Source organism: Alosa pseudoharengus, unplaced genomic scaffold (assembly GCF_046254945.1).
Source record: "Alosa pseudoharengus isolate Yale_2024_CS ecotype anadromous, Long Island Sound unplaced genomic scaffold, YU_APseudo_1.1 YU_APseudo_1.1_scf_3, whole genome shotgun sequence".
In the NCBI taxonomy this organism is placed as follows: Eukaryota; Metazoa; Chordata; class Actinopteri; order Clupeiformes; family Clupeidae; genus Alosa; species Alosa pseudoharengus.
Genome location: NW_027468718.1, coordinates 21,926,868 through 21,998,330, shown reverse-complemented (window position 1 = coordinate 21,998,330; position 71,463 = coordinate 21,926,868). Strand labels below are relative to the sequence as shown.

The window sequence follows — 71,463 nt, the reverse complement described above, 5'->3', positions numbered from 1 at the left end:
ACGTTTGTAATGCTCATTGTTCTAAAAACCTGTGCACTCGTTCAGCGCATGGAATCGGAGATGGAGGTCTCATCAGCAAAAGCTTGGCAAGGTCGCTCGACTATGTTATACTTTATCAAAGACAAGCCTTCACAACATGCTGAAATATGTTACAGACAGGGTCGAGAAGATGTTCGACATGATTTCAGTAGATCCCATCATGTCACGACCTCCTTCGATATTTATCCAGCAATTGTCTGAAGAGACTGATATTTCTTTGAAATGAAAATAATGACTCTACTCTCATTGTAGAAAGACTGTCATAAACACATTACATCACCAATTACAACATTCACCTGCCATTATTAATCTACAGAGGTTTCATTTTACATTACAAGGCTCAGATACCTGTAGGTAGACATCATAATTACACGTGTTAATACCACAGGAGTGGTAGAGACACATATACCATATCTAAGATGTTGGTGTATTTATGTGAAGAACCTGATATGACTAACAAAGGCCAAATTATTTTTGCTCCATGATAAGAAAAACAAACTTTAATTTTGAGCCATGTTTTGCTTGTCATTCACTACTTCCAGTCCTTTCTCTCAGAACAACCTGAATGTGTTTGTTTTTGAACATAACCTTCCTCCTCCTTAGTTACCCAGGACATTATGTCAACATTTCTGCCGAGGGGGAATGACAGTTTGGGGCTGGTAGCAGCGTTCGTAACGTCCCCTTGCATTCACACACGTCTAAAAAAAGCCCCGTTTCGCAGATGCTCTCATCAACATGGCCGACCACAGGCAGCGCTGCCGGCACATCTGGCCCTGAGGTCACCGATCCCCTCGTGCTGGGTAACTCGAGCATGATGGATGCCATGGGCTGGAGAGCCGCTGTGGTTTCTCTGAGGGATACGCGCCCGCTCAGGTTTGAAGCCCGGGCCAGCACAGTGCAGCGCTACGCTACGCAGCTTAGCAATGTTAAAGGGCAGGTCGGTGCTGTAATATCTATCACATGTCCTACCCAAACAGCAGGTTGACCATTTGAAGGGAATCAATGGACTGTGACAACACAGTGAATGCATATATATATACACATATATAGATATATGGGATGGAGGTATGATTTAACGTTAATAGAGAGGATGTCAGCGGCCAACGTTATAATTGGATGTGCGCAGTGGGAATCTGTGGGAGTTTAGAAGTTCCAGGTGAATTAAATACTGGGCCTTGACTTGGCACAGACATACGGGAACTGTGAGACGCTGTCTAGGGCATAACCTTCCACATATCAGCTGTAGCCTCAAGAGAAAGCCACAGTTGACCAGCTGTCTCCATTAATACCATGTGATCTCAGCAGATCAAAACCGAACTCAGATTTCCCATACACAAATCAGGATGTTGTTAATCAAGGCTGCTGGTTGGAATGGAAAGAGCGTTCTGTGCCGAAAAACAAGGTACTAATTAAACTTATGTGCGCATGCCACATGCGGGAGAGGGTGCCAGAGTTACTATTCAAATGATACGCTCCAACAGGGCTGTTTCCAACAGCTGAAGACAGCTGGGCAGCATATTTCCCATTAGCATTCCACTTAGAAGCAAATAAAATCATCAGGAATAAAACTTCAGTTTACTGTGTTTCATTAACTTTGCTTCAATGTCACATTTCGGTATGTCTGAGGGCTCCATTTACAAGGCCTGTTTTCTTTCTTTCATGTACACTACTGGTAAAAATCCCCAACAGCATGTCTACATATGCAACTGTAAGATGTTACTTTATATAACATATCTCTGTTCGCAATTCCATAAACATTGATTCTTCCAGTTATTTAATACACATCCCTCTCAAGCTGAACTGCCAAGTCATATATATTAGTGTTACAGTTACTGCTCCCTTATTAATATCATTCAGCAGTGGCAAAATAGCAATACAACGTCTGTGTTGTTGTTTCTTCAAACACAATGGCACCAATTAACACTTAATTCACAGATGGAAGTGTCAGCATTGTTAAAGAATAGGACCTAAGGCGCTATCTGACCGTCAGTTATACCAGCGTTTGTTTCCCGGATGTGTCACTGCGCAACAGCCATCACAGACAGACTATTAACTATTAGAAAGACTACAGATGTTAAAAAAGACTAGACTATTTCGAACACTTATTTGTACAGTGCTTTAAATACTTCTATCTCTCACACATTCATTATGAGATAGGACAGATTATTAAAAAGGCTAGACTATTTTAAACACTCTTCGTAGTAGTTTAGTTTTACCATGGTTGTGGTGCAACAGTGCTTTCAGTGCTTTAGAAACACACCTTCAGACTTAACCTGTCTAACATTCATTATGATGATGGAACCTCCCAACACAAACGTTTCACGGAGGTGGGCTTCCTAGAGCCAATCAGACCACACAATCTGCCCAAACTGATTCATCTCCCTCTTTATCTCCATCTTATTCTCTCTCCCCTAACATCCTAAGGGCCAAATTAGAGGCTGTGTTGCGAGCAGAATAAATAGTCAATCCAGTAAATGACTAGCTGCCCTCGCCTGATGTCAAATGCTTCAAGAGGAGTCAATTGTTTGCAATTGTTCAAGCCTCTGATTTGGAGTTGAGTGATAACCACAAGCCCAAATGAGATAATCTGCGTGGATGGCACTGACCGGTGTGCCCAATTTGCCCCTGCGAAATAACAGCCTGTGGATGAGAGAATAAACGGCTGTCAGGTTTGAGCATAACAAGAAGACAAGCAGTATAATAACACAGGACGTGGAGGATAGATTATCCTTCTCACTCACAGGGCCAGAGAGAAAGAGGCACAGAGGACCCTGTAATGAGATAATGGCACAGGTGATAGCTGAAACCACAGCCACCAGACAACTACAGTAAAGATGCACACCACAGCATGTTTTAAATAGGTGAATCCTTAGTCATACAAAAGTTTTTTTTTCTTTGAAAGAGAAACCTCTTGGATCCACCCTCCTTAATAAACCTAAGGCAACCCTAGACCTTTAGCCCCATGCAACACCAAAACCAAAGACAATCATTTTTAACATTTATCACACTACCTATGATCTGATGAAGACATAATTAAAACAGATTAAATGTTATATTTGGGAGGGTAGTGGTGAAATATATCATGCTGTGCCAAAATAAATACATTTTTCCTCTGGCTATTTAAAGGCATTTGAGTATATCAAGGAATGGAGGCTAACCAAAAGTTCTTCTAAAGTGGCATCTGAAGAAAACCATGTATCATACAAAACTCATCGAAGTCTGTCTCACATTTCGACAGTGATTCACCGCACAACAGTCCTCCTCCACACCTGTGAGGTGATCCATCATCAGCACCAGTTTCATTTACTTCCCAAACACAATTAGGACTTAAACATTTCCCTCTTTTTCCAATTAGTGCATTATGGTAAGGGGTGAGTGGATGTTACGGTAACTGCCCTGATGAGAATGGCCTACAGTCATTATAGAAGCAATCACTGAGGCAGGCAAAGGTCAGAGGGTTGCATTCTGGTCCTGCAGAGAGACCTCGTTTCCCAGTGGCGACTTGTGTGGCTTTATGAATCTGGCCTTCATCTGGGAAAGGGGATGGTGGAGTGGGAGGAGGTCATTTGAAACCATTATCAGTTGGCTATTTAGGTAGTCCACACTTGCAGACAGAGGTAAGCTGTAATGATACAATTGTATCCAGATGCTTAGACCACCCCCCTCCCCCTCCATGTCTTTGAAAGTCACCAGGCAGGCTGTGGCACCAGCGGCGTGTGCAGTGCACCCTGGTCTAGTGCTGGCGGTGCACACCTGATGCTCTGCGCCTCCCCCCCGCCACAGGGCTGAGATATGAATCACAAACACAGCAGAGCCTTTTATCCCCAGCCCCTTGAAGCGCTGCCTTGAGAGAGCCAGGGCAGCTTAGACACGCGCTTGATGGGGCTCCTGTGTTCTGGGTTGCCCTGCTGTCTCTCAGCTAATTAAACCAATGCTACTCCCCCCCCCCCCCGCGCCAGAGCCCAGCTTTGTCATGTTTCAAGGCAGATGGGATCAAATAAAGAGTCTCCTTGGACAGAGCTTTTCAGGGCATGTCTGGTGTGGGTGTGTGTGTGTGTGTGTGTGGGGGGGGGGGTGTTGTGGGGTTAGGGTTGGTCTCTAAAAAACGAGCAGGGATCAAAGGGTGAACGGTGTGTACTAACTTCTGATGTTGACAGTGCCGCGTGACACATTTTGGAAGCCGAAATTCATTAGTTACCATCCGTCACTGGCTGCTGTTTCTGGAGGCCTGTTTCATGATGGTACAAACTACAAGGAGGCGCAAAGAGGAAAAATGCTTGTTCCGTACGTGCGTCACGCTGGCCTATCCCAGGGCACACACCTGCACGTTATTGCCCCATAAAGTAACTATTAACACTTTGCCGGACCAAACAAGTAATTTATTACTTTAATCACTGGTTGCAAATCTGCCAGAGATGGTTTATAACTGCTTCACGAAACAGTTATATTGTAGCTGGAGTTCACACAAAGTTCATGGTTCAGCCATCACTTCCTCCGGTTCAAAGAGGTAGAAGTCACACTTTCTGCAGACAAACATGTTTTATATGATCACTGGTCTGCGTTTGAGTTCATTAGGCGCCTGGCTTTTATGAAATGATGTGTTGCTGGATGAGGCCATGTCTGTGACTGCTATTCAAAAAGAGAAATATTAATGAGATTCATGTTGCCTTTACATCAGTCAGCCTACAACAAACACATGAAAAGAATGAATTAAGCTAAAGAACACTCTCAGCCATGCCTATGAGCAAGCCTTTGGTATCCCAACACATTTGGTTAATACTTTGAGATGTAGGCAGATTTATCTATTTATTTATTTATTTAGTTAGTTAGTTAGTTAGTTAGTTTGTTAGTTAATTAGTTAGTTAGCTAGTTAGTTGTCTATGTATGTATGTATGTATGTATGTATGTATATATGTATGTATGTACATGCATGTGTGTATGTATGTATGTATGTATGCATTATTTCTATCTATCTATTTGTGTATGTATGTATGTATTTATTTATTTATTTGTTGCAATGGCTCTCTTTGTGATATCCTTGGTGAGCAGGTATTCACACTTCACAGTTTTCCCGTCCGATGGCAGACAGACACTTTTCACAGGAGAGCGAGACACACGCCTCACACCAGGGCGGGGTTGTGAACGAGCTCTGTCTCACTCCGCAAGCCTCCAAAACTGGCCCATGATTAATGGTCTGTCCTTTATTTTCACATAGGGAATCTGGCAACAAGATGGCAGTGTTTGTGTGCGACTGTGCACTCCACAACTCTGATGCACCAACAGATTTGGGGCTTCGGCGACCATAGCCCCCTCACTGTTTCTCAGCCGACGGATGGCCTGTTATAATTGGACCAAATTAAAAAATATTGTTCTCCGTGCTGTCACTTGCGTGTCTGCTGCACCTAACCCTACCCTTTAATTTGGCCCGTACCTCCTCCTATTTGCATAATGTCTCACAGCATGGCCATGTGAAATTAGGCCAGTGGAGAAAATGTGTTTGCCACACGTTTTTAAGGACGCAGCGGGGCGAGTGTGGTTCCCCCTCGGCCGCCTCTGGTCTGTGGCAGGGTGGAGCCCCCAGCAGCCATCTGGGGCCCAGTGGCCCCTGTGGACAGACAGGGGCAGGAGCCGCAGCGGGGGCCTGGTGTGGGGGACCACAGTGTGTATCCACACACACACACACACACACACACACACACACACATGCAGGGGTGCTGCGTGAGGGATGACTCGCTGGGAACGCTGCGGCCCCAGTAAACACACTCATCGGCGTGAGCTAGTGTGTGGTCAGCCGGAGATGATTCAACTTCCCAGTCAACAAGACTGTAGACAGCCACGCCCCTTTCCAACCGCCCAATTATAAGTGCTGGACTGTCACCGGTGGCAACAGCAACACCCAGCAACACTTTTTTTTACCATTTTCTGTTTCATTTGAAAATACAAAATGGTCATGATCATTATAACTACTGATACAACAGCAGGAATCACTGCCATTAAGAATATTACTGCTGCTGCTACTACTACTACTACTATGACTAAGTACTACAAATAATGATGTCATGTTTTGATTTGTATGGTTTCATGTGGGATATGGTTGTGATATTAAGATCGAGGTGCTCCTGTGCCTTGTTCTACTTAGAGAAACCACAACATATTGGATATGTCCTTTTTTGATTGTAGTATGGTCTGTTTTATTTACTGAATTGCTTGAAATAAATTCCATTCTTGTGTTGTGTTTGGTTGTCTCAACCGGTCAACTAAACAATACATCTGCAGCCATGAGAGGACAACTCCTTTTCATCCTTTCCTTTTTGTTGCATTGCACAAACATTTACTTTGGCATGTACTGATAGTAACTATTGAGATGACAGACAAGATGGTTTGGGGGAATATATCTTGTGAAAATGTGTTGTTGAAATGTCAAGAGGGGGAAGAGAGTGTGCAGCTCTTAGGAGATAAGGAGAGGCCTTGTCAGTGGGAAGTCTGGTCCTGCAGTGCACACTGGTAAGTCTTTTCCATAATTTTTACTGGAAAAACAGCAAAGTGATACCACAACTTTACATCATAATTATATCATTGATATAGAGTATGGTGGTATTTAAATATATTCCCATTTACAAAACATACATTTTCTGTTACATCATGCTTTCAGTACAATGAAGGTATTGATATCTAGATGATCAGATTAATTTTAAGCAATCTAAAGTTATCTGTCAGTGAAATTATGACAGTAAGTGACAGTAAGTAAGACAGTAAGTAAGAAAATAGTAAGAAACACAAGGTAAAATCATTTAAAAATAGAGAATGATTAAAAAGACAAAATAAAAGACAGGTAGAATAATTTTTCAAGACAGATTCAGAAATTATAACTCAGTGCAGTTAGCAGAAAGCATCTGAGAACAGTTTGGTCTTAAGTCTAGATTTAAAACTGGCTACAGTTGGGGCTTTTTTAATGTCATCCGAAAGTTGGTTCCAGAGCTGAGTCGCATAGCAGCTAAAAGCTGCTTCACCATGTTTAGTTCTAACAGCAGGTTTTACTAACAGGTTTATCTCCTGAGACCTGAGAGGTCTGGAGGGTGTGTACTGCTGAAGCATGTCTGAGAGGTATTTAGGTCCTGCTCCATGAAGTGATTTATAAACAAGCAGTAGTGCTTTAAAGTCAATTCTGTGACTTACTGGAAGCCAGTGCAGGGACTTAAAAATTGGAGTAATGTGGTCAGTTCTTTTAGTTTTTGTGAGAACCCTAGCTGCTGCATTTTGTATCACCTGAAGCTGTTTGATAGTCTTTTTAGGAAGGCCTGTGAAAAGTCCATTGCAGTAATCAACCCTGCTGGAGATAAATGCATGAATGAGTTTTTCTAAATCATCTTTTGACATCAGCCCTCTAAGTTTGGCAATATTTTTGAGGTGGTAAAAAGCTGATTTAGTTATCGCTTTCATGTGGCTGCTGAAATTTAGATCACTGTCAATTAATACACCAAGATGTTTAACAGTATCCTTTGCTTTCAACCCTTTTGTGTCAAGGGCAGTGGCAACCCTAAAGGCCTGTTCACACCAAGAATGATAACGATAATGATAACTATAACCATAACGATAAAAGCGTTCACACTGAACAACGATAAACAAAGTCTCTCCTTGTGTTAATGAATGTGACGGTTAAAATTCAATGGGTTCTGATTGGCTATTAGTTTTTTATCGTTCTGAAAATCACTCTGAAAGTGATCCCCAACGATATCGTTCTTTATGTCATTATCGTTATAGTTTATGTGTGAACACCGTCATTCATATTAACGAGAACGATATTTATTTATAGTTATCGTTATCGTTCTTGGTGTGAATGGGCCTTAAGTCTTTCCTCCTTTTTACCAAATATAATTACTTCAGTTTTTTCTTTGTTCAGCTGAAGAAAATTTTGAGACATCCAGGTGTTGATTTGTTCTATACACTGACACAGAGATTCAAGGGGACCATAGTCGTTTGGTGACAGAGCTAAGTACATTTGTGTGTCATCTGCATAGCTATGATATGAAATCAAATTATTTTGGATGATTTGTCCAAGTGGGAGCATATAGAGGTTGAATAATAGCGGCCCCAAGATCGACCCCTGGGGAACACCACAGGTCAAGGACATTGGTGTTGAGGTACAGTTTACAATGGCAACAAAGAAACTCCTTTCTTTTAGATATGATTTCAGCCAGTTGATAACTATGCCTGTAAATCCAACCCAGTGTTCTAGTCTGTGTAATAAAATATTGTGATCAACAGTGTCAAATGCTGCACTAAGGTCCAATAGCACTAGGACTGATGTTTTACCTGAATCTGTATTGAGGCGTACAGTATGTCATTGAAAACCTTGATGAGAGCTGTTTCAGTGCTGTGATTTGCCCGAAAACCTGACTGAAAGTAATCAAAATACCCATTTGCCCAAGGTGGTTAGTTGATTAAAGACTACTTTTTCAATAATTTTGCCAATAAAAGGTAGATTGGATATGGGCCTGTAATTGTTTAGCATGGAGGCGTCCAGGTTATTCTTCTTGAGAAGTGGCTTTACAACAGCTTTTTTCAGTGACTTAGGAAAAATGCCAGACAGCAGTGATGAATTTACCATGCGAAGGAACTCTGCTGCTATAAGGTGAAAAACAGTTTTAAAGAAATTGGTTGGCAAAATGTCTAAGCCACATGTGGAAGAGCTGAGCTTCTTTACCGTTTTTTCAAGTGTGTCGTGGTCTATTAAGCTGAACTAAGTTAAGTTTCCCTCTATTTGTAGCTGGAAGTTCCGGATGTTGAATTGGTAATTGAGTAGATATGTTGAGTCTGATTTTGTCAATTTTACCTTTGAAAAAAGATGACTCATTGCATTTATTAGTTGAGAGAAGTTCTGGCGCTAATTGTGAGGGGGGATTTGTTAACTTATCAACAGTTGAAAATAGAACACGAGTGTTATTTGAACTTCTATTGATGATGTTAGAAAAGAAGGACTGTCTTGCTTTGCATATTTCTGAGTTATATGTGCGGAGCATCTCTTTATGGATTCCATACTGGATCTGAAGTTTGTATTTACGCCATTTTCTTTCGGTCTTCCTACACTCTCTTTTTAGGAGTTTAACTGCTGGATTTTGCTTCCATGGTGCTTTCTGTTTGTTCTTAACTTTCTTGAATTGTAATGGAGCAATGTCATCCATAATGTTTGCCATTTTTGCATTAAAGTGATCAAACAAGTTTTCTACCGAGTCTGACAGTTGACTTGACGTCTGCGAAAGTGCTTGCTCAAAGAGAGCACTTGTCTGATCGTTTATGATTCTTCTTTTTACCATCATAGATCTAGCCTGGGTGTTCCAATGCTGCCTTGCGCGCGATTTGATTCACGCTGCTAAGGCTGGAGACCATGGAGCAAATTTTCGCCTGAGATAGGCGACCAATCACAGAACAAGGGGGAAAGCAAGACGATGATGAGCTATTCACAGACGCATTTGATATCCGTGGCACCCAATAAACGGATCTGGGCATTTTTTTCAAATACGAGAAAATGAACGTTTGGTTCCCAGACCGTCTCATTGAGAAGTGGTGGCGCTAGCCAGGCTATCATAGATCTGTTCTGAGTGTGTGGGGACATAGACACATCAAAGAACACACAGAAATAATCGGATAAGGACAGGTTCGGTATTTTACACTTAAAGCCCTGTTTTCAGATAGTTTATGATTAAATAGAACGTTTAAGATTGAAATTTGGACACATGCTGCTGTCCTGAGAATTTTCGGTTTCTGTGGTAGCGCCCCCCCCCCCCCCCCAGAACGCTGCATAGGTGCACTGGAACAATCCTTCCTAACGCATTAAACTTTCGTTTACAAAGACGTGAAACTCACCGAGTGGTCAGGGGTGTTCGCTGATATGCTCACACAAAAATCGCTGCAAAAGATGCTTTTCAACAGGCTTTTACCATGCGTTGTAAAACTGTGGAGCTATTTTTCCAAACGCCTCACACCCGTACAGACTTCCTTTCAACGATCCAGAAAGGCTAAAGTTGTGGCTGGAATTTCTGGGGTTGGATGTGAGCACACCTGTTGAGAATCTGCAGAAAGCTGATACCTGTGTCTCTGCGGTCTGCATTTTACAGAACTTCGCTGGAGTTCGAAAGAAATCGCCCAAAAAGCTCTTTCGCCTGAGAAATACAGCGGTTCCCACATTACCTCCTGGGACGACAGAGTTGGAAGAACTTGGGGTAAGAACTTGTTTGTTATGTCCATAACCTGTCATGTTCACATCACTAACCCTAGCCTACATGAATAATTTGGCTACATGATTTTGTATGTTTACTATTTTTTTGGCTGTGAAACTTTCATGATGAAAACGTAATGATTCACATAGGCTATCATTCACATCGTGCAAGTTCCAAGACATTTTAGCATTAGCCATGGTTGGACGTGACAATAATTTGGATAGCGTAGTAGCCTACGATACCGCGACTGCATAAGACTACAGAAAGAATACAAACAACCCCATATCCGTTTCCGGCAGCGGAGTAATACCGTACCTCACAGCACATCCAATACAAGTCAATGGAGTTGGACAAAAACTACGATAAAACCTGTTGGAAAGAATCTTTTGCAGCGATTTTTGTGTGAGCATATCAGTGAACACCCCTGACCACTCGGTGAGTTTCATGTCTTTGTAAACGAAAGTTTAATGCGTTTTAGGAAGGATTGTTCCAGTGCACCTATGCAGCGTTCTGGAGGGGGGGGGGGGGCGCTACCACAGAAACCGAAAATTCTCAGGACAGCAGCATGTGTCCAAATTTCAATCTTAAACGTTCTATTTAATCATAAACTATCTGAAAACAGGGCTTTAAGTGTAAAATACCGAACTTGTCTTTTAACAGCTGTAGAGACATTGAGACCCTTTGTGATAACAAGGTCCAGGGTATGGCCGAGAGAGTGTGTTGGCACCTGTACATGCTGTGTTAGGGAGAAAGTATCGATTAGTGCAATTAATTCCTTGGCATATTTGTTTTTCAGGATTATCCACATGCAAGTTTAGATCCCCTGATATAATAAGACAGTCAAACTCTATGCAAATGACTGATAGCAGTTCGCCTAACTCTTCAAGAAAGACTTAAGCTAAATGTTTTGGAGGCCTGTAAATTGTCAGTAATAAAATCTGAGGAGAAGACTTAATGCGAGCACACAGATATTCAAATGAAGTGAAGTTACCGAATGACGACTGATTGCACTGAAAAGACGTCTTGAAAATTGTGGCTATCCCCCCACCTCTTTTATTTGCTCTGGTAGCACTAAAAAAACTGAAATTTGGGGGAGCTGATTCGATGAGAGTAGTAGCACTGTTTGCTTGATCTAACCATGTCTCAGTTAAAAGTAAGAAATCAAGGTTTGGTGTGCAAATTAAATCATTAATTAAGAATGATTTGTTTGAAAGAGATCTGATATTTAGGAGTGCTAGTTTAGCTGTATGTGTTGGAAAGACAAGAGAGTAAGGCCTGTGCAAACCCAAGAAGGGACATCTTGGTTGCGAACCTTCAATTTACCTTTCTATCAAATGACATCCTTTTTTGTCAGCCTTTGTAGCCTGCTGGCGTTCACATCGGATGCGCCATTCCAAATTGCTTCTGGCGTGGGACTGACCAATTTAAAAATAACTGTATAAGTATTGCGGTATCGTATATCTGTTACACAACACAGCTCTCGGTAAATTGTGGCCGTGACACATGTCGAGTTCCCCGAGTGGTTCTCGCGGTATTCCGCCGAGCAGCTGAAGACAGGCACGGCTTGCCCCGCTGCTGACTTGACTGTAATGTTTCCAGCCGGCGACCCGGAGCATCTGAACTCTGAGGGGAAGGCACATTTTCAGCCGTTTCCAAGGATTCCGGGCGCAGGGATCAAACAGCCTATAGACTCCAGCCACCACTGCTGGCCCCTGCTCTAGGGCAACTCCCTCTCTCTGCGGCCTCCCTCTCTCGACAAATATTAAAGACCGATACTTTCATGAGGATGTTTCTGCTCTTTATTTGTGTGCCATTTTGTGGTTGTGTAAATAAAAACTGCCACGCACTCATTCATTTGAGCGTTTAATATCTGAGAATCTAGTGAAATCCAAAAATACACAGGCAAACATGCACATGTTCGGCCTGCCATCTGCAGAAATACTTGCAATAGCTCCACAGGACTTGGACTGAACAAAAATGCTGTATGAGTGTGTGTGAATGTGCGTGCATGTGTGTGTGTGTGCGTGTGCATTTCTTGAGAAAAGAGAAACATTTGAACTGATGTGTATCAATCACACAACTGTTTCAGCTCAGTTGAAATGTTTCTATTTTTTCCCCTTCTTTCGTGCAGGATACCGTGCATGCTTGTCCACTGCTCCACACAGCAAATTCATACCGCCTCAGGCTCCTGTTCTTAAGCCCACCTCCACCATCATTTGGGCGATTTATGTGTGTGAGTGTGTAAGTATCACTGCAAGAGGATATTTGCATGCCATCTCTTTGCTGTGGTAAACACCAAAAGAAAACCATTAGAGTGACTGACGGTGAGTAACACTTGAAACAGCCCACAGACGAATACCTGTATATGTGTAAGAATGCAAACAGTTTCGTCAGTTTTCATTACGCAAATTTGAGGCTTGCCAACATACACAATCTACATTATCGTTTAGCTATGATTCACAGCTCTCACATCACATAAGTATGATTCACATACTCAGAGCCTAAGAGTAACCTATGTTGTATTTCCCCAAATCTGTTTTTCATACAGCTCTCTCTCTCTCTTCCTCTATCTATCTCTCCTTCTCTCTCACTCTCTCTCTCTCTCGCTCTGTCTCTTTCCAACTGACAGGTTAGGGATTAACAGACCCATCTTCAAAGAAAGTCCAATGTGTGAGCAGATTTACTCTGAACACAGGGGATAATTAGGCCAAGCCTCTGCTCCCCACTGCAACCAGTAAGAACAAAAGACGATTCAGTATGGCAACGAGTGGGGCCAGACAGTTTGTACTCCATGTGCCATCCTGCAGGTATTTGCTACACTGACACTTGTGTAGATTTATATGGAGAGAAGAAAAGAGAGCAAAGAAAGAAAGAAAATCCCCTGTCAGAGTGCCCAGTTGCTGAGTGGTTGTAGTCCAAATGGTCCAACTGAAACTGAAATGTGTAAAGAAACATGAAGCGGCGGGACTCCATCACTATCACAACATTCAGCCGGCCTTGCAGGACAATGCCAAAGTAGATAGAAGTGGCCTTGAAATGACGTTTTTGTACTGGTATTTAGATTTTGATACAGCGTGACAGAGTTGCCCTGGGAGACGGTGAGGTGACAGGGATTCCCCTCCAAGTCGTCCTGTCGTCAGGTGTAGTCGCCACCACCTCACCTTCTCCGAGGTTAACACGCTTGTGTAAACAGGCATCAGGGAAAGAGAAATAAAACCACTGGCCAGCGCGCGAGAAAAAGGCGAACAAAAAACACTATGGATCCATGAACCAGGAACGTCAAGCTTCCACGCTCCCCCGAAACATCTGGCAAACAGGTGTGCTACAATAACCAGCTGTGGACAGGAGAGGCTCAGCCAGGAGATGTGCCCCCTCCACAGGTCAATAGTGGAACTGCAGGCTTTCACATTAGAATGCCTATGACTTGAACCTTGTTGCACTGCAGTGTTGTGAGATGATGGCTCCAAGCCTATGTCACACGTAAGTCTCCAATATGCTTTCCAACTTAACCTGAACATTACCCTTAAACTATATGCTCTGTTAGGATCATAACCACAGCCTCTGAAAAAGACCAATATGTCTTTTGTTTCCAGTAGGCTGTTCTCAATCAGTGGTATAATTTCACTGTCCATTGAAATCTTTCAGTTTTGTTGCTCCAATAATAAACTATCAATGTCTGTATTTCATACTGTGACGTACAAACATAAGTAAGCAAATGTGACCCAAGCGGGAAGTATGACTAACTGGGATCCAGATGTCTGTATACTGAGTATATACTCCACTTAATAACAAATGTGCATTCAGGACTCAGGATTGTGTTGAGCACATGTGAGAGTTTGGAGATGTGTTGACATCTCTGCCCTTTGGAGAAGTCTTGAAACCACATTCAAATTTCAGACTTCAACAACAACTCAACACCTCCACAACTCTTGTGATGCATTCTTTCATGAGTCGCTGAAGTGATTTGTCCCATTAACATTTTCAGGGCTGTTAACATATTGAGTGGATTTAATGGGCTAAACTCACTAAATAACTGAATACAGACATTTTCAGCTCACATTGCAATGTGTGGTTGACAGGAACGTCCAGGTTGATGGCATAATGTTCAGAATTAAATGACATCAGATAGAGTTTCAGTTGAACCATTGATAGAAAACGTCTCAAGGCCAAAACACTCCAAAGATGCACCTGGTTTTATTTTGATGTGACAGGTCTTTAAATCAGATCTGTACATTACCATACCACTCTCAAATCCCTAAAGCTTTTATGTTGTTCCTGCAGAGATAAATCCATCTCTCTCTCTTTTTCCCTTTTTCTTACTCTATTAAATGTCTGTTCTCAGACAGCACCAGACATCATGTTGTCTATTAAATTCCTCCTGGGAGGATTTATATCTCTCCTTGCCATTTCCCAGCGTCGCTTCGCTTGGCTTCCACTGGCCTGAATGAGAGTTCATTAATGATTAGTCTTCTTTTATGGGCCCTCTCCTGGATACGACGGAGCTTCCCGCTGCTCCTCCTTGTAGAGCGCACAATGCCAGCTGTCACTGATGGATGGCGCCACGGCACCCAGTCTGCGCCCCTCGTGTTGCCCCCTGACAGAACGGCCACCACCGGTCCGCCCCTGGCTCGCTGATCAGATCTGGCTGTGCCACCCGCCACACACACCAGAAACGAACCCAACACCACCCGGCAGTGAGCTGTTGCGAAATGCCCGAGGCGTGACCTTCTCTTCCCGGGGGAAGATGCTAATTTGATGAGCGCTGGGAAGTGGATGTGTTTTGGCATCACCTGCAGTGTTGTCTTACATTTTATTAGCTAAGTCGCTTAAGTGAGTCTGATATCATCAGCGTTTGCTTCTCATCTGAAGCTCTCTAAATAGTTTCGGTATGGGTTACATGCTGTGGCAAGACTGAACTTACGTTACTCTACTGCTTTAGCCAGTAATACCCCCCCCCCCCACCTTCCCACTCCATACATAGCTCACTCAGCAATTACACTGAGCCAAAAGTCTTTTTCTCCTCAAAAGGACTGAGTGACTGCATCAACTTAAAAATAAAGATCTTAAAAACTGAATTCTCGCTCCTCATGAGTTTGGACGCACGAAACAGAAGGTCTACTGTTATTGTCATGGCAAAAAAATGTGCACAGTGTGTAAACCATTACGCACACCTTTTTGGTGAAATATACATCTTTAATGGTCCAAGTCTGTGACACCTCACTGACATTTAGTGTGGCAAGAACACTTAATGACTGATAAGGCAGAGCAGTCCCCGTAGGGCATAAATATCCCATCATAAATATCCCTGACTAGATGATGATGCTTTATGAATTGTATATTTTCAGTGGCAAGGTCCCAGGAGTTGAAATGGGAGGCGTGAGCTACTGTGGACTGTGCTGAATGTCATCCAGCTGCTGTCCCATCAGCGCACATCTGCTCATCGCGCTGTCCCAGATAGCTGGATAATGGCTACTGCTTAGCGTTAAGGTAATGAGCTTTAGGCACGTTGCCCCAAAGATGACCTGAGCTCATGTCAGGTTGGGAATATTTGCTTTTGACGTTTCTGTCTCGCATTATCAAGCGAGTTCCACTCCAGGGAGACATCAGCTGCCTTCTGCATAGCGCTGGAACGCACCGAAATCTGTGTCATATGACTGAGCGGGAGGAGCTCACGGACTTTGTCTTGAACTACTTGCCATCTCAAAGACACTTTTACCCATCTTAGCCCTCATGTCATCAGGTCTCATTTATATCTGTACTGTTGGATTTCATGTGGGTGTCCAGCACACGGTGCTCAGAAATGACCATGACTTTTATGTCTTCGTGCTCTATATGTTTAGAGCAAATAAAAGGACTAATCTGCTTTTAGATTATAATATGTGTGCAGTGTCTGAATATCTGTAGTGGGTGTTATTCTGTGTGATTTTGTGTGTCCTCCAAAAGAAGCATCCAGAATTCTGCTGGTCTTGCCCATTTTATCTCACTGAGGACCTAATTGGGCCTGATATTTGGACGATGCCAAGATACAAAAGGTCAGAAGTCGTGGAATGATTCTCTCTCGGTCGTGTTTTCCTTCAGCTGAATTAAGCGGGGCCTGCACTCCTGGTCCCTCTGTTCTCTCCCGTTAAGAAAACAAGACACAGCGTCTGTTGCAATACAGGAACCATTTGTTGCTCTTGTGACCCAACTGTGCTTCCCCTTGTTTTAAAAACTTGAATACACATCCAGACGCACACTGACTGTGTGTATTCTCTCTCTCTCTCTCTTATGCTTACTCCTACAGCACACGCACAGATGACATCCATACACACACACACACACGCAGGCATACACACACACGTACAGTACTCTCTCCCTTTTTACACACACACACACACACACACACGTACAGTACTCTCTCCCTTTGTCTCTCTCTCTCTCACACACACACACACACACAGAGACACACACACACAATACTTTTGTTATTCTCTCTCTTTCTCTCTCACTCTCTCACTCACTCTCTCTCAGATTCTACCTTCATTGCTTCCCATGTAAGAGGGTCCACTCTGGCTTTCAGCTGGACAGATGCAGCTGGATGGAACTCCTCTCAGTCATACTCCCATCCCAATCTTCTTTCTTTTTCTTTCTCAAAGAAAACATCAGACTCTCTTCTGCAGCTGAACCTCAATGTATTGTGACTTCAGACAGATTCATTGTTTATTGAAGAAAAGAAAAAAAAAAGATATTCATTGGCTGTAACAAAGGAACGTACTCACTGCACTTTCACCGACATGCCGTTTCACTTGGGTCTGGATATACAGCCTCGTGGCATCTCAGTGCTCGGCCCAGTGAACCAGGCAAAGTAGAGTCAAAGTGGTTTACCGTCTCCTTGTATCTTGGAATTATAACAATACGTTTTGTGAGTGAAATGTGATTGAAGTGTGATTGCAAGTGGTGATAGCAATCAAGTCTTCCATCGCACCAGACAGATGTCTAGTATTTGTTTTATTGTGTTTGAAGTTTGATGAACATCCAAACATGTCACACACACACACACAATGTATTAGAGGGAAAGTAATCACAGGCAAGGCCTCTCTTTGGCTCTGCAAAAGAGCCATGTACTTAGTATATCTCTTTCTATTTATTTTCCTCTCTATCACTCTCAAAAACACACACACACACACACACACACAGCCACTGGATTTCCCTCAAACCCAGGTGTGGATGCTGTGAGTGCCTTCACACATTATCCCCCGTTAAGCGCCAGCTCTTTATTGATCCGTGGAACCCCCTCTCTCTATGCCCAGCTGGAGCGCGAGCTTTGGCTTTTTTCCAAACGAATATATTTGGAAATGTGCTGTCACTGTTTATGGGAATGTGTAGTGTGTGTGTGTGTGTGTGCATGTGTGTGAGCCGAGTGTTTGAACCGATACCGTGGAAACAAGCGATGTTTAGAGCTGATAGTCTCTCCCCTTTAATTGTGGGAAATAGGTTTCAGATGTTCCTCTCTGGCTGATCACTTTCGGCCCGATCTCCCTCGTCATGTCTTATAAAACCACTTCAAGGAGCGCCTGATGGCGGATGATAACAGCCCAGGGAGCAAGCCGAGGCCTCAGCTGCCCGGCCTAAATGCTCCTCTGGGTATCTCTTAAGTAACAACAGCGACGGACGCAGTAGCACTATGGTCTGTACGCACATTTTTTAACAGGGGTTTAAAACAATGAGTGTCAATTTAAAACAGATTGTGAGCCATGTGGCTATCATAGTGAAATGTTTGACTTGCGGTTGTGTTGTAGTTTTGCTCAGTGGGAATATTTGCTCATGGGAGATCTTTAGTCGACCATATCAACAAAAGCTTGGAGCATAGGAGAAAACACAGTCTGTAGGACATATGCATATTGGTATCCTGAGTTGAATTCATATTGATAATAAATTGAATAGGTCTTGGACACTGTTAGGATGTATATAATATGTTAGTGGCAAACAGATGGCTTTGTTTGTGTATTTGGTATCCTGTGTTGCCCTCTGTTGGAGGACAGTCATTAGGAAGCAGAGTTGTGATGCCACTCTGTGGTGGTGAATCATAGCCGAGGTCGACTGGTGGCCTACAAAACTAAACACTCCTCTCAGATGATAAACATAATGAAGAATGTAAATTGCGGATCTCTATTTACAGTTCACCAAACGCCACAGAGCAGTGAGCAATGTCAAATGCATGGGATTACTACAGGTAATCATTTGATGGTGGTGCGTTCACTGTAGTTTTCATGTAGTGGGACAAATATTTATTTGACGCAGAAATTAAATTCAAATATTTACACAATTTTTCCCCTGCTCTGTTCAAAACGTTGAGTGCTATAGTAGAATGTCTTCTCTGTGTTTGAACACAGAGAGGTCCAAGTCAGATTTGTCTACATCCCTCCCATAAATCCAGGTCAAAGAAACGATGCGTGATCCATTTAAACGATCTGTAATGATTTTCCACTGTTTATCTCTGCATTAAAGTTTGGCAGCAGGTTGAATCTGGAACACAACACTGTGTGCAATGCTCTTTCCCAGCAAAGTAAAAAAAGCCCCCCCTCCACCACACAACCCCCCCCCACACACACACACACACACACCCCACGCCTTATTACTTCCAGAGGGAGTGAGCTTCTTCTTTGTGGCTTTTTGTCTTTAATTTGACAACTCGTAGTGTTGCGCTATAGTGGGACCGGCATGACATCATCCCAGCATGGAGCGGGGCGCCATTAGCCTGGTTCAACATGTGCTGTTGATTTTGGACCAGGTGTCTGGAGTGGAACAGGGCCCGTGGAACAAGAGCTCCCTCTCGGGCAGCAGGGGTGGCAGCGGGAGAGGAGGTGGGAGGTCTGCCGCTGGGATCCCACAACCACCTGTCGATAGGAATGCATCCACTCCGAGATAGGCTGGAACGCCAGAGAGTCCAAGTGTGCCTGTAATCTCTGAGGTTCTCAGTGCCTCTATTCAGCTTCAAGGTCTTTTAACACTCTGGTATGAGTGTGATTTTTTGTTTGTCTATAAACTGACCTTTATCTTCTTCTTGCCTTATAGCAAGTTTTTTCTGAAGGGAATATTAGTCTTGCTCCAATATTTCTGCAAAATCCCAATTCACAAACTTTTTTTTTTTTGGAAATACAGTCCAAGCTGTTGGTAATTTTGGCTCAAACCGGTTTCTGCAAGAGATGTCCCGAATCTGCTCCCTGTTAGCTAAAACATGTTTCAACTTCAAAAGTAGTTCGAAAAAATAGTCCTGGTGTGAAGGAATCTGCCCACTGTGAGTCAGTGCATGGGGTCACTCTCGGCCTGTCACTCACTGCTGTCATAAAAGGCCATGGGAATCCAAGTAATTAAGATATAAACATATTTATCTATTTGCCCTGAAATGAAGCGTTGAACATTTCTCTAGCCGCTTAGACGTCCGAGTGCGTTTCCCAGCCCTATGAGGAAGAAGAGCGGTTTATTTTGGGAGACTGGGAGGAGAGCCGCCCCATCAAAGGCCAGAACGATGGCAACAGGAGTTGTGTGCAGCTCAGGCCTATTTATCAGCAGGCCTTTGCCTTTCATGAACCGCGTTCCTTAAACATAATCAGAGATCTGTCTGTTTATCCTGGCAGCCAGCAAGGCCTTAAGCACAGCCCTGTCTCCAAGCACAGAGCCAGCAGTGTCTACTGATACTGACTAGTCAACACTCATAGATGAAGCCTCCAGCTCCCAGTTGGAGTAGACCAGGGTGCCCCCTGCTGGACAGAGAGACAGCTGCTGTGATTTGTTAAAGTTTTTTAAGTGGAAGATTGGCGGTGTGCGAAATGCTTTACTCAATACACCAATTTAGTTTCTTTTGTATCTTAACCGTTATACACTGCAGGAACTGAAGGAACTGATTACCAGATAAAAGGCCTGATGGAGATGACACATTCCAGATCATTTTCATGAACAGAAGACACTTGAGTGAACATCAAATAGGCCTATTCTGTAAGCCTTTGGTCATGCAAATAATCAGTAAGGGTATATTTCCCCATTGTTTTCTCTGTTCAGATAAATAATGCTATTGATAAATGACCTCATTCAGTTTATGTGCATGCAATAGTATTACTATCTTACTATAATTATCTCATACAAGGGGATCTTTAGGTCTTCCGGTGTATTACAGTACATTACATAGCATGCATGAATCCACACACTATTGTTACAGGTCATTACTATATTAGGTTTGTGTAATCAGATGCAACCAAGTATTTAAAACAGCTGTTCTTTGGAAAATACAGGGCTATGAGACTTACAAACATATAGGTCAGTCTAGACAGCATCCTCCAGTTATCCCTGAAATGTTGGCCGATGTTTACTGGAGTGTTAATCAGAGAATGAAGAGGTTAACTAAACTCAGCTGACACTCTGTGGAAAGAACCAAAGGGAAAATATGAAGATCATCCTGTTTGGATTCTCTGAATGTTTCCCTGGCTGTGTTATGTCTTGGTTTGTTTCATGGCTGGAGTTATCTGTGTGACAGAAACTTGTACAGGTGGATCTCTTTCTGCTACACCTGCAACAAGTCACCAGAGAAGAAAATTTCATAGAAACACTTCATTTATAAAATACCAAAATACAACAGCTAGGTTATTTACCATATGAAAGATTTAATGATGAACTTATAGAAAAGTCTAAGCCCTCCACATTGTTGATAGGCCCTGCTCAATAAAGTTAAAAAAAGTGCTGTTGGCTTTGAAGTGTAGTCTACAGCATAGCATACAGACGTGGCAGAGGTCCACCAATCAAAGAGTAAGGAAGTTCAAAATCGTCCGTCAGTGGAAAGCGTGGAGGTGTTTCAAGGTCCTCGAGTGTTCTTTCCCAGTCGCCCCTCTTTGGGTGTTCTACAAAGCAGCGACGGATGATGCCCGATGTCAGGCAGCCTCCGATAAACACCGGCCAGCCTGTTTTTTAAACTGATATCCGTATGTAGCCTACTCTTGCTAAATATAGCAACAGATTTCTTTGTTGTCTGCTTTACAAGGATATGCCGCCGCATTACCGAACGAATAGCTTTCAAATGGCAGTGGCTTTGATCAGGCGGCAGGTGCGCTAGCATTCACAGAATGAAGAGAGCCAGACCTCATTTCGCCAGCCGCCGCTTGCTCATCACATCAGGGGTCGGCGACAGACCGGATGTTTGTTTGATCTCCGATTCAGCGGCGCATGTGCGAGTGCACCGAGTTGACTCCCTCAGAAGGTCGTGGGTGGACCCCTGACCCTGATTTCAACACCCCCCATCCCTCACACACACACACACCAACATTTTTCTTCCTCCTCCCAAACGGAATGAGTAAAAAAAGACAATCCAAAAAGACCCCAAGACTCTGATTCTCAGTTTCATATGTTCTCAAAAGTCCTCCCTCCACTCAACAAGGTCTTGTTTTTTCCCCCTCTAAGACTAAAGAAAACCGCTGAATGCTATGCCTGTGATGTGCTTCTAATGCCATACTGATGGTGTGTTGTGTGTCTTATCTTGACCTGTGTTGCACAGCTGTGGATGGGCTCCTCTGTGGGGCTGTGATCCCTCCAGCTGCCCACCTGCTCTTGGCTGTGCACTAAGCCCCCGCTGAAGGGCCTGATGGACAAGTCCTCGATAAGAGGAGCAACATGATCCCTTTGTTTGCTTTTGATGTGCCCCACAACAAAGGGGAGGGGAGATTCTTTTGCACAGTACTGTCCTAAGGCTCTACAAGGCCTTGACAGTGGAGAAGTGATGGCAGGAGTCAGTCTTCTGAATGTGGCTGTGTGACTGACACGTTTCAATTACTGTTTTGTGAAATGTATTGCATAATGTGAAACACATGGCATTTATTAACCTTACACAGTCATAAGTGATTATGTTGTCCACCTGCAGTGTTAGCCTGGCTAGCGCCACCAGTGTGTGCAGGCAAATGAAATATTTATCTGTATAGGCTATTTCTGAAATTGTGTAATATTGGGCCTACAACACAACTCTCCCCCATAACTGCACCATGCTATTTATTACACTTTATAAACATTGCTGCCGAATGCAGACAAATTGGATAAATGGCTGTCTTTATTGTTGAGAGCCTTTTCCTCTGTGAACAGCTGGTGAGGCATAATCGCCATTTGTTCTGATCTTGTACTGTTGGCAGTGGCAGACTGGTTGAAAGGAGGATTCTGTCATGACGGAGAATATTACCCAGATAGATGCCTTGGGGTGTAGGATTTCACTGCCTCTTGCCTGAGGATATTAAATATTAGCCTGTGGTGGTGAAGGCTGTTGCTGACAGGACCAGTCAACAGCCCACCTAACAGCAGGATTATTCACTTGTTAGAGACACCCATCTGCAAAGGGCATACTGCCCTCTGCTGGTCGTCCTCAAATCTATACTCCAACTCATTTTCTGAGACCCCTTTTCAGCAATGCCACTTGTTGTAGAGTAGATGTACTCTGAAACATTGGTTATTTAGTCGGGAAGAAATGTTCTTGAAAAGTATTTTTTATTTAGTTTTTCATATCCAGTGGAATTATGCATGCTTCACAACGCACATCAGGTAAGTAACATTTTTAACTTGTTACACAGTGAAAGTGTTAATGAAGATACCTCTAATTCCATGTCTACCATGCTGCCTCAGTTGAATCAGTTAATAGAGGAGTGTGTCCATTGCCCTGTAAAGTTGGTAGTAAGCAGATTAAATGATTACATTATCACTGAGCTTGTTATGTCTGAAAGTCTGCTTTTCTGGTGATATTAGACTTTTCTCAATGGCGTGAACTTACATTTCCTCTCATCCTATTGCCAGCAGATATGGACCATGCATGCACGCGCAGCTGATGTTATGTCACAGTGCCGAGAACTCCCTTTTCCTGCCATCTTATGTGTGAGTCACTCTCTTGGCCTGAACTCCATGCCACCCACCCAGTCAAATGAGGGGTATATCAGGGCAAGTCTGGAGAGGGCCACCATCTCTCTCTAATTACCAACTCTAAAAAGCAGCATCAGGCTTGGCTGACTCAGAACAGGCTTATGGCGTCTTCTGTCATAAATCAGCGGGCATTAGTGTGAAAGTCTGTGCTCAGTGAGATATGAGAGGAGTGTGTGCCTTACCGCCCATATTAAAATGGTTTCACAGAGCTGGATAGGGCATTATGAGAAAGTTATATTCTTACGCTTCATCACCATGCGTCCCTAAGGACATTAATCTGAGCTCTAAGCTTTTCAAATAATCTCCCAGTTTGGGTCTCAGCTCCCTGTATGAACAGTCTCTGCTGCACAAAAGGCACATCACTGTCAGAGGCAGCAACCATAGGAAAGAGTCACAGTCGTCAATCGTCATTGTGAAGTGTGATGTTCACATGTCTGTTTTGTGTGCTTTATTCACATACTATTACAGATGTTTGTTTGCAGGGCACATTTGCTGGACATTTCTGATGTAAGGCTCACACATATATAACCATTGAATACATCCTGTGACTGCTTCTATGCACATCTTGTCCAATCAATTTGATTCAGTCAATCTAGGGGAAAACTACTGCCATTCTTTACCCAAACAAGAACTATACTAGACAGAATGCTATCAGTAATCTTACCATCATAGATTTGCATTTTTGATGCAAACAGGCAAAGCATTCATGCCATAGATTAGAGGTCTAAATAACATGATTAAGGATTTAAAAGTATCCAATACAGTTTATTTTTTAATGCTATGAAGTCCCCCTACAGTTACGGAACATTTGCATTTTACACCACTGTTGTATATACCACTCATGGCTTGCATCCTTCCCCCCCAGTGCATGTGGATATGTGGATTTGTTTACAAAGATAATATTGCACAATTCCATACAAATTGTAGACTATTGCACTAAAGCAGTTTGTGATTCTCCAGGTTGGGGAAGAGCGAAGTGTTCATCGTAGATGGGGAGGGTACAACTTGGGAGATGTGCCAGATGTGCCAAGTTAGTTTACCATTAACATGACTTCAAAGCAGTTATATTAATGTCAAAACCTTGCATATGTCTTTAAGGCAATATTTATATATCAAATTGATCAGATTCTCTATATGAGTGTATGTGAAAAGTTCAGATACAAAACCCTCTAAATCCGTCTGACCATTTTTCTTTTAAATGAACATTTTCTATCAGGCTCCTATAGGTTTTTGCCTAGAAATCGATATTTCAGACCAGGAAAAGAGTGGTATTTAGTGGGTTTTGTGTGTGGAGAGCATTCACTCATCATCGTTATCTCATTTTTGATGGAGGTGGCATTTAGAGGGTTTTGCATCTGATCTCTTCATTGTGAAGAATAAACGTGTCTCCACTGGAAAGAGGTAGTCCATACAGTTAGCATAGGGCTCGTTTCCTAACCGTACCTCTATTCCACCATTTAAAATAAAACATCTTTAAATCTGTTAAAATTCAATTTATTTCAGTTCCTACCATTGAGCCCTTTCTTAAACAAAGGTGTTTGAAACCCTGAAAGACAATGCAAACGTTTTGTTTGTGAGGAGTTCTCCCTGACACTATTTTTAGAGGTTTTCCACAGACAGTCCTAAGTGACTTGATGTGACCTGTTCATGGATGCTTAGGGACTTGTGCTCCTCACAAAGCTAATGAAGGGACACTTTAAGCACCAGTCATGTAACAGACTCTCCCTCCCTGCTTGCCTAATTAGCTGGCAGTCTTAGAATGTGTTGGCCACAGGCCTCAGATAACCCGTGAACCTTTTGTCATTGATGCATTGTTTTTTTTATTATTATTATTATTCTTGTTCAGAATAGAAAGTGTGAGTTTCAAAAATTACCATTACCAAAATAATGATGATAAACTATATGCATTCATGGCGCCCATGCTTTGTGACAAACATGTAGGTATTTTGGTGATTCAGTCATTTTTTATAGAGATTCGCCACAGGCTATAGAGAGGTTCATGTTTTTTTATGGAGATTCAGATAGAAAGCAATAACATTCAAAGAGTCAAAAAAGGTAAACCAAGGCTCCTCATTTAAAATGGGCTCTCTAATTGGTTCCATTCCCCAGTCAATCTGATGAGACATCGTGAGGTTGGTTGGCTCATTAGACAGAATCCACTAATCCCGGTTTACAGAAATAGATTACACTTGTGTCTGCTGTACCGCGAGTTGCTGCTCTTCAGAGCAGTTCTGCGACCATAGCTGAAGATTGCAATCGGTGTCAAGGAGCCTCTTGAGCGGGGATATACTTGCAACCCCCTGCATCGCTTCAAGAACTGCCTGCTACAATAGAAATGAGACGTGCGAGGTAACACCATTGCTGACCAGCGTGACATTACTTCTGGGAAATTACATCTCCGGATCCCACCAAGTGACATCCATCCAGCTGCAGTAATGGGTACCATTCTCTCAATATCTCCGTCATCTCGGAAGACAACTATCGTGGTCAATGGACCCGAGCCTACCGAGAAAAGCCTTAAGAAACATTCTGTACTGGAATCAGCCTTGTCGTTTAAAAGATTTGTTACCTCGTCGTCGAAGAATACCAAAAAAGTTAACCCGGATTGCCAGCTACAAGCCAATGAAAATCAGGTGGAGCAATTGAATAACGAAAATCTGAAGAAAAGAGAGCACTTGAGTCCAGAACCAGTACCAGCACAGAACCCTCCACCAACTCAATCACTGACACCCTCTCACAGTGGCAAAAGGATCATTGCTGTGCAAAAACAATCCAGCAAGCTATCCCTCGTCTCTCCCAGGAAGGTGATTGTCCAAGCATCGACTGGCGAGCTTCTGCTTTGCCTCGGAGAATTTTTTTGCAGAAGATGCTATAAACTCAAAACACTCAGTGCGAACGACGTTGTCATTTGGTTCCGAAATGTAGACCGAACCCTTCTGTTACAAGGCTGGCAGGATCAGGGTTTCATCACACCAGCTAGCCTGGTGTTTGTCTACTTGATCTGTCGAGAAACGGTCACTGAAGATGTTGACACCCGAGGCGAACTTCACGGCATCTTTCTTACCTGCCTGTACCTGGCTTACTCATACATGGGCAACGAAATCTCTTACCCTCTCAGCCCCTTCATTGTGGAGGGTAACAAGGATACTTTCTGGGATCTGTCACTAAGTGTCATTGATAACATGAGTGATCAAATGATGCAAATCAACATTGATCCACATTTTTTCACTGAGGTGTTTCAGGAACTCAAAGGCGAGAGTGTGACAAAAGATGCAAAGGGAAGTGACCTAGATCGTTGAGTGTCCTATCATTTGAATGCTTTGCTGATAGTATGGAGATTATGTGCTATAGGCTACGATATCTGTTTGTCTCATTCGGGTGGCATATTTGGCAGGGACCTTTGATCTTTATTTTATTAACAGTGTTAATAGGGATATATGAAGCCTGTATCTAGAAACCAGTGTTCTGTCACCGGTTGGACTAGCCTACAGTATTTGCATGCCGAAAAGATTGTGTTTATGAACTTGCTCATCAGATGTAGCTCTGTGGTGCAATACTGTGAAGAATACTGCTCTGAAATGTAGTGTTTCCAATTATGTTACTGTTTTTCCTTGTTCATAAGAACACAAATATTTCAAGGCAGTGCTGCTGTACAGATGACATGGGGAACTATCCAAGGTGCTGGCCCTGGCCTGGCCAGAATGCACGTCCATTTTGTTTAACTTCAAAAATACATTTTTGAAGACAAGATGTCCAATGTGCCAATAGAGGTTGTTTTAAACAACTCTTGATATGTTGTATATTTGTTGCTGATTTGAATGTTTTGTGGTTTTATTTTACTCTCTATTGGTAAAGATTAGCTAATTTTCCTATGAAATCAGTTCAGCTGATTTGTCAATATGCCTATTTTTGTAGGCCTGTTTACTAGAACAGATAGACCGTGATCTATTTCAGAACAGTAACATCTGTCATCTTTTTCTGTAAACTGCACATGTATTCAACAGGCATGAATATGAGCTATTAAGCTGGAACTTATAAACTGCCCTTTTAAACTTGGAATCAACATTTCCCCTCCGAGGACATGCAGCTCCTATGTTAGACTGTATCTCAATGACATACGGGTTTTGATGTTGTTCTTTTTAATCCACTTGAATAAAATGTTATTTTACAGGAGATCTCACAGCCTTCTCTGAAGGCAAACAAGGTTTATGGTTACAAAAATAGCCTACCTCGTTGCTTTCACAGTCCACTGACATTTTGTGCACTGTCTGCATATGTGAACTGTATACAGAGTTTGAAGACCTGACAACTGCTGAACACATGAACAATAAAGAAACTTATACAAATACTGTACATTTTTGTATCTTGTATTTTTATGAGGCTTGACCGCCTCGCCTAGTTACTAGCCTTGGTGCTGAATTGTGATGCAACCATTATTTTCCCCAAAGCACACCATAATACCTACCTACTAATGACAAGTGATTACCTACTAATTACTAATGACAAATGATTACCTACTAATGACTAATGACATTTACTTTTTGTGAACCTGTTATAACAGTAAACTATTAACATAATTTAAAGATTCTGATTATAAATTATATTTGATGCAGTCTCTGCACCTTAGTGTATGTCATCTAACCACTTATATCACTTACACAGCATCTGCTATTGAGAATCTTGTCATGTCATGGTTTCAAGAGAAAGAATGAATGAATCCCCAAGATTTTGTGAATAAAACAGGCAGCATGAATGATCTTTGAGTTTATTGGACAGAATTTGCTGCAGTCTCTGCCTCTTCTCTGGCTCAGAGGGATGTGTGATCCAAGATCGCCTGCATATTCTGCTTCCGTCTCTATAGTAACCACAGGATCGCTGAGCCCAAGTTACTGCAGGCATGAGGCATTATTGCAGTATCTGTGTAAACAGTTGGGTAGGCCCTATATTCATTCATCTGGACATGCAACAAATGCTTCATTTGAGTTCGTAACTGCTGCTACACTAGCAACATTAGACCTTCAACAAAGTGAAGGCAAGACAAAATGAGAGGATTCCAGTGGAGAGTAGGCCTATGATCAGGGACAAGAGGATTGCAGTGAATAGTAGGCCCAGTATGATCAGGGATGAGAGGATTGCAGTGCAGAGTAGCCTAGGCCTACTGTAATATGATCAGGGATGACCAACAGATCAACTGATAATTCTGTAGACATTACGGCCATTGTGCTATAGAACATTACCTGTTCCCGTATCAATCTGGTATCTGAAATCAGTATGATTACTTTAGTGCATGAAAATAATGCAACACCATACTGAAGCTAATGGACAAATGGACCATAATATCTGATCGAATCAACTCTGAATGACCTGAAAAGGCAGGCTCAATTTCAATATAGTGTGTGGGTGCCTTCACTGGCACAGCCTGTTAAATTAGTGTGTACATCAGGCAAAGAGATTAAGGAGGAGATGGGATGATTATGCCATTCTTTATAATTTTCATTCATTTCACATGTCACCTTCCTACGTTGTTGTGGTGGTTGTTTCTCTCTTACTGTATCTCTCAGTCTAATATAGCTGTTAATCTGTCAACAAGATTACTCCAGTATTTGCAGCCGGCTGAACCTTCAGCTATATGTGGGAAGTCTAATCTCACTTTATCCCATCCTTGCATGAATGGGCTGCTTCAGGTAAGAGTCAATGTTCAGTGATGCTGGCCTGGCCTGAGTAATGAATAGGGACATCACCAGGAGTTTCTCCTCTATGGGTCAGATCCATGTTTACTAGTGTCAGTAGGTTACCACAGAGGGAATTATACCAACTATTCTTATTTTCATCTAACAATATCAACTAAAATGGCCTGTATAGCACTTTCTATGGATGATACTAAAACTGAAACTACCACTTTTATCTAAACATATAAACTACAAACACATACAGTATAGTCTATGACCATTCTTCTTTTTAACTAAAAATAGACACATAAAGCCCTATACAGGAGTCACTATCTGATAAGCTTTTGGCAATCAAAGTATGATCTCTGCAGTCCAACCTGAATTAAATGCTTTCCTTGAATCTGTGCGTCATCTAACTGTAAAAGGTATCATTGCATTATGTGCCATGGGGCTGCTTATATAAGCCTTGATGACAGTCCAGAGGGAGCTCAGTCCTCAAGCTACCTGCCTCCCATTCATTATTTCAATCAGTGCATAGGTTGTTATAGGTCTGTGCATTGTTCCAATAGCATCTAGGGCTGTGTGGGGATGTTATAAATAGCACAAAGAAACGCCCCTCCTTATGCCTCATGAGGGTATGTAACAAAAATAGCCGTGTTTTTTTTTCCACATGTTCTGTCTGCTTGCATTGTGCACCTGAATGTGAAATACTTGAAATCTGACGACTGCATAACAAATAAAAATCCAAATCACACACGTTTCTACTGCAGGACACCATAACTGGGTCAATAACATTTCCCTCATCCCTCGTCTCTGTGGCATTGTGCTGCAGAGGGATATATTTAGAGACTGGGTGGTAGGTGTGCTTTGCTGTGACTGAACTCTTTGAGAGGCTTGGTTGCAGTGCTTCCCACTGATAGCGAGTGAGTCAGAGAATGGCTCCGACACTTTAGAAGCCTGGGCTTTAGTGATCTCCAGGGAACACTGAAGCTGCACTGCACAGCCAACACAGCCTACTTATAGAAAGTACCTGCTCCACATTTATCTTCAGTTGGCTTTCACTGAAGTCGCCCTCATTTGTTCAAGTCTGGCACATATTCTGCCCCTTTTTTTTTTTACATTTTTACTCAAAATAAAAAAAACTGTTATGCCATTGTTTTGTTTTTAAATGAACTGGGCAACAAAAATGCCTATATGTACTTTTCATTACAGATGACGCTGAACAATTCACTGAAACACTGATTAGTCATGAGGGCCCTATCAGAAAGTAAATGTAACCTGGTTTTGTTTTGTATGTCCTTGGCTGAAAATCATGTTTTTGTCTGGTCAGCCTACCTCATCCTGGAAACCCCACATCCCCACACTACTGTGTTATGTAAGGAGGGAGATGACTGATCCTACTTAGCACAGCTAATGTGAAGATTAACTCTCCGACACTCTCTCCAATTCAGTATTCTCTGCCGGGAGCCTCTTAAAAGCCCGATTTAACCTGCACTGTAAAAAAAAATATGCCTCTCCAACATAAAAAATTCTAGTGACCCGTTGCACCTAAAATTTTTAGTTAGCCCAACTTAAGTTGCGGAAACCAACTTTTTTTTGTTGTGCTGACTATCCCTGCATGTAGACTGAACTTAAAATAGAATGTTGTGTCAATTAAATATTCTCTGTTGACTAACCATAGCTTGTTGGGCCAACAAGCAGACTCAACTTGAAATAAAATGTTGTATTAATTAAATATTTCATGTTGGCCAAAATGTCTATTTTTCATTATTTCAAATAAATGACACACTATGTTCTGATAAAGTACATTTTATTTATTTATTTAAATCCATATGAACTCGCCTGTAAGGCTCAAGTGCAATATTACACAAGTATTTAACCAGTGTCCTAGAAACAAGATCTGAGAGTTCAAGAAAGCATGGCATGTCACTCAATAGTTGTATTGGAAAAACAAATATCTGCTTTACAAAATGAAACAAAAGTAAAACATGACAGCTTTGCCTGTGAACATCTGATGTAAAATTGGTTCAAAATGATTTGTGACATGTTCCAGAACAGTTACAAAAATCCAACAAAAAAAGTCACTGCCATTTAACAGAAACATTTGCATGAAACCTTTGATACCTCAAAATACCTCAATGACTGGCAATTAACATGTACTGTAATGACCATTACACCTGTAATAACTCTTTCTTCAAGGACTGTATCCTTGCTGTGCTTTTTCCCAGGTTTAAGAGAATCGTCTGGACTGCCTCGAATGTGTACCTTAAGTCCTTAGGGTACTCCATATTTAGAGCATAAAGCAGACCAAAGAGCATCATGAGGGTTTGTGAAGTCTCCTAGATTGTCCATGACAACTTCCTCCTCCAGTACTACAGCCACATTGACCACTGTGGGATATGGTCCTGAGTTGGTAGAACTGTCAGTTACTTCCAGGATCCCCATGTTCATGGCTTTTGTGTGTGGCCCCAGTGCCTCAGTCAGTATCCTGTGAAAGACAATAAATGACACTTAGTGTCAGACTGAAAGCATGTCTTAAGCAATCATTACTGCATCTCGAACAGTAATACCATAACGTTTTCAAATGAATTACCTTAATAGTCTTTGAAATTGCAGATGCTTCTCTTAAGTACAGGGGAAGACCATGAAGAACAGCAGACCGTCTATAAGTAGTTAGATCTGTGGTCTGCAAAAAATTAATTATTATTAATTATTAAGTCACCTAATTCACAGAGGTTACAATGCAACAGTTTAGGATCACTTACTCCTTTCACCTTTGGGCTTCATTACAACCAACTTCATGAAATAGCTACCTGAAATGCATTAAGATTACAATCTGCGACGGATAATCAGCTAACAAGTGATAAGTACGCAGATCCCTTAAAACTGTTGGAATAACATTCCCAGAGTTAAGTTAGATACTGAAAGTGGTTTTCTAACAGTCCTAAAATAGTTCTCAAACATGCTGTGCACTTGTTGGCTGTTTTTTGTTCAGTCATATTGACCAAAAGCATGTCAGGTGACTTTCATGAGGCTGGTCAAGATGAACCAATGGTGAAATTAGTCAATTTTGCACAGTAGTGTATGTAGGTGCTGGTCAAATGGAGCTATATGATAGGAGAAAAACAGCTTAATACTACACCAGAATCTCTCTGTGTAATGCATACATGATGTTGATCACAAGGTCTTGATCAGGGAAGTTGACTGCTTTGAGAATTCACATAATTCACACCGAAAACTGGCATGGTCGGTGCATGCGCCTGTCTATTTTAGGATGTGCTCTCCATAAATGGGTTTTTAAGGCCCCTGTTTTTGTAAAAATACAAACACAGTCTGGATGAATGCAGGGGAAAAAAACGTTACCTGCTTGCCAATGATGAAGCCTGTAGTGCTTACAGCAGGATGTCTTACAATAGCTGCACTGCATTTAGTTTTAAGCCTGAAACAAAATACCTGAAATACAAACAAGACAAATGCATCAATAACTCATAATTCTATAAACAGGACAACCATGCTAAACTATGCTTAAGTATTTTAGGGTATTCTTAAACATGGCGCGTTAGCAATCATGCCTCTCCTAGGTTACGTATAGCTGGGTACCAGGCTAAAAGGGCGTTTGGTGAGGCAAATTGATTAGAGCTACGTCCAAATATGTTAAACAGCTTACAACTCTGGTAGCAGCTATTCGTTTTCGTGTTAGCACAACTGGTTATTTTTTTAATCAGACTGAAATGTTATTTCACCCTTGCATAAGGATGCTTTGTGCAGAGTACTAGCTGCTAACATGAGGGCACACGTGCTTTGAATGCCAGCTAACCGTTAGTACTAGCCGACACTCTGTGATCGCAAAAGTTGCCAAGACTAGCTGGCTGCAGCAAAGTCAATAATCATACATATCATAAGCCAGAATGCAAATGGAATTTGGAAAAACTACTAAACGGTAACATGCCATGCAATATAGCGATACTTAACTGTTAGGGTCAACGTTAAAACCACATGCCAGTTGGAAAGGAATGCTAACTTTTATGAGTTAAAAATGTGATTTGCCAGCACTGCTAATCGCTGTAGTAACTGACAATATAGCTATTTCAAACTTTGTTGATAGACAATAGATATTATTAACCTTAATTTTATGATTACCTCACAGCACAAAGATAGAGAGCTAACTTTGAAGCACTCACCACAAACAACGTCGTGACGGTCGTGACTCTTGGTGGGAAATTCCAGAGTAGTAGAACTCATTTGCTCATGCTCGGATGATTCCCTCTTGCTCGGCCAACATAATATTTTTTGTGCAACGTTAAAAGTTCCGTGAACACAATTATACATTTTATCTTGATGAACATTTTGTAGTACAGTAATGAAAATCATGCAATCATTGACCAAACATATTTTTCTTTGTTTACACAACCATTATGTTGAGCCAACATGTATTTCCTCATTTGTACAACTTTTTGCATCGATCATTTTTTACAGTGTGGTTCATTAGCGACGTATACCTTTACTTTACAGTATTGCATGTTCCAAGCCTTACATGCGTTCTGTGCATGTTGGCACAGGATACATTTTTTTATATTTTTATATATAGATATTCACTGCTACAGTTATAGTGTTCCTTGATTGAAAATGTTGGTATATGTGGTTTAAATAGCATTAGTACCCACTTGCCAGTGCAAAAGGACTTGTCTGATTTTAATGAACATTTCTTGCAACTGTTTCAGGGAATAGAACCCTTTTTGGAAACCCTGAGCTTCTATAGTGGCTAGTTTGCCTCTCTTGGCATAGTCCATTGGTGAGGCAGGCAGAAGTCTGGACTTGAAATGCATTCAATGTGACAGAACAGGCATTGGTGTTGCCATCAATAGAGCCAGTTCCCTGAAGGTTCTATTGATATGCAAGTCGCATAAGCTGGACGGTTCCTTATCAGCCCCCTCCTCTCTCAATCTTGGCGCAGTCATTAAAGCATTTTCTGTGTTACCTTATTTACTTACGAGACCAACAAAATGTTTTATGTCAAATTGAAATCAAGTATAATTTTCTATACGTGTAACATGGCAGACCTATGTTAAATAGTGCAAGTAGGTTCATGTAGGTTCTACTAAAGTAGTGAATAATACATTTTGACTCATAATCTCTTTTCTTGCCGTTTTACACTTGCTCTACACTTGCTCTTACACTTTACACGGTACTCTAACTCAAATGAAGAGTGATGAGAGATGAGGCGATGGCTGTTGGTTTTGTAAGACAAATCGCTGTTCTCTGGTGCCACCTTGTGGTCACTACGGGTTTAAATCTTCTTGATGCTATTGACAATCGAGTTGTGTGTAACCTTCCTTTATCGACTACATTTTGTGAATTGTGTGGCCTGTTTCTCAGATATATAATGGTATGTAGGCTTAACAAGCAGTACAAATTTAATTTTAAAAATATTTCATCAAATCTTTTTTTATTATTGTTGACGTCCATAACCATCAATGTTGTCGTCTAACTTTATTACTGAGGAAAATGACAACAATACACGTTATAAAACAACTTTTACTCCAAACATATCACAAACATAGAACATAGATAGACCATTAAAATAGCATGGGCCACATATTTTTAATAGGAGGGCTTGTTAAAAACATTGCCACCAACTGCACATTAAACTGTAGCCTCTAATGAAATAATGCGTGTCGCCTATATAGCAAATACATTATAGTGAAAATGAGGCTTATTAGAAAGGCGGTAGGCTACCACTGATAGCCTAAACAGTGTCGGAGCTACGTAAAACGTAGTCTTTAAGTCCAACAATAAAAAACGATTGGACAGCAAATCGCCATGAATGGGAACACCTTATTAGATGTTCTGGAAAGCTTCAAACTGTATTTCTTCCTATTTGTTTTGGCAAGAGAAGTGTAACCATAAGGTGGCTACCCTTTACATTTTAGAAATGCCGCAACGAGGCCTGGTGCGCTTCTGGGTGGGTCTGTCTATTGGGTTGGTCGGTTTCGGTGATGCTACTTTAACTGGATGCTGTTTTAATTGATTTGAAAAGGAATCCTATATTATCATTTTGTTTGAATGTTCTTGAGGTTTGATGACTGCACTGCCTCCTATAGAACTTGACGGCTTCTACATACACCCTTTCTATTAGAGGACCACTAGCAACCTGTAACCTAACATATTACCATCTGATTTTCATTGAGCGAAAATGACTCCCATAGGCCCAGTTGAAAACTACAGGCCTATCGTTTCCTGAAGGTCTCCCTGATTAATATGAAATCTATATTTTTCCTCTGTCTGTAAACTGAACATTACAGAAAAATAGCAACGATCTTACGCTTTTTGTGGGCAGGCCTACAATAACATGTCTAATAGCCGAGTAGTTGTATGTATTGTCGTTGTCTAAAAGAGAGTTTGGATGCAGCTATAGACCAGTCCTCGCGTCCTCTTCGAAGTAGGCCTAGCGCTTTTCAGCCATGAGATGGCGCTAATAGGTCACGCATCTCTGCAAGTTAAAATAAATTGTGTAGTAGGCCTACATTTCTGTTTAAATGTCATTATGGCAATTCGTCGTTTTTAAGTGAGCCAAATGTCATTACAAAATATTGCTTAAGGATGGATGGGCAGTTTCAATAAAGTTATATAGATCTTTATTGTGCCGCAGGAAATTTGCGTGTATTGTTACAACTTTTACATTCTCTTTACCCAGGCAATTTTATCTAATCCACATCTCTAACTCAAACGGTATTCAATTATAAGGACTATTAATATTATTTAAATTATTTAAGTTATTGATGTTGTTGACGCAGCTGATATGAGGCGCAGATACGGTGCCAAAGGGCCCAGAAGGTTGCAAGTTGTGACTGTGGTAAAGAGTCGGCGGGGAGCCTGGCCAGTAGGAGAATCCGGAGTGACTAACGGCTGGAGCCATCAGGTTGAGCTTGGAAATGCCTGAAAACGGCAGCGGTGTGAAATTACTCTGGAACTTATAAAAGGCTTGTTCGGTCGACGAAGGTTGACACACTTGTGCCAGACCGTGAAAGTCAAATTTGTAGGCATAGCGCTTTCCATGCACCTTTGTCATGATGTTCTTGTCGTAGTAGTAGCGGAGAGCTCGGCTAAGTTTATCGTAGTTCATATTGGGCTTGCTTTTCCTCTCACCCCATCGACGGGCCACTTCGTCCGGATCGATAAGTTTAAATTCCCCGTTGGTGCCTTCCCATGCGATGCACGATATGTTGGAACTGTCCGACAAGAGCTCGAGGAGAAACTGCCAGAGCTGAATTTGTCCACTTCCTGAAATAAAATTTGATACCGTGTAATTGAATAAATGCAAAAATAACATGTTTGACAGACAAAACAAAAAACGTGCCAAAGAGAACGTGCACCAAGCTTGAATTTATAATCTCAAATGGATCTCACTATAACATTTAAATAAGAAAAAAATTATAATATGGAAATCACGTTTATTATCATATATTTGTTGTTGGCTTTAACAACTGTTGTTGACATTTGATTTTACTAATGGCCTATACACAATCTCATGAAACTGAGTCGCTAGACTGTACAAGTAAATTAAAAAAGACATGCGTAATGTAATTCATTGCGTAATGTATTTGAAGGTTCAATGAACCATCAGAAAATATACACAGCTGCGCCCAGATTATTAAGATATTTACCAAAAATATTAATGCTAAACTAATATAATTTGGGTCTAATATAACAGACATGTAGACTGAATTAATGCAGGAGGGCAACATTTTAAATTGTGTTTACCAATATTTAGAGCACCCGAAAATAATGACTTACCTTTTTGCACTCCCGTATTCATAGGGCTCCATGATGCGTTTTTAGCCTCTTTCAGAAGATTATCTGAAGGATCTGAACATGGGATTAATGACTAGATGAACATTTATTTAATGCACGGATTAGTAATAGCCTAACCAATGTGAATAATTTCTATAAAATGTTTCTATGCTTCTAAGGGGACACCGTGAAAACAATATGTCAATATAGCGAAGATAAAGTAAAATATTAAAAAGCACAAATTAAATCAAAAAAAGAATTATAAATGTAAATATATCCAAGGCTGTGATAGGTCTCAGAGTGCCGAGGTTCTCCTGTAGCTTCTATTGCTTTCCCTGAACTTGAGCTGTGAAGCCAGGAAACGCGTTCAGGAAAAAGGAAATCCGATTTCCGACAAAAGAAGAGACGGGTTTCAGATTGAAAAGCCAAGCAATCAGTGCCCAGGAGCAACCCAGCATCCGAGAACTACAAGAATCGCCCATGGAAATATAATAAGTAAGAACTAAAAAATCCGATTTTATACAAAAGAGTAAGTGTACCTGAGAGATACATGTTAAACATGAGGTTTCCTCCGCAGTTCTGTCTCATTGTGTCTGTTGATCTGGAAGGGTTGGCTTTCATTCGGGTAAAGATTTTTATTAAACTTTATCTCAAAACTATGATCTGGAATAAATGGGAGACAGATTGAAGTTTCCAGGCAACTGTCACAAGCTCCATCTCTGAGACAATATTCAGACAGCAATTTCCTTTGGTGCATTGCTTTAATTAAAAGAGCAATTTACCTCTGTCATCCCTCCCTGTCTCCACAATAAAAAGGAGCCGATAGAAATTCTGCCTTATCGATTCCACCATCAGGATTTAATAAAGTTTCAGCGTTAAGATCAGAGTTTCTATGGAGAATTGAAGTGTTTGACATGGAAACCAGTTCAGATCCTCTCTCTTTTCCGCCTTTTTACCTCTTTGCAAACATAAAGGCCTGTTCCATGTTGGAATAGAGTATTTGCCTTTAAAATCACGCTTGACTGCGTTTCAGTACACAAGGACATTTTATCCCAGACATTAGGCTACATTTGCATGTCATATAATCGAGGTGAAACGTTGTCGTAAATGTAAAACCATGCCTTATTACTCTATTGGCTCAGAGTGATGGGCCATTAGTCTGTGACAAACCTATAGGGCCTAGCCCAGATAAAATGGGCCCTGTGCACCTCACTGTGTTAAATAACCGTGGCCACCAATGTCTGTTGCTCTAAATGAAATGCATTTAGTTTAATAAATGCTAATGATTTCAAATGGGATTCAAAAATAAATACCACTGTTGCTGTATAGCTTACGCTAAAGTTGACAAAAGACAGTGATCAAAGCATAGGCTACCTTATATAACATTTTTATTACGAAGATTTTCATTACTTTTTATCACATTTTTGCGTCAAATCCGTTGCATGTCAACTGGATTTAAACACTTAAATTATGTGTGGCAAAAGTTTAGGCTACTTCCTGAAAGGTTTTCCTGGTCATACGTAGCCCACAATAGAGTTTGTTTTCTTCCAACTCTGGTCCTTCAATCCTGACGAGGTTTCCGTCCAGATGAGATAGGCCTATCACTGCATGCTCGCGACTTGATAGATTGGGTTTGTCTCCAGGTGTTCGGTCTCTAGCTTCCCAGACTTGCTTTAGCTGCCTGAGTCCATATACAGATCGCAGGCAACTTAAAACAAGCCCCGAAAGCTAGACATTGATGCCATTACTTCTTATAGAATTATCGACTGCAGTAGCTCTGGGTGACCACCGCATCTTCCTGCTGCCGACTGTAAAAGCGGGTCGCCATGACAGTTAACAATTAAACTAAATTAATAATCTTCAATGTCAAGCCATTAATTCATAGAAAACCGCGAGTCAAATCCGTCTCCGTAGTTGTGTTAATGCTCTCAATTCAAGTATTACCTTTCCATAGTCATTCACCTCCTCCAGTGAGGTTACCAAAACATCCAGAAGAGAATTTCACCTCCACTATCGAAAACGTGTGGGTGATTTTAAGGACTCCAAGAGTGTGCAGCAGTTATAATCAGTCCAACTAGAAGTGCATATTTGACAAAGGTGTGTTATGTAGTTGAACATTGATGAGGAGATCCTGGACTGGGCGTGGGACGGTATTAAAAAAGAAACTTGTATTTCCAGGCCAAATACGACGTGGATGTTTACAGTGCGGCTGGAACGGTTAGCAGACAAACAAACAAAGACACGGATTCTCAACAGGATGCGCACATTGCGCAGCAAATGTCAGAGGCGTGCCAAACGCCAGAAAACAGTAACGCGGAAGTAAAGTAGGCCTTGGTATGCGTATGTGTTTTTTTCCCTTTCCTCTTCAAAAATCGATTAAGTTTTTCATACTCTATGATGTAATTTCGGAAGCAATTTCTGGAGGTGTTTGTAATTTCTATAATTTCTGGAAGTGTGTCTGGTAAGCTTCAAGCCACAGATCAGCACCCTGGACAGCTCAAAGCTTTGTAGAATCCGCATTGACATGTAGGATATATATTCGGTAGGTTGTCCTGTTCATGTGATGGCTAAACTGGGTTATATAATAAGGTCCACTGTGTCATAATTAGGGTTACACCAAAATGGACACTAACACAATTCATGGTAAACTGTTGGTGAACCAGACAAATCTGGCCTTGAAATACCCCATAAAGTTATTGATTTTGACTAATACTATCCTTATTCGAATGCAGGGTTAGATGGTTTTGTAATATTGCATGCTGCACAACACAACATTGCAACAACAAATGGTAGAAGCATTAACACGTCATCTCGTGCTTTGTTTATTGGGAAGAAAATACAATCTGACATGAACAAGACACATTCTAACATTTAAATGTCTTCAAATAATATGCAAATATTCTGGTTGTAAGTACTTTATTAAGAAGAGGCAGTCTGTCTTCATTAATATATAAACACATGAAATCTATTAATGCTTCAAAAACAAAAGGCTTGCTAGTATAATAAAATTAATGCTGAATCATGAAAAGGTAATGTAGTTCAATAGTGCTAGAAAGTTTAAGAAAACGACTTTATGTTGACACAAAAAAAGGAAGAAAAAAGAAACCATTAGCAGGGCAGGTCCACTTCTTTTGATGTGAGAATAAAGCTATTTTGGGTAAAAAAAAAGCAAGGAATTGTCACAAGCACTCTTTTTCCATAGTTTGAATAAAGTCTTTATTGCCTATTTTAATACATTGTATGGCATGGTAGGTACATAACAGCCGCCGGACTTACTGCTGGATTCTGCGAATAGACTGGACTTGGTTGGTGTGGGCTTGGGTGCTGAACTCGTTGTAGTTTCTGTACTCTCCTTGGTGTCTGTCCCTCTCCAAGATGTACTGATATCCGCGGTAACCAGGGAACTGATAGGCCACCCAGCTGCGGAGAGAAAGACCAGTGTTTCATTTATCAGCTGCCGCCATGTCTATAAGATCATATGTCTGATGTCTGGGCACAAACTCATTTTGCCGTTGTCTTCTGGGAGAGCCGAAATACTGAGCCTTTCTAAACATGTCCTCCCTCAGTAAAAATGTATTATGAGCAATGGCAAAGATGCAGTAATAAAATACATGGTGCAGTAAACTAGTAGACCATGATGTGAGCGCTGAGGTTAGGGATCTGTGATTAGAGTGAAGATATGTTACCCAGGAAATGCATGAGCAGTGTGGAATGTTCTAGAATGTGTGAGGGGAGACTTACGCTCCAGAGTTGACTTTCATGGAGGGCACCTCCTTGCTGCACCAGCCCATGGCCTGAAGGGAGGGGTAGTCATCGCACACCTCAAACTTGCGTCCTTGGAAGTCTTCACACTCATAGAGTGTCACTTTGCTGTCACTGTGGTTCTGGTCAAATGGAATGAAATGAAAACAATGAAAACATGATGTTACAAATACAGTACACGTTTTTATGAAAGGGTACACAGGAATATAATGGAATAGAAGTATGTGTATGTTGGATTAATCAACTCTTTTGTCAAAAATGCACAAAGTACTTTGCTTCCGGGGAAGCTCATATTGTAGTGACAGCAAAATCTATGTTTGTGTGTGTGTGTGTGTGTGTGTGTGTGTGTGTGTGGGCATGTGTATCTGTGAGGTGTCCACATTTGTGTGTGAATCCCAGGGTAAGCACACACACTGCACACTAAAACTATGCTGCTTAGATCAAACTTACAGCACACTTAATAGGTCTGAAGGAGAGCATGTGTTCGGTTCTGTAACTGCTGTTTCCACTCCAGGCTTCATAACGGGGATAATCGCCCTTCTCTAGGATGAACTGCTGACCCTGAAATTCAGGATACTCATATCCAACCCAGCTGGAATAGGGAGAGGCAGACAGAGGGATCGAGGAAAAAAAAAAGAGAGAGAGAGAGAGAGAGAGAAAGAGAATTTTAAGATTGGGAGGTTTTACTGGAAGGTATAAATGAGTCAAAAAATCAAACAGTCCGACCACAGTGCCCAGCACCCACCACTGAGTACAGCGCTGCTGATTGGATCACAAAGGCGAAAGCAAACACCACATGCTTTCTCTGTGCTTTGTTTTCCCAACGCTTTTGTCTGGCAATCAGTCACTCCACCTCTTGTCTCCACATCAGACAGCTGGCCTTTCAGCGCTCTGTTACAACTACGCCCTGCTTTTCATTTACCCACACATTACCATTTCCTTCTCTTGTCATCAGGTCCTCACAGTGGGGTTGGAAGACCAAATTAGGTCATTACATGGAATATATAATATAATATAATATAATATAAATAATCATTAATAATAATATAATATAAGTAGCATAAAATCACATATCTAAGTACTTATAAGCTTCTCAGGCATCTTAACTGTTGTAAAAATACAAAACTATATAATCCAATCACATCTATGAATAAGCAGTCCTCCGGCTGTAGGTCAATTGAAACAGTAGCCCTTTCCTTACAGACCAGCCTGGAACAAGGCAGTGTGATATTGAGCAGCACAGCTGAGGTGACTTTCGTCCACAAATCAAATCCAAGAATGTGCGGTCATTTAAAAAATGTGATAATCCTGCCACACCGCAAGTAGTTTTCACGGTTCCCCGTCAGCAGCACAGGAGTATCCCAGCGAGCTAAAATCCAGCGAGAGACTTACGCGCCATTCTCCACCTTGATGGAGCGGATCTTGTGGAAGCCCCTCTCCATGATGTTCTGACAGTCCAGCATGAACTCGCAGCGCTTGCCCTGGAAGTTCTCCTCCTCCCAGACAGTGATCCTCCACTGCCCCATCTGCTCCATCATCTGTTGTTGTGTATTCATGGTTGCTGTTGTCACCAGGCTCTCTGCCGGTAGAGTAGGGGCGACAAGGAAGACCAGCAGTAAGTCACCCAGACTTTTGGGGAGACCAAAAGACGTTCACACATAACAGATGTGAACCTTGATTCCTGGACAAGGCATACCAATTTAATATTGTTCAAGAGCGAGCTTTTGATTTGTTTTTTTTTTTTGCGTGATGTTATCTATGTTTTTGTTTGTAGCTGTGAATATAGCTGCTTTGTACTCTTTTGCCAATGTGCAGGAACCAGATGTTCACATGTCAACCAAGACAGTGGGTACAGTGGCATACTCACGTACAGATGTGGGACAGATCCGGTCTAATCAATGTCGGGCTGCAGCCTTTCCCCAGTGTTTTTATAGGACCGGGCCCCTCAGCAGGCGTGGAATGCACCCGAACCCTGCACACTCAGCAGCCCCTAGGGCTGAAAGACTGAATTAGACTGGCCATTGTGGCTCCGCACAGGGCCCATTGTGGTGGCCCCATATCCACTGACTCATCAGAAAGGCCCTGGGTGCCCCGTGCCTGACCGCCAACCGGGCACAATGGCAACACACTGACATGACAGTTTGATTGGAAAACAGGGATAATGAGGGGGCGGCTGGGGGGAGATTAGCCCCAGTGGCGGACTTTAGGGTAAAGAGAGCCGGACCCTCCCCGAGTGGCTCAGTCCAGTCCATGGGCTCCATACACTGAGCTGGGCGGCTTGGCTCTCTCTTATAGGACGCCACACTTAACGCTTTTCAGCCGGGGCTGCTATGGGAAGGCTTCTTTGTGACGTAGGCATGATTTAAATGCACAGCGCTTCCATTGCACCGGCCATTTGTTTGCAAACAGATCTGTACCATCACAGCACAGCGCTGAAAATACAGAAGACCGCATACAGTTTTATTGCAATTACTAAGATGTTTTGATTACTAAGAATCAAAACATTTGATCGATTGCAAAAATGATATGGATCATTTAATACTCAGATGTTTCATTTGTCAGGATTTCAATCATTCATTTTTATCAGCACTGATTCAGGGTTGCCAACTTTGGGTGTTTGGCTGGAGTGAGATTTTGTGAAGTCATAGTGCGTGTGCGTTAAATTTTTCCCTAAACCTAATTTTAAAAATGTCTGTCCCCTGACTTTTTTGCTATGTACAGTATAATCCCTGATTTATGTTTTTTTTTAAAAAAAAAAAAAAACCTAATAGAATGGAAAAGTTTCTTCAAAATGTACAATTAAATTATTGATTGCACTTGAAAACAAGACCAGTGTTTTAACACCGTGGCATGGAAGGATTATGAGCCACTGGGCCCCTGGGCACAGACATGAAAAGGGCCCCCCTGCCCACCTGAAAAAGGTAGTAGCTCAGTAGAAAACATTTAAAAATAACCCCTTAAATGATGACTTCTGGCGAGTTTTGTGGAAAGAAATGGACAGATTGAGACTTATGAATGTGTGTATGAGTGTACATATGTATCAGGGATGGAAATAGCCTAAAATATTTTTTTCCACCTACCATTGTGGCTGGTGGATTCCAAAGTCTACCAGCCACTAGAGATACAGAACATATGAACATTTGATGAAAAATCACGACCAAAATGATCACGGTTATTGGTATTATTGCAATATGATTAAAATGTGCTGACTTTTTTTCTAAACCTACCATCAATGTTGGACAGAACTCATAATTGGCCTGCCCTTCATGACCAGTAGCAACAAATCTAAAGGTCAACAGACTATAGTGTCATAAAAGTGGTGTGGCTCCTTTAAGACCCAATCCACTGGTGTGAGTTCTGGAGCCATCCAACTTTATCTAACTCTATACTATCCTACATCATCTGATTTTAATATTATAGGCTATATTTAACATTTAACATTTATTTTCTATTTGGCCTGTTATGAAATTATGCATTGACCAATATAAGCACACTTTTTTAAGACACTTAAATACATGCATGCTTAGCATTTCGTGAAAACAAATCATTATGGCTACATCGACAAACTCTTAGCCATGAGCTGTACAGTATATCCTCTGATTTTAATATTTACACATATGTAGGTATTTAAGCACAGATCAGTTTTAAGACACTTAAAGCCCAAAATTGAAGACCATATAGAAATTTGCTACCATTTCAAAACCGGATTACCCTGGAAAGGCTTATTGTACAGGGGATTGCATTACACCTTTGTGTTCGGTAAGGTCTGCTGTTTATTCTGGTTTACGGTTTGTCATGTGTGGAACGAAACGTTTGTGAAATATTCCTCCTATATGAATTGAAATGAGCGCAGCCTAATATGATTATTTCTTGAAAGTTAATTTTCTCGCGAACCGTTTATCGCAGCAAATAGCGGCTATACCTTATAAAAGATGAGAAAAAGTTATTTCATGTGATGTCTGTGAGGCTACTTCGCGAGTAGTTCCTAGAGAAGAATGGGCGGCCACACTTTATGTCGGTCTGCCTCATGTCTAAATAGCAGCGTGTTCCGTGAAGGTGTCGCGGACCGGATTAAACAGTCAGCGAATCAACAATCAGAGAAAACTGCGCTAAGAACGTTGTAGGCTGATATTAGATCTACCTGCTGTTTGTCTAGACATATGTATGCCTTAAACTCGTATCCTGTCATTTAGAAACAATGCTGTGGTCTAGTATAGTCATCAACAAAAAATTAACGGATTGCAAAAAAAAAAAAAAATGGATTTGGCGTGACATTTCTTGAGTGTGCGTGAGAGCGTGAGATTGGTGCTGAAAGCGTGAGTGTCACGCCAGATGCGTGAGAGTTGGCAACCCTGACTGATTTAACTGGATATTTAGAATTTGTGTAGGTGATTTAAAAGTTGAAGTTAGAATCCCATTTAAGTTTGAAATGGCATATTAACCAGTGATGTCAGCAACGCGTGCGTTAGTCTATTTTGACCACTTTTTTCGGTAACGAGTAATCTAACGCACTACTATTTACAAACCAGTAATCAGATTAAAGTTACTTATCTAAGTCACTGTGCATTACTATTTTTGTCATTTTCCTTAGTAAAAAGATATATTCTTTGCTTTCTTCTTGTCTCGGGGATTAACGTCATGTAGGCTATGCTCACGTTTTCAGCATGAGGACAACTCACGTGTAAAACCACTCAGCGACACAAACGTAAACAACAATGGAGGGAGGAGAGAGATGCACATTTTATCTATACAGTCATTATTTTGAGTTTGTGTCAGCTAAACATGACAACATTAAGGTACATTGTACATTCTGTGCTAGCGACAAAGTGCTGTCTAGCTAGACATCCCAAGTCTCCCGAAGTTTTGGGAGTCTCCCACAAATTACATAAAATCTCCCGGAACCTAGAGCGAACAAGAGCACGCCAAACAGACCGGACTTCAAATCGTGTGTGCATCTGAGTTTAACGCGCACACAACTGAGGGAGAGAGAGGAGTGGTGCATGTGTGTCTGAAGCACATCCAAGACAGAGAGCATCCTGGTCTGTTTTGCTAAATCAACCAATCAGTTTTCAGTGTAGGTGGGCTTTCCTGAGACCGAATGCATAGACCTATGTCCTCTGTAGTGGACATAAGTTCTAGATGCATACCCCTTTACCCCAATTCCTGTGGTCTTTTAAAGAGGACATCCTGGGCTTTCTAATGATATATCATGTGATTGGCTGGGTTGCTGGGAACCTCCTCTTTCTTGTTCTCAAAAATGGTTGACATCAAAACAAGCACATTTTATGGAAGGAGGACAGATAATCAAATAGTGTCTTCTTATTAAGCATTCATTATGATGGCAATATATGGTCTTGTTAATGAAAATGTCAGGAATCATTTGATTAATTTTGAAAGAAGTTAAGTTATTTACATTTTGAAATAATAGTGACTTTATGAATGTCCATTATAATGGACCCCAGGACCAAAATATTTAGATTTTTTGGGAAATTTAGGAGATCATTTGTATAGGATGAATGAGGGGGGGGTCAGATTTGGAGCTCTCAGGTGATGAGTGAGTGAAACAGAGATGAGGACTATGAACCTGTGCCTCAAGAAGATAGCGAGGAAGAGTAAGACTAAAAAATTAATTATCGCAGATGAAAGAAAAACATGAAAATGAAATTAACAATCCAGAAAAAAGAAATACAACTGTCCGAAAAGGCAAATAAAGTAAGGATAAATAACCTTTTCCTTATATTTTGTTAAGTTTACCCTTAATTTAATACCACTAAAAGCATAATTTGTCCATTTTTGTCTATTTTCATGGCTACCTTTTCATACTAAAACGGTCCTTTTGTCCACCACAGGGGACATGCTATAAAATGTAAAATAAAAATACATTTAAAAAAAAATACAAATTGTAAGATGTTTCTTTAATCCTAAATAGAAAGGAAATCACAACAAAAAATAAATTGTTGGACACTTTTTTTTCTTGGTTCCCAGGAGGTTAACTCTTTTCTCCCGAACTTAATTAATCAGTTCAGTCAGTGTATCTAGGAACAGGAGCGTCATGGCAGAGTCAGTGCCCCTCAAAAAGGAACATTTAAGCCCATTTCACATCAGACTACACAAAAGTGTAGGCCTACCCAATTGTCTCATAAGAGTAAAACATAATGATAGTCTTGCACACTGCACTGTTTGTAACAGTGACTTTAGCATTGCTCACGGCGGGTTAAATGATTGCAAAAGACTTGCTGAAGTGAGTTTAACAAGTGTAATTTCATTTGCATATCACTCAGGCGTATACTAGATGGCTAGTTGCCAAGGCTACATGAAAAGGCCAAACTACCAAAATCTACATATTTTACTATCACAATTTCTATCAATAGACCTTCCTTATTTGATGTACTGACTAGACATTATTGAACAAACATCTGAATTTCAGTATCTAAGTAGGTTAGGTTGGGATGTCTGCTATACATTGTTGACATTACTGTTAAAATGCACTTCCAGTATAGTGAGTATTGGCAAAACCGGTTATCATTTTTATGTTGAGGCGGTGGGGGTGTTGTCGGCAGCTGCTGAAAGTAACTAATAAAGTAACTTGTAATCTAACTTAGTTACTTTTAAAATCAAGTAATCAGTAAAGTAACTAAGTTACTTTTTAAAGGAGTAATCAGTAATCAGATTACTTTTTCAAGGTAACTGTGGCAAGACTGATAATAACCTTATGTTTGACAAACATTAATAAGTAGATAAATATTGAATACTGTCTCTCTAAATAAAAAAAACGTAATAGAGCTGAAAAAGCCAAGACATGGCCTTTATTTATTTTACACACCCAATACATTTTAAAGGAACACAATGGAGGAATCGATATCTATGTTCCTTGGCATCAGTATTCAACACCGTTTGCGTTTAATGCTAAGACGGTACCCAGGTAGTCAAAAAACAACTAAAAGGGTCATGACCCTACCCGATCAACAATGGTAGTCCCTACATAGTGCAATATCAAGAGTTCTGCATGGGCGCATTCTCCAAATGAGTTTGAAAATGTTGGCTGTGTCTCAAACCATCTACTTGCACACTTCAAATATTTCATTTAAGTATATAGTGCAGATAACGCAAAAATTCTGTTCACTGAAAGTACCCGAGTAGAAAGTACACTACTCGCACTAAACGGGTGCCAATGGGCATCACTTCCGGTAAGTGTTTTAACATAAGTGTTCCTTTTGGGACAATACTAACCAAGTGGACACTACGGAAGTAAGTTCCCAGTGCACAGTAGCAGTGAACTGATGGATGTATGTGGTTTGAGACACAGCCGTTATTTTCAGGTAAAAGAACTGCATTGTGTTCCTGTCTTAGATGACATATTGTGGTGTGGCGATTCATTGCAAGGATCTCTAATGTCTACTGGACAAAGATTTTCATATGCATAATGACATCCAATACATCCATAATTGTATAATGCAGCTGAATATAAAAAAAATGCCTCTGTGTGTGTGTGACGCCCATCTGATTATTATGCTTAAAGTTGTGCTCATAAGTTTACACACCCTAGCAGAATTTGTGAAGTGTGTACCATATTCTTAACAAATGTTAATCAGGCGAAACATATGCAGTTCAAATGAAACCATAAGGCATCACAGAATAGTGCAATCATTAAACAAAACATAGCAGTAATGGCTTTTTTCTGGCAACCTGACTGTGTAGCCAATTTTTGTTCAAGTGCCTCCTTATTGTTGATCTTGAAACACACCACTTTATTGCAGTGAGGCTTGCAGGTTTTTCTTTGCTTCCCGACCAATTTTCCTTGCCGTTAAGGCTGAAGTCTTTGTTGGTCTTCCTGACCATGGCTTGGTATCAACCTAGCCACTAATTCTCCACTTCTTTGAACACGACTTCTTTTAACCTTTACAGTTCAGCTACCTTTTCTCACAAATCTTTTAACAGCTCTTTCTCCCTTCTTCATGGCTCAGTAGCCAGCAAAGTCAGTGCAGCCCAGGGTGAAATGTGCAGAGGTCTAACAAGAGCTACGAAACTCATTACCTATTTATACACAGGCAGAAATGACAATCAAATGTACAATGTCACCTATGTGGAAACATACCATACGTAATTAAGTGATAGGTGCGCCAATTAAACATGGGAGTGCCAGCGCGTGCGTATATTATTCAGCCCGAGCATTTAAAGGCTATGTAAACTTTTGATCAGAGCCATTTGGGTGATTTCTTTTATAATTATTATTTAAAAAGGGCACACACAGCTATGTGATAATAAAGGGGTGTCAAATGGGAGTCACACACACACACCTGACCACTATCCCTAAAAAAAAAAAAAAAAAAATGTTCTGCATGATCAGTCATATTTCCCTAACTGGCCAATGTTTTACAAATTCTGCCAAGGTATGTAAACCTTTGAGCACGACCCTACCTGTGCAGCAGTGTTTACCGTCGGGCATGTGGACTGGTGCGGAGGCAGCTGGTGGCCTTTGATCCCAGGCCTGAGTGATTAGATCTGTCGGCTCATCAGCTGAGGCCTCATTTCACTGGGAAATCAGACAGCCTCCCTCATTTACATCCTGCACAGCCAGTACTGACCGGGAAACGCTGTCCCCGCTGTCTTATCTCCCGCACGATGCACAATAGGGCATCTGTCAACGGGCATTCACTATTTATTACATAGCCACAAACACACAGATCGATATAACTAGATTTGAATTGACCCATTCCTAAGACACACACTCATTCCCTGTGGTGCTCCCACAGTCATTAAAGCAGCCAGAGGAACAGTTTTTTGGTAACTGTACAATGTTTTTTTTTTTCATAGGAGGCAGGAGGTTGTTTCCAAAAGAAATCTACAATTTTACTCACAGTTTTATTCAAAAGATATACTTTTTTGTGTCACTGTTTGTGCATGTTTGTATGTGTGTGTGTGTGTGTGTCAGTGTTTGTGTGTTTCTGCTTCCCACTTTCCATGACAACACCAGGTCATGTTTTCCAGACCGATACAGCAGTGAGAGGACCAAAGTGTGATGAGTATATCTTCAGAAGCAGGAGCTCTCAGTAAGAACATATCAAATGGAACTGGCACAATTTCTCCTTTACATTGTTTTGTTATATTTATACTTCTTGCATTCTAATGTATTGCCTGAGGACAACAAGGATGCAATTTACAAATTTGACCAGTACATTTCTCATAGTCATGCTCAATCTGTAACTGATCATGGGAATAAGTGAAAAGAAACAACAAATAGAAATAGCAAATAAAGCACTACTGTTCCAATTATTATTTTTTATTTAAATAAAAAAAAATGTTGATGATATTATACTGTGATGAGCTGTATGTCACTGGGAAAACAAAATTGTTGTAAAACACAAAACATGATTATGATACTGGCACAAATGAACAGGTGTGAATATTAGGAAGCACCTTTTGAATAGTCAGTGAACAGGCAACAAATGCCCCTGTGCTCCCCATTTGTTTCTGCTGCCATAGAAACTAATCCAGCAGAGGACAGATTTGAACTGGTTCTGGCAGACCATGCAGGAGACATCTGTTCTATGAATGGACTGTAAAAGACCAGGATTTAACCAAGGCCAGAACACTGCTGCAGGTAAAACCAGTCAGTCTCACCCACATGTGCCAGGAGCCAGAGGGATTTACATATTCACTAGATATCACTTAAAGTCAAAGGACACATTAGTACAACAGCTCTGTATATCAGGTAACAAGCTTTCCATGATGCTATCACAAAGAGTGCCTGGAACCTTGCTTAGCATACACTTTTTTCAACAATTATTATTTCGTTCTCATTCTTCTCTGTAAAAATGTAATTTGGAGATGTTATTGGTTAAAAAAAACAGTTACACTCATACACTTATGTCATAACATTATAAATAAGTCATAAACGTTTATGACATAATGCTTCTGTCAAGTGTCATTTGGTGTTTGTCATGACAAGTTAGGGTTAGTGTTAGGGTTATGACAGTGTCATGTCACTCTTATGTACAGTAGATACCTTCAAGTAAAGTGCTACCAAAAAATCTAATATTTTCGCCATCAACTTTTTGAGAGCCTAAGATTTTCCCATGTCTAAAGGAACAATTAGCTGGCAGTTCAGATGGTAACCAGGATGTAACCCGTTTAATCATGTTCACCTGTCTAAAATAAATATTTGCCAAACTGTGTCATGTTCACAAGCAGGGCTATAATGTATCCAACCGTTCCTCAAAATGTTGTCTGAACTGTTCACTTTACATGACAATGTCTGTTGTGCTATAACTTTGAATGAGCAGTCGATTTCAAAAAGAAGATGCAGAACAATTACATTTGTTATGGAGGAATAAAGCAGGCATTTTCATATTTCTTTTATGACAAGTGATCTGTTGTGAAGCCATATATTGTTGTGGCCTCCCTGACTCTGACAATACATGTTCATTTTCTGCTCATTGTTCTTGAATATATGTCTCCCATTGAGATAATAAGAGACTAGTGACTAGCCAATAAAAAGAGGCTCTGAGTTGGCAGTATAGTGCACAACTGTAGTCATATTATACAGTATCTATGACTAGACAGTGATCTGACATTTCCATACATTTACATTTGCAACAGACTAGTCAGTTAGGTCAGTGGGCTACATGATGTGTAGTTGATGCCTTTTCGTTTGAATTGGGAATGTGAAACGTTCACCATGATTTAGCAAATCTGTTTGATATGATTTTGCTGACTCACTTCAGTTCCATCAGGTCAATAACACAATCATGCATTTAATCTTTGCCAGGTGCCATGTCCGCCCACTGAATATTTACTATAATTTTTTTGCAATTGACAGATCAGTGTGTAATATTTGAGCATGTTGTAGCCTAATTGGTGAGGTTGGATCACAATTTGAGCACAACCCCTGCAAAACTGTTAATTTTGTATAAGGTAAAGCTAACGACATAAATCTGTAATCAAAATGTAAATCAGAAGGTGCATGATTTTTCCCTCTTCAAGATGTAACAGTTGTACATCTGTACCTGCTTAACGCGAGCCGAACGAACAAAACTTCATCTTCAGGTATTGTGCGTGTGGCTCAGCGCGAGACAAATACAGAAGTCCGCCGTTCCCACATAATATGTCAGTCAGCATCGTTTCACAAGATGTGAGTGCAATGAATGCTGTCCAGGATAGATCCGTGCCAGTATTGTTCCCACAGGTAGGCTACACCGGTCTTTTCGTCCTAAGTAAATGAAAATGAAATACCGGTATTCGTAATATAGAACTCTACATTAGGAATAGCCTTCGTACAAGAATAGAATCGCACCAGGAAACCAGTTAAAATATGTGTTACTAACTCACCTTACACCATATTTCCCAATACCTGACCGCACTTGGAATGGCGTCTGTGTGACCCTTGAGTTGAACCTTTGTGGGCCATGCATTGCCAAACTTTAAATTGAGGGAAATGGCTTGCTGTTCCACAGTCTCTTTTCTTTTTATCGACAGGTCTTAAAGGGAAAGGATTCTCTTGTCGAGGACACCTGTCGTGTTGCTCTAAGCCAATATTTACACAAGACTCAGGGGGGCGGGAGAGTAGTAGGTCCTCTGTTAGTCGGCAGTCATGACTATGCAAACTAGCGCGCTAACTTCCTTTAAAATCAACGGAACAAAGGGATGGGCTACTTTTTATTCACGAGCCTCAAATACTGTTATTTGAGAGGAACACCTAAATATGTAGTCATTATTAGATTGAGGCGGGATGCAAGACAGGTGCAAATTGCCACCTACCTTTTCTTTTCAGTATATCAATATGAGCCACATGCGCGCGCGTCAGTGCAGGCTATTCTCTGGCCTACAAAGCAACTCCATACATGAGCTACGACGTTAGGCTGTCTATGAATGAAATATGCTAATGTTGTACTGCACATATAAACCTGTACCTGATTTAAACAACCCTTTCAGTTATGGGCTAAGGGATATTTGAGCGTAGGCTACTAGTGAATGCATGCACAATCAGATATTGCAAGCTTTTTGCCTGTTTGTTATTGTCTAAACAGTAGCTACCCTACTACATACATTTTGGGGAAATATCTATTGTACTCTGTTTTATCACCTTTGCTGTCACCTAAAACGTTCTAATAGTAATCATGTTGGCAGGAAGGCGCTTTCATTCAAAATAAATTGCAGTGACGGTAACCGGAGGGGTTAACATATCAGTGAAATTAAAATGATTTCTTCTTTGTCGTCTTCTTCCACCTCTTGTATTATTAAATAGGTGAACGTATGTCAATGTTTGTCATCGCCGAAGAGATGCGTCTCCAGCTGTAATCATTGGGGAGGGATTCGCTAGAGCGCATGCTGGATAGCTCACACTTAACTCACACCGGGAGACCGCTAGAGGAGGTCTGATAATTCAGATTTTGTCTCAGAATAATATTGATAGCTGACGACATCGGAACAAAATACGAGGCACTGAAGTTTTGCATGGGACAGGCTGTATATTGTGCACATGCCGTTAAATTCTACCTTACAAAAATGTGGAACTGCGGGAAAAAAACAAGCCTCTGCCAATTCTATAAGGCTAGTTACTCAAATGCATTCAGACACTTAAAATCCCATGGCAATTCCCTATATTTTCATTAATTCAGTAAAATATCCTTATTGTCATTAAACTTTTCAGGGAAAATACTAGGTTATATTAATATTACTATGACTCTCGTGTCATTCCTGCTGAAAAACACAGCCTGACCAGCTTTAGGTGGTTTGCTAGTCGACCAGCTTGTTAACCATCTTATTTGACCACCTTATGATGATTGTAGCTTGCGAAAACATACCTTCAGCTGGTTTACCCAACTTACGATGGTAATTCAGCTGCTTTTGCTTGTTGTACCACCTCAAGCTGGTCATTTTAGCTGGTGTTGCTGGTCTTACATTACTGGTTTAACTGGTCATTCTAGCAATCCAGCATGACCATCTTACATTAACAATGTCAAGCTGGTCACCAGCATGACTATCTTACACCAGCTGTATCCCACATGACAGGCTGGTCACACCAGCTTCCTCAGATGGTCACGCCAGCATATCCACCTAGTGGCCCAACCAGTTACACCAACAAAGACCAGCAAGAGCTGGAAGAAAACCAGCAAAGACCAGTTACCAGCATAAGCTGAGATGTCTGGGTAATGTGGCATTTTCTGTGTGAATTTTGAAGTGGAATTTTAAAAGGCAGATAAAAATGTGTTACCTTGCACCACCTACTGGTTAAAATTCACTTTAGGCTTATACTGTCTTTTCCAGAAAAAGGTAGCACAACCCATTCACACACTCTACAAAGGAAATAGTATGTTTGCACCTCAGTTAGTACAGTATTTAATGTGGCTAATGTTGTGTTAGATGCTGTATCACAATGTCTTCTTATAGAAAATTGGACAAATCCCTATATGCATAGTAGTATACCATTTTTAATAATAATAAAAAAGAAAAACATCCTTTTATTTGAGTAACAGTTGAATGGTACACTCCATTGAATTAATCAGTATTTAGTGCAATAGAAATCAAAACACAGTAAGTGGAGGGAGTAATCTGAAGTAAGTCCTTTTTCCCATGGAGCAGTAAAGGCAAGGTAAACAACAAGGTGGAGGGAATGGAATTCAGGCCAAAGACTACCCTGGTTATGTCAGACCTGAGTAGGGTATTCTTGTGGTGAAATATGGTCCAAACAATTGCAGTGTCAACATCTCCATTACTGGTTTTGTTGTGGAGGTGATGCTCAAAAATCCAAAGCAGTATACACACAAAAAAAAAATGTAAAGAACAAGCCTAGCCGCTAGTAAAATAATGTGTGTCCTAAAGAAAAAGGCTGGATCGGGAATGTAACATTTGGACAACTGATTGGCAAGTCAGTTGGTCAGAGAGAGTCTGCGCATGTAAGCCTCCCATCCTGCTTTTCTGTAGGCATCAGCAGCCTTCACCCGATCTGGAGCAGCCAGGATACCTCGTCCAACAATGATGACATCGGAGCCCTTTTTGAGAATCACGTCTTCAGGGCTGTTGTACTGTTGTCCAAGGGAATCACCTGACATAGAAAAGCCAAACACAGGGAACGTCTGAGGATGTGTCACAAATGACCAAACTGACTAACTATCTAATATTTTGATTATCAATATATGATACTGAAACAATGAATTATCCTTTATTATTCCTGAGTTGGAACTGCATTGGAAACGGTCTGGTTTTGGCATCTGTAAGGCATCACCTGCTGACTGCATGTGCACTCCTGGGGTCATATTGATGAATTCTGGTTTACTGCTGATTCTCGAGCCACAGATGAATCCAAACACAAAGTCAGCATGGTCCTCTGCCATCTTCACCTGTATCAACAGAGACATTTCTTTTAGCAAACTATGCAGAAACCAGTCAATATCTAAACAAACCTCTTAAACTTAAAAGCCATATTCAAATTTCTATTAAATGTTCATTGTTTGAGAGAAGTATGCGCACACGTGTGTGTGTGTGTGGGTGTGTGTGTGTGTGTGGGGGGGGGGGGGCAGAGACAGAGATTGCACATGACATGCTTTGCTACAGAATAATTGTATCCCTTTTGGCTGATAAGAATTATGCCTCTGGGAACACACTGTTCTCAAATCCTTTTATGAAATAAAGCTTACCACAGCTTGAGTGTATGCCCCTGTTGCTAGGGAACCTTGAGAGCTCATTTCAGCAATAAGAAGACAACCACGGCCCAGTGGCTTGCCCACTGCTTCAAGCCCCTTCACCACCCCTGAGCCTGGCACGGCATGGGCATTGATGATGTTGGACCAGGACGCAATCTGATAAAGTCCACCTGTATCAGACAGGCACACGAAACTGCACTTAAAACACACCTAATGGCAGAATACATCACAAATACACTCAACCTTTGAAAAGAAACTGCATTGACCACTCAAATCGTCTGCTTCCTCCCTCCTCCAAGTTCAGACCATAAATATACAACTACACTACACTCACCTTCATACTGATGCTTGACTGTATTGCCGATATCTGCAAATTTGCGGTCCTCGAAGATGAGGAATCTGTGCTTGGCAGCTAGCTTGCTGAGCTGGCTGGTGACGTCCGGGGTGAAGTTGTGCAGGATGTCCACATGGGTCTTCAGCATGCAGATGTGCGGGCCCAGAGCGTCGGCCACCTCCAGGAGCTCCTTAGCGTCTGTCACATCAGCCGACGCGCACAAGTTGCTCTGCTTCTCCTCCATCAGTTTCAGCAGCTGACAGGCCATTGGGTGGACGTGTGGGAGTTGGGCCCTGGCCTCATAGCTGAGGCCCTTGCATGGCTTCTTGGCTGCTGGAGAACCGTTCTCCTCTGTGGGTTTGTAGGTGCTATTTTCCTGAATGAAGGTGCGGACACTCTGGGCAACATCCTCATCGATCCGACCATTCTCCAGCAGCACATCTAAGAGTTTGGAGATGGAGATGACTGAATGGAGTGTGATGCCGTCCTTGGCGAGCTTGGCCCGACCTCCCTGCTCACGGTCCATGAGCACGATTGCATCTGTGACTTTCAGGCCCTCCTTCTCAAGCACCTTAGCTGTCTCAAACACACTGCTGCCACTGGTCACTACGTCCTCCACGATCAGACATGTTTCACCAGGGTGAATGGTGCCCTCGATCATGCGCCCAGTTCCTGAAACCAAGACAACAATGGAGAAAGAATTTACAAACCACCACAGTAGCACTCGTTCACAAGAGTCAAAGAGCCATGCAAGTCAATTACTGTCTGTCAATATGTAAGATCATGATGTAATACCATAATCCTTGGCCTCCTTTCTTCTAATGAGCATTGGCAAATTATTCTGCGAACAGATTATGGTGGCCAGTGGGAGTGCAGTATACGGGACACCACACACGGATTTAAAAATCACTCCCGCTTCTTTGGCACGCAGGAACAAAAGACTTGACACCTGTCAATGATAAAGGGTAGCAGGTATTAACCAAAACAAAGAGACTGTGAAAAGAAAGTCACTTGACTGTTATCCTATTTTGCTAAGATTATCGATCCCAAACTCGTTACAACTTGATTTGATAGCTGACAAAACAGGGCAGAATGGAGTGTTGGCACATAAAACACAAATTAGCCACATTTACAGTAGGCTAAACAATGGAAAGTCTGTTTGTCATCTATTAACATGCTGACAACATGTCTGGTTTACTTTCCCATTCAGGAACTCGTAACACGTGTTTGACTCACCTCATTCATGAGAGATGGATAAGAAACAATAACCCTGAGATCAAAATAAATCGGAGACGTAATTCCACTCTTCAGCTTGAAAGTCCCAAATTTGACTGCCTCGACATCGTGAAGCTTTAGAATTAAACTATCAAGACTAACGTTACTATGCTCCATTTTCAAGCACTCCAGCGAAAACTACAGCTGTAGATTTCTTCTTCTTTGATAATCAGCATCAGCAACGCTTCGCCAACTGTTCAAATAGACCTTTACCGCCACCTATCGAAAATGCGAGATATTACAGACCGAATAAAACCCATTCATTTTTGCAGTCGATCAGACTCAAAGGGAACGTCGAAGTATTTTCCATATTGTATCCTACTCTATTTTCTCGCAGTGACAGCGAAAGTGAATCTCAGTGCCCTTTTAGTTTAAATGATGAATTTGTGCGTGCCTGTGTCATTCATTTCTTTCACGTCTTTCACAACATAAATAATGTATTTATTTCATATTAGGCCTAATGTCAGAAATTAACCTATTTATAAGCCTCTTACAAATGGTTGTTGCATCTTACATTTAGATGCGCACTCAATCGCATCCATGCAGGCAAAAAGTAGGACTAGTAGGTTAGTAGCAATTTTTCAAATGTGGCGACGGCCAACTTGGGAAACGTTTGCAAAGAAAATAATTTGCGCCTCATTCACCAAATAAGGCTGTGTTAACGTTTATACATGTTGGCACAAAACATTTCTGTCAGAAACCAAGTAGGCTATAATGCATGGGGTAGCGTGAGGTGAGTCAGACAGAAAGGCCTGTATTTCTGAAACCTGTCCCTTTCAAACTAGCCTACAGCCGCCTGCATGCCCCCGGCCTTTTTGCATCTTTTGCATCACAGATTTGCCCCCCCCCTCTTTTCCGCTTACTGTTGCTTTAGTAGCCTAACACAGGGGTTCCCAAACTTTTCCACGACAAGGCCCCCCAAATACCACTAGGTTCTGGCCAAGGATCCCCTTGATGTGTTATTAAACCCATCGACAATACTATGGCAAATGTAAAAATACATTAAGCTAATCCTAATAATTATTTTAGCCAGAAGCACTTCGCGATGGAGCATACAGTGTGTAAAAATTGCATTTGGGGCTTTCTGCTATATGAGAGCTATCACCAGTCATTATCATGGAGAATATAATGTTCAGATATGCAACAAATTATTATAATGGCATTGTATAACAACCCTCATAGTAATAGGTATATTTTACATTTTTCAAATGTATTTATTTGTTGCTTTTATTTTTCCTTCCAACTTGCTAAGGCCCCCCTGGCACCCCCTCGTGGCCCTGGCCCCCACTTTGAAAACCACTGGCATAACATGTGCTGGCTTCAAGAAATAACAACAATGGTTTCCTATATTGCAAAACTATTGCACACAAGGGCAATGTGGCTGGACTTCAGCTGGGCAAAACTTTAGTTGTCACAAACAATGTTGTGACGAACCTACCACTAGTACAACCATCTAAATTAGCTATAATAAATTGCAATTGTTTTTTTCCATGCTGCTAGTTTGTCTGTTAAGTAACTATTGAGACACGTTACACATTCACATTTGTGGAATCTTTATTTTTATAAACAAGCACTGTTTATTAAACATTCAGTAACAAACAAACAGCCTCTATGATTTAAGAAAGGATATTTCCATCTGGCAAATTTTACACAGTCCTATGTACATAGCAATAACACGAGATATAGACTAGAAATATACAGGGCTATAACATGAACAAAACAGTTATGCAAGTTCATCATTTTGAAAAGCTACATCATCTCCCTGCAGAAATTAACAATGCAGAAATCAAATATCCGTGTTCTTTTGTGCCACAGATTGGGATTTTAAACCATAAGAGCACATATTACTGGTATAATACCAACCTGTTGAACACCAGTATTTAAATGTCCACTCTACTGTAGAAACTGGTATGACATTTGACACTGTTTAAATTCAACATGTTCTGTTGCCTACCACTATTTTATAATTGTTGAGAGTCAATAGCTAGGCTATTACTCTGCAGAATGGATGAAAACAATCTCAGTCAAGATCATTGTGTATCATTCTACACTCCAAGTCCAAAAACATTCTTGTGTTGGGCTAACAGAAATAAATATATATATTTAAATGAAAAAAAAACATGACCATTCTTAATGCACAATATCATCTTACTGTTGCAATGACAAGTAATTGACTTCAGTAAATTACTATAAGCCTAAGTAAATTACTATAAGCCTAATGTAAACAGTCCCTGCTTAATGTGATGTAGTGTAATGTGGAGCAATGGATGAAGAAACACAAGTGCTTCACTTCACATCTTAAAGGTTGAATTATCTGTGAACTTTTAGAATACAATCGGATCATGTCCTCATTCTAACAATCTCTGTAAACATGTCAATCATTCTAACAATCTCTGTAAAGGATCAGATCACTCCTAACATATTAACATACAGAAACATGTCAGAATTTGCATCAAAAAATGTGTAAAAAAATGTGATATTTTCAGAATGATAATAACCTGTCTGCGTAAAGAATAAAACAAATACATTAATTTCACATCGGAGGCACAACTACAACTGTTACAAAAAATAAATAGTATTAAGGCTTGGACGTTTCCCAGTCAGTTATGGATTTTACACTAAGGATTACACTAGGACGTGTATCAGCATTGTTTTTCACAAACAAGTGAAATGTGGAATGATCTAAGGACACCAAGTGAGCCCTGATGGTCTCTAAAGTTAGTCACTTTTTGTATTTGAAACAGATGCATACATTGAAATATATAACTATAATGGTTGCCATGATGTAGTTGAACAAGTAATCAATTCCCACTAGACTATAATTTGTTTTGAAGACAGAAACATATAACCATCAACAATAATCCTTTAAAAGGCAAAGCTAAAAAATAGCAGAATCATTGAATCCAAAACTGCTCATTTAAATACTGTTGCAAGAATACAGGAACAATAACTACAACAACAGATGTAGTATTTAGTTCAGTTCTGAGTCATAACGTTGATAAACTATTGAAACAGAAGTCAAATGAAAATATGGTGTTTGGCTATATTGAGCCTCTGGCATGGTGTAGTTAGTACAGTCAGAACAGTAATATAGTATACACTAACCAGTCAGTTACACTAGTTACATTTTTATTGTTATCGCAAGTGGACCAATGTGAAAATAGCACGTAAACTGTATGCACTGTACATTTTATTTCATTCAAGTCCAAAGTGCTAAGTATTTCTTTCTGATGCACATATTATAGTTTGACCACAGATTCTACAGATATTGTACATTTGTTCTGTTGTTTGTCTTTGTCTTCAATTGGAATCGATAACAGTGAGTGAAATTTAAAACAAATGGTAACAAACCAGTTGAAATTGTTTCTGTGGCCTTATGTGAACCTATGTGGTTCTTTAAGTGCACTGGAGTTTTTTAGTCCATATCTTAGTCGCATTTCAGGGCATGTTGTGATCACTACCATGATCCCACATGGAGGACACAATCAGTACATGAAGAACACATCTGACTGCCACAAAGACCAGAGTATGACCACTCCTCAGGCGTGGGCATCCTCATAGGGTATGGCCCATGCTGCTCGTCACCAGACCCTTGATGTTGGTGACCGGGCGCACATCGTGCAGTTGCCGGCGGCGGTCTATGAAGGACGCCAGCCTAGCTGTGTCCAGCGGGGTCTTGGAGTAGTCTCCGCTGTGGGCACTGACCCAGGGGTGCTGCAGGCAGAACGTGGCCGTCGGCCGCTTGCGGGGGTCCTGCTGGAGTGTGGACGTGATGAAGTCCCGGGCAGCCTGGCTGACGCCGCAGAAGTACTCCTCGGGGAAGCAGAAGTCCAGCTTGCAGATGTTCACGCAGGTCTCCTCCAGGCTCTCGTCCAGAAACGGGGAGACTCCGCTCAGCATGACGTAGGCCAGCACGCCAACGCTCCACACGTCCGAGGTCAGAGACACCGGCGTGCCTTGAATCAACTCTGGGGCGGAGAACTCGGGGTTTCCAAGGAGGAGGTGTACGTAGCGGTGACCAGAGACTTGAATGGCGTCTCCAAAATCAATGAGCTTCACACAGGGAACTGGCACATGGAGATCCACCAGGAGATTTTCAGGCTACAGAAATGACAAAAAAACAGTGAGAATGGACTTGCTGTATAAATGGGCGAACTGGAAATATATTTGTTGCATCAACCCACCTTTAGGTCAAGGTGAGCAACTCTACAGGTGTGCAGATGCTGCAAGGCCTCTAAGGTGTCCTTCACAAAATACGCCACCTTCTCCTCCATCAGTTCATCATGAGCCACTAGGTAGTCAAAAAGCCTCCCATCCTCCAAGCTACAGGAAGACAAACATAAAGGTTTAACACAATGCAAACCTGACGATTGGCAACTCACAGCCTTGTGTCTAACAGAGTAGGGAACTTACAGTTCTAAGACCAGAACATATGCAGTCGCGGTCTCGTAGGTGTCAGTGAGGGCCACCAGCTGTGGATGCTGGACGTGCTTGAGGATGTCCGCCTCATGGGCCACCTGCTCCTTCTTCTGCATTTTCTTATTGACACACTTCACGGCCACATCCTTCTTGGTGGCCTTGTTCAGGCACTTCTTCACCACAGAGAATCGGCCCCTACAATCAGAGGGGAGAGGAATGTAGTTCAGTTTCACCTCCTGAATAAGTATGCAAGTGACATGAACTGAATAGACAAAATGCATTTTAGAACCTACCTCCCAATTTCAGATATTTCAGTGAAAGCTGACTCAAAATGATCTTTCCACTGAATCCCCAACCCATCATATGTAGAGGCTTAAAGACAATCATAAAAAAAGTTTAGTGGTCCACATTTCACCAAGAATATGTCAGTGACTCCCTCCTCCCGAACACACACACACACACACACACACACACACACACACACACACACACACACACACACACACAGACACAGACACACATACACAACTCATCATATGTAGAGGCTTAAAAACAATCATAAAAAAAGTTTAGTGGTCCACATTTCACCAAGAATATGTCCGTGACTCCCTCCTCTCGAACACACACACACACACAGAATGCGACTCACGTCCACTGGGAAGGGTGACCATGTTGGATGGCTCACTGGGTGGACTGACCCCCCACGGGTTGCTGGCACTAACCCGAAACTGGTAGTGCCCACCGGGGATCAGGTCTTCAATTTTCACACACACATCTGATGTGGATACCGACTGCAGCCAAACCAGCGAGTCTAAGTGATCAGGAGCACAGGCACGGCCCATTAGCCTCGCAATAGGCTTATAATGGAGTGAGCTGGAACCAAGCCGCTTGGTGAAGCATGTTTGATATAAACAGCAGATGTGCTGCATTCTTACCCTCTTGTCGGTACTCCACGTTGTAACTGGACACAGCGCAGTTTCCCGAGCTGGCTGGAGGAAGCCAGTGGACGATCACTGCAGAGCTGCTCGCCTCTTGGGCCACTGGCCGGGCAGGGGCTGACGGGATACCTATGAAATAAGATGAATGCATCACTTGTTATTGATCCTTTTCACTTTAATATGTTTATTAAACACACTTATTGTGTTACCCCCTTCCCTGTGTATGTGTGTGTGTGTGTGTGTGTGTAGGTCAGGGTGTATTGTATATATATACCTGTGTGTGTGTGTGTGTCAGCTCTAAGTCGTGCAAGAGCATAAATGTTGTGTAGCAGCAGGACGCAACAGAGAAACAAAGGGAGAGAGAGAGAGAGAGAGCGGAGTGAGAGGCAGAAATAGTTGTGTATGAAAGACAGAGAGGGGGAGACAGACAGAGAGAGAGACACAGAGACAGAGAGAGAGACACAGAGACAGAGAGAGAGAGAGAGAAACATTGGGTCTTTTCCTTACCCTGGACTTTAATTGAGGCAGAGGATGAGGCGGTGCCGTGGTCATTGACAGCCACACAGGTGTAAATCCCTGTGTCTTGGGGCAACAGGTTACAGATCTTCAGCAGAATGTCACCTGTATCCCTGCAGGTAAACAGAATGGCATATCTCAAAGCTGCTGGTTGGAGGGAGACTGAAAAGTAGCGGTGGCATCTCAAGAGCTCTTGACAGGGTCCTCCATCTGACAAGCTGAGATCTCCTCCTGTCTAACACTGCCATCCACTTTGCTTATCCAGAAAGGACATGATTAAAACTGGCTTTGTTTTACAAAGTGCACATCAAACCATTTCCCTATTACCAGAAAATGAAAATGTCAAAAACGGGCCCCTTTAAACAGATTGACACTTTTATCTGACATCAAACCGACGTATTCTAAGATCTCGGTGGCATTGCAGCAGATATCATCCTGAAATCTCTCTCTGAAACCTCTCATGTCAGAGCAGTGAAGGAATCTCCAAAGCATGTGACAGCAGGGCCCTCCCTTCACTGTGGCCAAGTCAGCTGTGATGGAACACTGAGATTTCACAGCTGACTTCTCATGAGGCACTGATCTGGCCCTGGTTCCCACAGGATTAAAAAAGCATTGTGAGAACCCTCCAGATCCTGTGTGCCCCGGCTACTGCTGCACTACCTGCTCTTAAAAAACACACTTGTTTGCCACCCAGGGTCTCAGACAGGAAACCTGGCTCTCTTATCTTAATGCTTATTCAAAAAACGTCTTGTCTACGTACCGTCCTTGTATGATGCTTTTATGTTACTCTTATGTCTATGTTCTCATCTTATTGTACAGTGTCATTGGGTGACATGAAAGGCGCTTTAAATAAAATGTATTATTATTATTATTGAAATGTTTCAGTACCTAAAAATCTAATATTTGAGTTTTTTTTTCCAATTCAAATCAACCATATTTACTGGATGGGCTCTGGACTGTTGGTGTGCATGCAAATAGTCATCTGCTTTTTTTGAGAGCGAGCACAGTCATCAGTCATTTAGCTTTGACATATAAATGTACCTGATGTTTATTGTGAATCGACTGCTGTTTACTATTAGACTCTGATCCGGTCCCTTCAGAGTGATCTTTGGCTTCGGCCGCCCACAGACCTTGCAGCATAAGACCACGGTCTCCCCAAATGCACACGTCACATCGGCAAGAGGGATCAGGAACTCTGGAGCAACTTTTAGACAAAATCATAACATAACAGATTTGCATTTGTCTGCGGTTTCACTTTGGTGCATGGCAGCGTAAAAAACGTTATTTATTCAACCATGTATTTGGGACGTGATGATAAACTCTCCAACAAGCAAAAACCCAATTTGAGTGTCCAGGAGTTCTTACCTTCTTGAATAAAGTTGGGGTTCAATAGCTGCAAAGCAAATAAATGATAGTTAAAACAAACTTATCTAAAGGTAGACACCAACGTTGTCAGACTGATATTTGTGCTCTAGTCACACAGCTGGTTAATTATATGACTTGACCACTTAGGGGCGCTATTCTTACATCGAGAAAACAGTGATCATGATGGTGAACTGAAACCTCAATTTCTCAGACCGACGTGTGTGTGTGCGCGCGTGCGTGCGCGTCTGTGTTAAACTAAATCCTTTGTCCTTTGTCAAAATCAAGACTTGTCTTTTGACAGTGATTTGAGACCACAACCTGTGTACCACTTGTACACGGCAACACCACACTCATCCAACCATGTACAAATTACAAGCAGAAATTAGTGACACAGATTTGGAGAAACATTTGTGTGAGCTTTAACACAGTAGCTTGCTGCACTTTTTAAATGTATACATGCATAGCCTAAACCATGATGCATAAACAATCCTAAAGTCATTAGAAACAAATCTTTAGATTAGTGATTCAAACAAAACACACAAAAGCAAAATTACAGTAGGACAACAGAAGAAAAGCAAAAACAAACCCCAAAAAAAAACAAATAACATTTTTTAAAATATTACTAGAGAAAATAAAATCTAGAAACAAGGCTACAAACCATTACCCAGAGTTTCATGTCCATCACACAGTCCTAAAATACTAGTCATGATAAGCTATAGGCTACTAAAACACTACAGCACACACCACACACACACACACACACACACACACACACACACACACACACACACACACACACACACACACTGCTAGGGCTGCATGCATGGTGGACTTTATTTTAAGTACTACCTCCATGCTAGTTTTGGGGTCTAGCTCGTCATCACAATCTGACTCCTCTGAACTGTTTGCCTCCTGTGGTGTGGGATGAGAGAGAGGATGGTTAGACAGGTGACCAGGCCTCCTCCTGTCCTTACTACAGGCATGTGCCAGCAGGAGACATGGGCGACGTGAGAGCACACGGCTTGCATAGGACACAGACATCGTGTTTAGTGCTGTCTTTCCGTGACATAATACCAAGCCGTTGAAGGAGAGCATCCAGCGATTGGCACACTGCAAACAATATTACTGCACATCTCTGGTGGTAGTAGTTTTTGTTAGACACATTCAGGATATGAAATTAGTTCACAAACAACTGACAATTCCTAAATGTTGTATGTGGTGTAATATACTGTAGCTGATGGTAGCAATAATCATGGAAAGTAAGGCACCAGGAAGTGAGGGCGTACCTGTTTATACACTAATGGAGTGATTACGGTTTGTATTAGAAAACCACAACGATGATATATCAACAGTATAATGTGATAAATGAAACCAGTTTTTGACCTGAATATGTTGTCCTTATGACCATTTTGTCCTTGTGACCACATGACTGTTGAAACATTTGTTGACGCACATTAGGGTAAGGAGTGTGAGTGGTCATGTTAAAATGTGGGGTAGAATTTGGCTGGTCGCTAAGACTGATGTCAGGGTGACATTGTAACTGTTAGTTCAGTTGAATTAATTACCGTATATCATTTTATGGACATACATGAAGTTTTCAGTGAAGACTGAGGACATGCAACAAAACCTTTTCAGAACTTAGAAGGTTGCAAATGCACGAACCCTTAATATCACAACATGCAGGACATGTGTTGAGTCTGCTCAGCCTCAAAATGATCGGGCCAGCTTCTCACACTTGGATTAAGCCTAATCCCAGACTAAATACTTACTTTCAATTGAAGTTCTCTTTTAGTCTAGGGCTGGACTTAATCCATGTATGGGAAACCAGCCCAAACTGTCCTAAACACGTTCACCTAATCTGAAATTTATTTTGAATTATTTCACAACATAAGGCAGGATACTAATTTCATAATACACCACTTAGAACTTCTTGTGCCTACGGAGTGCTGTGAGTTGTTGCTGCAGCTGTACGGTTAGTGCCCAGACAGGGGTTCAGGCGTGACACAGGTGCGCACACACAGGTGAGGGGGGAGGGCAGCAGGCATTCAGGGGCCTCCGCCGCCCGCTTACTCACTTTCACTGCCACCGCCACCTTGGTGCTCAGTATCTCCTTGGGCTTCCGAGGAAGTCCGTTCTCAAGTTTGGCTTCACTTTTGCCACCACTGCTATCCTGCTCTGCCCTCTTTCTTGTGCGCAGGGTATTCCATGACAGAGACTTCCTGTTGTACCAAAAGATGCAATGGTCAAAGCAGGTACATCACATCAGGGGTGGGGAGGAGAAGAAGATAGGTCACCAAACTTTATTGAGAAAATAGCACAGGTATCCCTTCAGCAATATAACATTGCCTACAGATTCGAAAAGAAAGGCTGTTATTTTATGTACTAAAATACTGACTGTCACATCACATGGGCTACCTCCAGGGACCATTTCTGGTATTCACCTTCCCTCAGCATATAACAACGATACTCCTAAAGTCATTACCATATAGTCTTACACCATGGTGGATACATTATTTGAGTCAAAGCAACTTGGGCTTCAAAGACCCCTATTATGACTTAACTTCATTAGGATGAACAGGCACTAAACAACAGATGTCAGATTCAATAGGTAGCTGCTTTGAGCACAAATGTAATCTGCTTCGGACCAGCAGGGTTAGTACAAAATAAGAAAAACAGTAGACTACAACAAAACATGAAAAATGGAATCATAATAATAAAATCATAAGAAAGTGCAAAAACGTATAGTGCTCCTCAAACATACATTTGTTTAATCCAATAGATTGTCAAAGATAGTACCGGCACTAAAACATTCTTTTAAGATTTAGATTCCTTCATATTAAAGGAAGCCTACATTAAGCCTACAATAAATAAATACCGAATCACAATAAGTCTGTAAATCTTTCTGATTTATGGAAGGAAATTCCATAATATCTGAATTTCACAGACTGATAATTTGATTAATCGTTGGGATAGTTTGGATTCATATGGGGACTCCAATCCATTTTGACTGATGGCAATAGGCTAGAAAAATGCTGTTTGACTGCATCTGTGCAGTTTCTTTTCCAGTACACACCATGTAATTGAGAGCCCCCTAAAGCAAAACATAACGCTTAATTTTCTTGGCTTTGTTAAGTCATGCTCATGTCAAAATTTTATTTTACATATTTAAAATAATACATTTAAAATGATTAGTTACACTACAAGTACAATGCTGAACATTGTGACTATAATTATATTGCACAACCTGACTTCATTAATATGGATCCTTTTAAATAGTGCAAAAGACTTTATACAGGAATGTACGGAAAAAGTATCAGTAAACAAATGAGGACTATTTACAATAATCGGCCAACATATCAGGTAACCAATCAAATCAAAATAAAACTGAAATCAAGTTCTCAAAAATAACATTAAAACAACAAAAACCCAATCTGTACAAATTGCCACAGACAATAACATAAACTTTCTCCACTTGGAGAAATAGACCTCAGTCCATCAAAAGGTCTTTTTTTTTCAAAATTCACAAAGAAAACATAATGGTGTTAGAAACAGAAATAAATGTCCAGACCAATGAGTTCCACATTGATGTAAGATTCTCTCAGTTCATCTTCTTTCTAAGAAAACGAGATACCTCTAAAGTTCATTTGCTCCCGTCCCAGTCTTTCTGCAATGACTTTGATTCTTTTTTTACTAGTCAACAAAAAAAGGGGAAAAAAAATAACGCCCACAGAAAGTAACATGGAATTAGCCTTCGCCCTTCATCCCACATTTCTGAGTTAGTTCCGATAAAAAGATGGGTAGATCCCTGCACCTCTGTCATCTGACTCTACCAGCCCGTCAGAGCTCCAGTGGAGGAGGAGGTTGTGGCTGTGCGACACTTACTTGATATTCCCATCAGCACTGTCTAGGAGTGTTTTACTGAGGGGGCCCAGGATGTGGCCGGGCAGCCAGCCCTCAGCGGCGGGCGACTGGCTGTTGGCCGCCCGGAACACCAGGTACATGTTCTGCTGGTTGGTGGCCAGCACCTGGACCGCCTCGCCCTGGCTCACGCAGATCTCGTTCTCCTTCAGTGCACTGTAGTCCTGCATGACCATCATGGTGGAGGAGACGCCGTTACATCGGACGCCGTCGTGTTGCTGAGTCAGCATGGAACACAGACATGGACACACACACACACACACACGCACACACATACACGCATACACGCATACGCAAACAGAACAAATGCACCAAAGTTACAGGAGAACATACAAGGTTTCAGAGGTAACTCAAATAAAAATGAAAAAAAAAAAAGTTAACTTGAGAGTAGTGAAAACTCTACTAAAGTAGCATTAAAGTAGCGTTAAAGTAGTGTTAAATTATTTACTGCAGGTTGGTACAAAGCACTCATAGCAAATGAGAAATGGCTACTGTGCATATCTGGTGTAACTGCAACATTTTGACACCACAGTTTTCTCAAGAATATCAACAGACTGGTGTCCTGTTGAGGGGGAAAACTAGGCCAGCAAACAGACTAATAATAGAGCGGTGCTCTCATTCGGCAGAGCAACTGAGTTTTGACAGAGCGCGATTTAATGACAATTTAAGGGAAGGCTCAGGAAGCAATTCTGAGACTTACCCGAGTGGAATCAAACCGCTCACTGTGTTTCTGCGGGTCGAAGCAGGGGCTGCCGTTGGAGGTAGACATTTTGAGAGAAGTGGGGGTCCTTCCCGAGAGAGGGGGCTTCTCCACCCCAACCGAGGTGGTGGAGCTGGGTCGGCCGGCCTGCTGGGACGGACGGCTGGCTGACGAGTTTCTGGTCAGGGAGTGAGACCCACCTTTCTCCTTCTGGTACTCGATCGGGGACTGGAGTGCTGTAAGGACAGTTAGCATGTGCACGGATGAGTAGGAGAGATGGACACAACCCAGAAGAGCCCAACAACACACAACAGCTCCGTTATAAAATGTTTGTAATCACTGTATATACAATTTGTGTTTGGTAGATGTAGCGTATAAGCATTTTTGAATAAAAGTCAAGTCATTAAGTATTTGATGGCCATTCTCACCAGATAGAAATCTGCTCTGGTCATCTAGGAGGTCTGTGATGTGCTTGACCCAGACCTGCTTGATGTCCACGTTGGCAGCCTGCAGTGTGAAGCGCTCCGACGACCCACGACTGGTCAGCACAAACTTACAGGGGTCATTGTCAACATGCTCCTCCAGTCCCAAGAAGCACACCTGCTCAGAGAGACACAAATGCTTACTTTACTAAGGAGAACCAGCCATGCTCATTTAAAAAAAACAGATGGGTAGAAGTATTAAAAGTGAAATGTGGTTTCAGTGTGGTCCCTCACCTTGATGCTCTTCTTGAACTGGTACCCGGGGGTGGACGAGCCTTTGCGGAGAAGCTCGCTGAAGATGACTATCTGCTCGAAGAGGAAGACCCTACGCTCCTTACTGCGCGACAGGACACCCGAGTCTTGCTCCGTCACGAAGAACGTCTCCTGCTGCAGTAGCTTGCCCTGGCTCGTCAACTTCCCCTGCAACACCAGACCACACTGTAAGCATAACCATCTCCTTCCCTCCCTCCCTGACTAAACAGGGGCGTGTTCCCCAAAACCATAGCTGCTAACTAAGTTAGAAGCTTTGTTGGTTGCAGTAACAGGTTAGCAACTATGGTTTTGGGAAAACGCACCCCAGCTCATTAGCATGATTATGAATGCCATGGCCGCCAGTGCAATTCCTCCTGCGAGTTACATTAATAACCAGGTGCTCAGTGACGAAGAGCGTGAGCTACTCTTCACAGATCACAGAAAACACAAGACAAGCCTCGCATCAATTGAATGCATTATCATTATTAATAATAACAACCTTCAGTCTGTCAGCAGCAGAGCATTATGGGGCAGCCAGGCTGTCATTGGTGTGTCAACACCCGTGTGGATGACCGTGAAGCCTGGCCCCTCGTCTCTCTCTCCACACTCGGTCATAAAACTCACTGCACGCTCGTCTAGTAGGTCACAGCGCAGGCAAACAACTAGGCCCTAATCTCAACCCAATTACCCCAGGCATGGAGAATGTGCCCTTATCTCCAGAGTCAGAGATTTAATATACCTCCAGTGTAATGGAAATGGAGGTCCGTAATGGAGGTCACTAAGCGCATGGAAGAACAAACGTGGAGTGGCCGTCAGCGTGAGAGTGAGCATGCCCAGTCTCTCGCCAGCACCCCTATTAACTTGTCTCAGTTTTGTAAAAAAAAAATCATTCGGAATAGATTCTTTTTTTTTTTTAAATATTAATTTTTGATAAATTCATGTATTTGCACGTTGTTCGCTCTCAAATATTTGCACACTACTAGCTTATCTAAGCAGAATAGCACACATGCAACAGGGCAAAATGTACCTCGTAGCCTTGAAGCCTGCCCAAGTTCATCATATCATTGCAGAGCTTCGGTACTTGAGACATCAAATTAACAGCTTTCTGCAAAACAACAAAATTGAACACAAAAGAATTTGAACATAGTGCTGTGCAGTTTTTAACATTTTCAGAGGCTGGTTTGAGGCTGGTACCTCAATATGTTCACAGTCCAGTCCTGCCTTGCTGCTGTACTTCAAGAAGTCCTGCAGGCAAACAAAATAATACAACATAAGGTATCCCTGACTTGTGTTGACTTACATATTAAAATGAAATGTATGGGTGCTCCTTTTGGTCCTCCTACCTTGAGAAGCAGTTGATATTTTGTGATTCTCTGGATAGGCTTGATCAGAAAATCACTGATTGAGAGTCTTGATGTGATGTCTTGCTGTATAGCCTGCAGAGACGGAACAAAGTTGTCAGGGTTGTCATCTGATTAGCTTTTGGTTTTATAGAATAAAATTATACAATATAATATTGTACATTATACATACCTCAAAGAAAGTGTCATATTCAGCAACAATGAATTCTGACTTGGGTTTGTTCTGACAGTAGACAACATACATATGTAGTCTCCTTTCCTGTGAGCACATGGTTAACATCACCATGAGTGAACAATGGCTGAGACAATGCGTTTACACGGTCAGAAATCTCCAAATGTCAAAAAGCTCCAAACTTACATGTTTGATGAACAGCTCAGGTAAGTGTTCATGGTCCTCCAGACATTTCTCCAGTTCACCCACAAAAAAGCTATGAGCCACAAGACACCAGGGAGAGTGTGAACATACAGTATATGTCAGCTCCTTTGGTGGACGTATACAACAACCTAAACAAGATATTTTGGAGTGACCGCTTAGAGAGACCACTTACTCTCTGTGCCAGTCGTAGATTTGATGAATATTCCCAAATACAATCTTGTCTTTCCCCTTCATATCTTCAGGGATGCCCTTCTCCTCTATTGTCTTCATGAAGCACTGTGCAGGACAACAGATGTACCATATTAATGACATATGATTAATGACCACTAAACACAGAGTCTCGAATCGTATCTACCATTTAACACAAACAGAGGTGTGAGATGTGTGAGGGCCTGTGCCGGCGGAGCTGTTTATGGCCGGCACGGCTACGTCGCTAAAACACCAGGTCTCCATGTCTCAGGTCAGATTCACATGTGGGCAGTGGCA

General features: G+C 41.6%; 5 protein-coding genes and 1 long non-coding RNA gene across 8 annotated transcripts in view; 1 reads left to right on the top strand and 5 right to left on the bottom strand.

Annotated features, from left to right (window-relative positions):
• The first annotated feature begins 25,612 nt into the window (after nt 1-25,612).
• On the top strand, nt 25,613-26,476 carry cdk5r2b (cyclin dependent kinase 5, regulatory subunit 2b (p39)). Its single transcript, XM_076262585.1, has one exon. It carries the CDS (start codon nt 25,613-25,615, stop codon nt 26,474-26,476), a length of 864 nt encoding a protein of 287 aa, XP_076118700.1.
• Nucleotides 26,477-30,639: 4,163 nt separating this feature from the next.
• LOC143099668 (uncharacterized) lies at nt 30,640-33,298 on the bottom strand. Its single transcript, XR_012981711.1, has 4 exons — nt 33,028-33,298; nt 32,210-32,299; nt 31,440-31,532; nt 30,640-31,334 (listed from the first exon to the last, which is right to left on the bottom strand). It is a non-coding gene; the product is annotated as an uncharacterized LOC143099668 (long non-coding RNA).
• Nucleotides 33,299-34,273: 975 nt separating this feature from the next.
• On the bottom strand, nt 34,274-38,690 carry fev (FEV transcription factor, ETS family member). The gene is made up of 4 exons (XM_076262583.1): nt 38,582-38,690; nt 37,177-38,445; nt 36,641-36,712; nt 34,274-36,127 (listed from the first exon to the last, which is right to left on the bottom strand). The coding sequence occupies exons 2-4, from the start codon at nt 37,256-37,258 to the stop codon at nt 35,580-35,582; spliced, it is 702 nt and encodes a 233-aa protein (XP_076118698.1). The 5' UTR covers nt 37,259-38,445; nt 38,582-38,690; the 3' UTR covers nt 34,274-35,579.
• Nucleotides 38,691-39,889: 1,199 nt separating this feature from the next.
• cryba2b (crystallin, beta A2b) lies at nt 39,890-41,955 on the bottom strand. The gene is made up of 4 exons (XM_076262582.1): nt 41,792-41,955; nt 40,850-40,991; nt 40,379-40,521; nt 39,890-40,057 (listed from the first exon to the last, which is right to left on the bottom strand). Exons 1-4 carry the CDS (start codon nt 41,953-41,955, stop codon nt 39,910-39,912), a joined length of 597 nt encoding a protein of 198 aa, XP_076118697.1. The 3' UTR covers nt 39,890-39,909.
• Nucleotides 41,956-53,809: 11,854 nt separating this feature from the next.
• umps (uridine monophosphate synthetase) lies at nt 53,810-56,802 on the bottom strand. The gene is made up of 6 exons (XM_076262581.1): nt 56,612-56,802; nt 56,171-56,324; nt 55,376-56,047; nt 55,036-55,211; nt 54,624-54,738; nt 53,810-54,443 (listed from the first exon to the last, which is right to left on the bottom strand). Exons 1-6 carry the CDS (start codon nt 56,765-56,767, stop codon nt 54,268-54,270), a joined length of 1,449 nt encoding a protein of 482 aa, XP_076118696.1. The 5' UTR covers nt 56,768-56,802; the 3' UTR covers nt 53,810-54,267.
• A 2,052-nt stretch (nt 56,803-58,854) lies between these two features.
• The window catches only part of kalrna (kalirin RhoGEF kinase a), a 150,585-nt gene continuing 137,976 nt past the window's right edge, over nt 58,855-71,463 (bottom strand). For 2 of the 3 annotated variants that reach the window (XM_076263574.1, XM_076263575.1), the window contains 10 exons: nt 71,150-71,253; nt 70,960-71,029; nt 70,774-70,860; nt 70,584-70,676; nt 70,435-70,485; nt 70,268-70,345; nt 69,223-69,408; nt 68,935-69,106; nt 68,507-68,742; nt 66,158-68,024 (listed from right to left, as the gene is read on the bottom strand). In XM_076263574.1, the coding sequence (XP_076119689.1) occupies nt 67,767-68,024; nt 68,507-68,742; nt 68,935-69,106; nt 69,223-69,408; nt 70,268-70,345; nt 70,435-70,485; nt 70,584-70,676; nt 70,774-70,860; nt 70,960-71,029; nt 71,150-71,253 (1,335 nt within the window). In that variant the 3' untranslated portion in view covers nt 66,158-67,766. Of the gene's footprint in view, nt 60,752-60,834; nt 60,974-61,063; nt 61,265-61,362; nt 61,442-61,718; nt 61,881-62,004; nt 62,137-62,514; nt 62,637-63,564; nt 63,728-63,888; nt 63,917-64,737; nt 64,801-65,968; nt 66,108-66,157; nt 68,025-68,506; nt 68,743-68,934; nt 69,107-69,222; nt 69,409-70,267; nt 70,346-70,434; nt 70,486-70,583; nt 70,677-70,773; nt 70,861-70,959; nt 71,030-71,149; nt 71,254-71,463 lie in introns of those variants that run through there. The other variant, XM_076263576.1, reaches the window with a different exon arrangement.

Excerpts from the sequence above, each read along its gene's own strand:
- cdk5r2b (XM_076262585.1), top strand. The coding sequence starts at position 25,613 with ATGGGTACCATTCTCTCAATATCTCCGTCATCTCGGAAGACAACTATC.
- fev (XM_076262583.1), bottom strand. The coding sequence starts at position 37,258 with ATGAAAGCCAACCCTTCCAGATCAACAGACACAATGAGACAGAACTGC. Across the intron at positions 36,713-37,176 it reads GTTTAACATGTATCTCTCAG|ATCCTTCAGATAATCTTCTG; the intron begins GTACACTTACTC and ends TCCCATGTTCAG. Across the intron at positions 36,128-36,640 it reads GAATACGGGAGTGCAAAAAG|GAAGTGGACAAATTCAGCTC; the intron begins GTAAGTCATTAT and ends ATTTTATTTCAG.
- cryba2b (XM_076262582.1), bottom strand. The coding sequence starts at position 41,955 with ATGAATACACAACAACAGATGATGGAGCAGATGGGGCAGTGGAGGATC. Across the intron at positions 40,522-40,849 it reads TCAGACCTATTAAGTGTGCT|AACCACAGTGACAGCAAAGT; the intron begins GTAAGTTTGATC and ends CCATTTGACCAG. Across the intron at positions 40,058-40,378 it reads ATGAAAGTCAACTCTGGAGC|CTGGGTGGCCTATCAGTTCC; the intron begins GTAAGTCTCCCC and ends TTCTCTCCGCAG.
- umps (XM_076262581.1), bottom strand. The coding sequence starts at position 56,767 with ATGGAGCATAGTAACGTTAGTCTTGATAGTTTAATTCTAAAGCTTCAC. Across the intron at positions 56,325-56,611 it reads ATCCATCTCTCATGAATGAG|GTGTCAAGTCTTTTGTTCCT; the intron begins GTGAGTCAAACA and ends TATCATTGACAG. Across the intron at positions 54,444-54,623 it reads AGTGCACATGCAGTCAGCAG|GTGATTCCCTTGGACAACAG; the intron begins GTGATGCCTTAC and ends TTTCTATGTCAG.